Here is a 69,741-nt window from a genome sequence, read left to right on the forward strand (position 1 = left end):
CCAGGGGTCCACCTCTCTCCCTGGACTTGCAGAATAGGCCCCAGGGGGCAACCTGGCCCTCCACCTAGGGGCCACTGACCCCAGGAAGCTACCCAGGGGTCCACATCTCTCCCTGGACTTGCTGTAGAGGCCCCAGGGTGCCCCCTTGCCCTCCACCCAGGGGCCTCTGACCCCCGCTAGTTACCCAAGGGTCCACAACTCTCCCTGGACTTGCAGCAGAGGCCCCAGGATGCCCCTTGGCCCTTCACCTAGGCCACTCTCAGCCAAGCAAACTACCCAAGTGTCCACCTCTCTCCCTGGACTTGCAGGATAGGCCCCAGGGTGCCCCTTGGACCTCCACCTAGGGGCCTTTGACGCCAGCAAGCTACCCAGGGGTCAACCTCTCTCCCTGGACTGGTAATATAGGCCCCAGGGTGCCCCCTGGCTCTCAACCTTTGGGCCCCTGACCCCAGCAATCTACCAAGGGGTCCACAACTCTCCCTGAAATTGCAGTAGAGACCCTAGTGTAGCCCCTGGCCCTCCACCTAGGGGCTTTAGTCCCCAGCAAGCTACCCAGGGGTCCACCTCTCTCCCTGTACTTGCAGGATAGGTCAAAGGGTGCCCCCTGGCCCTCCAAATAGTTGCCTCTGACCCCAGCAAGCTACCCAGGGGTACAACTCTCTACCTGGACTTGCATTAGGGGCCCTAGGGTACCTCCTGGCTCTCCACCTAGGGGCCTCTGATCCCAGCAAGCTACCCAAGGGTCCACAACTCTCCCTGGACTTGCAGTAGAGACCCCAGGGTGCCCCTTGGCCCTCCACTTTGCCCACTCTCAGCCAAGCAAACTATCCAGGGGTCCACCTCTCTCCCTGGACTTTCAGGATAGGCCCCAGGGTGCCCTCTGGCCCTCCAAATAGTTGCCTCTGACCCCAGCAAGCTACCCAAGGGTACAACTCTCTACCTGGACTTGCATTAGGGGCCCTAGGGTACCTCCTGGCCCTCCACCTAGGGGCCTCTGATCCCAGCAAGCTACCCAAGGGTCCACCTCTCTCCCTGGACTTGCAGTAGAGGCCCCAGGGTGCCCCCTGGCCCTCCACCTAGAGGCCTCTTACTCCCGCAATCTACCCAGGGGTCCACCTCTCTCCCTGGATCTGCAGGATAGGCCCCAGGGTGCCCCGTGGCCCTCCACCTAGGGGCCTCTGACCCCAGCAAGCTACATAGGGGTCCACATCTCTCCTTGGACTTGCAATATTGGCGCGAGGGTTCCCCCTGGCCCTCCACCTGGGGGCTTTTGACCCCAGCAAGCTACCCAGGGGTCCACCTCTCTCTTTGGACTTGCAGTATAGGCCCCAGGGTTCCCCCTTACCCTCCACCTAGGGACCTCTTACCCCAGGAAGCTACCCAGGGGTCCACCTCTCACCCTGGACTTGCATGATAGGCTGCAGGGGGCAACCTGGCCCTCCACCTAGGGGCCACTGACCCCAGGAAGATACCCAGGGGTCCACCTCTCTCCCTGGACTTGCAGAATAGGCCCCAGGGTGCCCCCTAGCCCAGCATCTATGGGCTTCTGACCCCAGCAAGCTACCCAGGGGTCCACATCTCTCCCTGGACTTGCAGTAGAGGCCCCAGGGTGCCCCCTTGCCCTCCACCCAGGGGCCTCTGACCCCCGCTATTTACCCAAGGGTCCACAACTCTCCCTGGACTTGCAGTAGAGACCCCAGGGTGCCCCTTGGCCCTCCACTTTGCCCACTCTCAGCCAAGCAAACTATCCAGGGGTCCACCTCTCTCCCTGGACTTGCAGGATAGGCCCCAGGGTGCCCTCTGGCCCTCCAAATAGTTGCCTCTGACCCCAGCAAGCTACCCAAGGGTACAACTCTCTACCTGGACTTGCATTAGGGGCCCTAGGGTACCTCCTGGCCCTCCACCTAGGGGCCTCTGATCCCAGCAAGCTACCCAAGGGTCCACCTCTCTCCCTGGATCTGCAGGATAGGCCCCAGGGTGCCCCGTGGCCCTCCACCTAGGGGCCTCTGACCTCAGGAAGCTACCCAGGAGTCCACCTCTCTCCCTGGACTTGCAGTATTGGCCCCAGGGTGCCCCCTGGCCCTCCACCTTTTGGCCTCTGACCCCAGCAAGTTACCAATGGGTCCACAACTCTCCCTGGACTTGCAGTAGAGGCCCCAGGGTGCCTCCTGGCCCTCCACCTAGGGGCCTTTGACCCCAGCAAGCTACCTGGGGGTCCACCTCTCTCCCTGGACTTGCAGTAGAGGCCCCAAGAAGCCCCTTGGCCCTCCTTCTAGGGGCTTCTGACCCCAGCAAGCTACCCAGGAGTCCACCTCTCTTCCTGGACTTGTAGTAGAAGCCCCAGGGTGCCCCCTGGCCCTCCACCTAGCGGCCTAGGACCCCAGCAAGCTACCCAGGGGTCCACATCTCTCCCGGGACTAGCAGTATAGGCCCCAGCGTGCCCCCTTGCCCTCCACCCATGGGCCTCTGACCCCAGCAAGCTACACAGGGGTCCACCTCTCTACCTGGACTTGCAGTATAGGCCCCAAGTTGCCCCCTGGCCCACCCACTTATGGGCTTCTGACCCCAGCAAGCTACCCATGGGTCCACAACTCTCCCTGGACTTGCAATATAGGCCCCAGGGTGCCCCCTGGCCCTCCACCTAGGGGCCTCTGATTCCTGAAAGCTACCCAGGAGTCCACCTCTCTTCCTGGACTTGCAGTAGAGGCCCCAGGGTGCCCCCTGGCCCTCCACCTTTTGGCCTCTGACCCCAGCAAGCTACCAATGGGTCCACAACTCTCCCTGGAATTGCAGTAGAGGCCCCAGGGTGCCTCCTGGCCCTCCACCTAGGGGCCTTTGACCCCAGCAAGCTAACTGGGGGTCCACCTCTCTCCCTGGACTTGCAGTAGAGGCCCCAGGAAGCCCCTTTGCCCTCCTTCTAGGGGCCTCTAACCCCAGCAAGCTACCCAGGAGTCCACCTCTCTTCCTGGACTTGTAGTAGAGGCCCCAGGGTGCCCCCTGGCCCTCCACCTAGGGTTCTAGGACCCCAGCAAGCTACCCAGGGGTCCAAATCTCTCCAGGGACTTGCAGTATAGGCCCCAGCGTGCCCCCTTGCCCTCCACCCATGGGCCTCTGACCTCAGCAAGCTACCCAGGGGTCCACCTCTCTCCCTGGACTTGCGGTTCAGGCCCCAAGTTGCCCCCTGGCCCACCACCTATGGGCTTCTGACTCCAGCAAGCTACCCAAGGGTCCACAACTCTCCCTGGACTTGCAGTATAGGCTCCAGGTTGCCCCTTGGCCCTCCACCTAGGCCACTCTCAACCAAGCAAACTACCCAGGGGTCCACCTCTCTCCCTGGACTTGCAGGATAGGCCCAGGGTACCCTCTGGCCCTCCACCTAGTTGCTTCTGACCCCAGCAAGCTACCCAGGGGTTCAACTCTCTACCTGGACTTGCAGTAGGGGCCCTAGGGTACCTCCTGGCCCTCCACTTAGGGGCCTCTGATCCCAGCAAGCAGCCCAGGTTTCCACCTCTCTCCCTGGACATGCAGTAGAGGCCCCTGGTTCCCCTTTGGCCCTCCACCTAGGGGCCTCTGACCCCAGCAAGCTACCCAAGGGTCAACCTCTCTCCCTGGACTTGCAGTAGAGGCCCCAGGGTGCCCCCTGGCCCTCCACCTAGGGGCGGCTGACACAAGAAAGCTCCCCAGGGGTCCACCTCTCTCCCTGGACTTGCAGTATAGGCCCCAGGGTGCCCCCAGGCCCTCCCCCTAAGTGCCTAAGACCCCAGCAAGCTACCTAGGGGTCCACCTCTCTCCCTGGACTTGCAGTATAGGCCCCAGGGTGCCCCCTGGCCCTCCACCCAGGGGCTTCTGAACCCAGCAAGCTACCCAGGGGTCCACAACTCTCCCTGGACTTTCAGTAGAGGCCCCAGGGTGCCCCCTGGCCCTCCACATAAGGGCCTCTGACCCCAGAAAGCTAAAAAGTGGTCCACCTCTCTCCCTGGACTTGCGTTAGAGGCCCTAGGGTACCCCCTTGCCCTCCACCTATGGGCTTCAGACCTCATCAAGCTACGCAGGGATCAACCTCTCTCCCTAAACTTGCAGTAGAGACCCCAGGTTAACCCCTGGCTCTCCACCTAGGGGACTCTGACACCAGCAAGCTACCAAGGGATTAACCTCTCTCCCAAGACTTGCAGTAGAGGCCTCAGGGTGCCCCCTGGAACTCCTTCTAGGGGTGTCTGACCCCAGCAAGCTACCCAGGGGTCCACCTCTTTCCCTAGACTTGCAGTAGAGGCCCCAGAGTGCGCCCTGGCCCTCCACCTAGGGGCCTCTGACCCCAGCAAGCTACCAAGGGGTCCAGCTTTCTCCCTGGACTTGTATTAGAGGCCCCAGGGTACCGCCTGGCCCTCCACCTATGGGCTTCTGTCCCCAGCAAGCTACCAAGGGGTCCACCTCTCTCCCTGGACTTGCAATAGAGGCCCCAGGGTGCCCCCTGACCCTCCACCTAGTTGCCTCTGACCCTCCACCTAGTTGCCTCTGACCCCAGCAAGCTACCCAGGGGTCCAACTCTCTCCCTGGACTTGCAATAGGGGCCCTAGGGTACCTCCTAGCCCTCCACCTAGGGGCCTCTGACCCCAGCAAGCTACCCAGGGGTCCACCTCTCTCCGTGGACTTGCAGTATAGGCCCCAGGGTGCCCCTTGGACTTCCACCTAGGGGCCTAAGACCCCAGCAAGCTACCCAGGGGTCAACCTCTCTCCCTGGACTGGCAATAGAGGCCCCAGGGTGCCCCCTGGCCCTCCACCTTTGGGCCTCTGACCCAAGCAAGCTACCAAGGGGTCCACAACCCTCCCTGGTATTGCAGTCAAGGCCCCAAGGTGCCCCCTGGCCCTCCACCTAGGGGCCTCTGACACCAGCAAGCTACCCAGGGGTCCACCTCTCTCCCTGGACTTGCAGTAGAGGCCCTAGGGTATCCCCTGGCCCTCCACCTATGGGCTTCAGACCCCAGCAAACTACCCAGGGGTCCACTTCTCTCCCTGGACTTGCAGGATAGGCCCCAGGGTGCCCCCTGGCCCTCCACCTAGTTGCTTCTGACCCCAGCAAGCTACCCAGGGGTCCACCTCTCTCCCTGGACTTGCAATATAGGCCCCAAGGTGCCCCCTTACCCTCCACCTAGGGGCCTAGGACCCCAGCAAGCTACCCAGGGGTCCAGCTCTCTCCCTGGACTTGCAGTAGAGGCCCCAGGGTGCCCCCTGGCCCTACACCTAGGGGCCTAAGACCCCAGCAAGCTACCCAGGGGTCCACCTCTCTCCCTGGACTTGCAATAGAGGCCCCAGGGTGCCCCCTGACCTTCCACCTATGGGTTTCTGACCCCTACAAGCTACCCAGGGGTCCACCTCTCTCCCTGGACTTGCAATAGAGGCCCCAGGGTGCCCCCTGACCTTCCACCTATGGGTTTCTGACCTCTGCAAGCTACCCAGGGGTCCACCTCTCTCCCTGGACTTGCAGGATAGGCCCCAGGGTGCCCCCTGGCCCTCCACCTAGTTGCCTCTGACCCCAGCAAGCTACCCAGGGGTCCAAATCTCTCCCTGGATTTGCAGTAGAGGCCCTAGGGTACCTCCTGGCCCTCCACGTAAGGGCCTCTGACCCCAGCAAGCTACCCAGGGGTCCACCTCTCTCCCTCGGCTTGCAGGATAAGCCCCATGGTGCCCCCTGGCCCTCCACCTAGTTGCCTCTGACCCCAGCAAGCTACCCAGGGGTCCACCTCTCTCCCTGGACTTGAAGGATAGGCCCCATGGTGCCCCCTGGCCCTCCACCTAGTGGCTTCTGACCCCAGCAAGCTAATCAGGGGTCCACCTCTCTCTCTGGACTTGCAGTATAGGCCCAAGGGTGCTCCCTGGCTCACCACATATTGGCTTCTGACACCAGCAAGCTACCAAGGGGTCCACCACTCTCCCTGGATTTGCAGTAGAGGCCCCAGGGTGCCCCCTGGCCATCCACCTACTGGCCTTTGACCCTAGCAAGCTACCCAGGGTTCCACCTCTCTCCCTGGAATTGCAATATAGGCCCCAAGGTGCCCCCTTACCCTCCACCTAGGGGCCTAGGACCCCAGCAAGCTACCCAGGGGTCCACCTCTCTCCCTAGACTTGCAGTAGAGGCCCCAGGGTGCCCCCTGGCCCTACACCTAGGGACCTAAGACCCCAGCAAGCTCAGGGGTCCACCTCTCTCCCTGGACTTGCAATAGAGGCCCCAGGGTGCCCCCTGACCCTCCACCTAGGTTCTTCTTACCCCACCAAGCTACCCAGGGGTACACCTCTCTCCCTGAACTTGCAGTAGAGGCCCCAGGGTGCCCCCTTGCCCTCCACCTAGGCCACTCTCAGCCAAGCAAACTACCCAGGGGTCCACCTCTCTCCCTGCACTTGCAGTATAGGCCCCAGGGTGCCCCCTGGCACTCCACCTAGGGGCCTAAGACCCCATCAAGCTACCTAGGGGTCCACCTCTCTCCCTGGACTGGCAGTATAGGCCCCAGGGTTCCCCTTGACCCTCCACCTAGGTTCTTCTTACCCCAGCAAGCTACCCAGGGGTCCACCTCTCTCCCTGGACTTGCAGAAGAGGCCCCAGGGTGCCCGCTGGCCCTCCACTTAGGGACCTCTGACCCCAACAAGCTACTCAGGGGTCCACATCTCTCCCTAGACTTGCAGTAGAGGCCAAAGGGTGCCCCATGGCCCTCCACCTAGGGGCCTCTGGCCCAAGCAATCTACCAAGGGGTCCACAACTCTCCCTGGAATTGCAGTAGAGGCCCTAGGGTAGCCCCTGGCCCTCCACCTAGGGGCTTTAGTCCCCAGCAAGCTACCCAGGGGTCCACAACTCTCCCTGGACTTGCAGTAGAGTCCCCAGGGTGCCCCCTGGCCCTCCAGCTAGGGGCCTCTGACCCCAGCAAGCTTCCCAGGGGTCCACCTCTCTCCCTGGACTTGCAGTAGAGAACCCAGGAAGCCCCCTGGCACTCCACCAAGGAGCCTCTGACGCCAGCAAGCTTCCAAAGGGCCCATCTCTCTCAATGGACTTGCAGTTGAGGCCCAAGGTGCCCGCTGGCCCTCCACTTAGGGGCCTTTGACCCCAGCAATCTACCCAGGGGTAAACCTATCTCCCTGGACTTGAAGTAGAGGCCCCAGGGGGCCCCCTGGCCCTCCACCTAGGGGCCTCTGACCCCAGCAAGCTACCCAGGGGTCCACCTCTCTCCCTTGACTTGAAGTATAGGCCCCTGGGTGCACCCTGGCCCTCAACATAGGGGCCTAGGACCCCAGCAAGCTACCCAGGCGTCCACTTCTCTCCCTGGACTTGCAGTAGAGGCCCCAGGGTGCCCCCTGGCCCTCCAACTAGGGGCCTAGGACCCCAGCAAGCTACCCAGAGGTCAATCTCTCTCCCTGGAGTTGCAGTAGAGGCCCCAGGGTGCCCCCTAACCCTCCACCTAGAAGCCTCTGACCCCAGTTAGCTACCCAGGGGTCCACAACTTTCCCTGGACTTGAAGTCTAGGCCCCAGGGTAATCAATGGCCCTCCACCTAGGGGCCTAAGACCCCAGCAAGCTACCCAGGGGTCCACAACTCTCCCTGGACTTGCAGTAGAGGCCCCAGGGTGCCCCCTGGCCCTCCACCTAGGGGCCTCTGACCCCAGCAAGCTACCAAGGGGTCCACCTCTCTCAATGGACTTGCAGTAGAGGCCCCAGGAAGCCCCCTCACCCTCCACCTAGGGGCCTCTGACCCCAGCAAGCTACCCAGGGGCCAACCTCTCTCCCTGGACTTGCAGTAGAGGCCCCAGGGTGCCCCTTGGCCCTCCACCTAGGCCACTCTCAGCCAAGCAAACTACCCAGGGGTCCACCTCTCTCCCTGGACTTGCAGGATAGGCCCCAGGGTGCCCCCTGGCCCTCCACCTAGTTGCCTCTGACCCCAGCAAGCTACCCAAAGGTCCAACTCTCTACCTTGACTTGCAGTAGGGGCCCTAGGGTACCTCCTGGCCCTCCACTTAGTGGCCTCTGATCCCAGCAAGCTACCCAGGGTCCACCTTTCTCCCTGAACTTGCAGTTGAGGCCCCTGGTTGCCCTTTTGCCCTCCACCTAGGGGCCTCTGACCCCAGCAAGCTACCCAGAGGTCCACCTCTTTCCATGGACTTGCAGTAGAGGCCCCAGGGTGCCCCCTAACCCTCCACCTAGAAGCCTCTGACCCCAGCAAGCTACCCAGGGGTCCACGACTCTCCCTGGACTTGAAGTAGAGGCCCCAGGGGGCCCCCTTGCCCTCCACCTAGTGGCCTCTGACCCCAGAAAGCTACCCAGGGGTCCACCTTTCTCCCTGGACTTGAAGTAAAGGCCCCAGGGGGCCCCCTGGCCCTCCACCTAGGGTCCTCAGACCCTAGGAATCTACCAAGGGGTCCACAACTATCCCTTGACTTGCACTAGAGCCCCTAGGGTGCCCCCTGGCCCTCCACCTAGGGGCCTCTGACCCCAGCAAGCTACCCAGGGGTCCACCTCTCTCCCTTGACTTGAAGTATAGGCCCCTGGGTGCACCCTGGCCCTCAACATAGGGGCCTAGGACCCCAGCAAGCTACCCAGGCGTCCACTTCTCTCCCTGGACTTGCAGTAGAGGCCCCAGGGTGCCCCCTAACCATCCACCTAGAAGCCTCTGACCCCAGCAAGCTACCCAGGGGTCCACAACTCTCCCTGGACTTGCAGTAGAGGCCCCAGGGTGCCCTCTTGCCCTCCACCTAGGGGCCTCTGACCCCAGAAAGCTACCCAGGGGTCCACCTTTCTCCCTGGACTTGAAGTATAGGCCCCAGGGTGCCCACTGGCCCTCCACCTAGGGGCCTAAGACCCCAGCAAGCTACCCAGGGGTCCACAACTCTCCCTGGACTTGCAGTAGAGGCCCCAGGGTGCCCCCTGGCCCTCCACCTAGGGGCCTCTGACCCCAGCAAGCTACCAAGGGGTCCACCTCCCTCAATGGACTTGCAGTAGAGGCCCCAGGAAGCCCCCTCGCCCTCCACCTAGGGGCCTCTGACCCCAGCAAGCTACTCAGTGGCCCACCTCTCTCCCTGGACTTGCAGTAGAGGCCCCAGGGTGCCCGCTGGTCATCCACCAAGGGGCCTCTGACCCCAGCAAGCTACCCATGCGTCCACAACTCTCCCTGGACTTGCAGTAGAGGCCCCAGGGTGCCCCTTGTCCCTCCACCTAGGCCACTCTCAGCCAAGCAAACTACCCAGGGGTCCACCTCTCTCCCTGGACTTGCAGGATAGGCCCCAGGGTGCCCCCTGGCCCTCCACCTAGTTGCCTCTGACCCCAGCAAGCTACCCAGAGGTCCAACTCTCTACCTTGACTTGCAGTAGTGGCCCTAGGGTACCTCCTGGCCCTCCACTTAGGGGCCTCTGATCCCAGTAAGCTACCCAGGGTCCACCTTTCTCCCTGGACTTGCAGTAGAGGCCCCTGGTTGCCCTTTTGCCCTCCACCTAGGGGCCTCTGACCCCAGCAAGCTACCCAGAGGTCAACCTCTTTCCATGGACTTGCAGTAGAGGCCCCAGGGTGCCCCCTAACCCTCCACCTAGAAGCCTCTGACCCCAGCAAGCTACCCAGGGGTCCACAACTCTCCCTGGACTTGCAGTAAAGGCCCCAGGGTGCCCCCTCGCCCTCCACCTAGGGGCCACTGACCCCAGGAAGCTACCCAGGGGTCCACCTCTCTCCCTTTACTTGCAGATAAGGCCCCAAGTTGCCCCCTGGCCCACCACCTATGGGCTTCTGACCCCAGCAAGCGACCCAGGGGTCCACATCTCTCCCTGGACCTAAAGTAGAGGCCCCAGGGTGCCCCCTTGCCCTCCACCCAGGGGCCTCTGACCCCCGCAAGTTACCCATGGGTCCACAACTCTCCCTGGACTTGCAGTAGAGGCCCCAGGGTGCCCCCTGGCCCTCCACCTAGGGGCCTCTGACCCCAGCAAGCTACCAAGGGGTCCACCTCTCTCAATGGACTTGCAGTAGAGGCCCCAGGAAGCCCCCTCGCCCTCCACCTTGGGGCCTCTGACCCCAGCAAGCTACCCAGGGGCCCACCTTTTTCCCTGGACTTGCAGTAGAGGCCCCAGGGTGCCCGCTGGCCCTCCACCAAGGGGCCTCTGACCCCAGCAAGCTACCCATGGGTCCACAACTCTCCCTGGACTTGCAGTAGAGGCCCCAGGGTGCCCCTTGGCCCTCCACCTAGGCCACTCTCAGCCAAGCAAACTACCCAGCGGTCCACCTCTCTCCCTGGACTTGCAGGATAGGCCCCAGGGTGCCCCCTGGCCCTTCACCTAGTTGCCTCTGACCCCAGCAAACTACCCAGAGGTCCAACTCTCTACCTTGACTTGCAGTAGAGGCCCCAGGGTGCCCCCTAACCCTCCACCTAGAAGCCTCTGACCCCAACAAGCTACCCAGGGGTCCACAACTCTCCCTGGACTTGCAGTAAAGGCCCCAGGGTGCCCTCTTGCCCTCCACCTAGCGGCCTCTGACCCCAGAAAGCTACCCAGGGGTCCACCTTTCTCCCTGGACTTGAAGTAGAGGCCCCAGGGGGCCCCCTGGCCCTCCACCTAGGGTCCTCAGACCCTAGGAATCTACCAAGGGGTCCACCTCTCTCCCTGGAGTTGCAGTAGAGGCTCTAGGGTACCCCCTGGCCCTCCACCTAGGGACTTTATTCCCCAGCAAGCTACCCAGGGGTCCACCTCCCTCCCTGGACTTGCAGTATAGGCCCCAGCTTGCCGCCTTGCCCTCCACCCATGGACCTCTGACCCCAGCTAGCTACCCAGGGGTCCACCTCTCTCCCTGGAGTTGCAGTAGAGGCCCTAGGGTAACCCCTGGCCCTCCACCTAGGGGCTTTATTCCCCAGCAAGCTACCCAGGGGTCTACCTCTCCCTAGACTTGCATTATAGGCCCCAAGGTGCCCCCTTGCCCTCCACCTAGGGGCCTCTTACCCCAGGAAGCTACCCAGGGGTCCACCTCTCTCCCTGGAGTTGCAGTAGAGGCCCTAGGGTAACCCCTGGCCCTCCACCTAGGGGCTTTATTCCCCAGCAAGCTACCCAGGGGTCTACCTCTCTCCCTAGACTTGCATTATAGGCCCCAAGGTGCCCCCTTGCCCTCCACCTAGGGGCCTCTTACCCCAGGAAGCTACCCAGGGGTCCACCTCTCTCCCTTTACTTGCAGATAAGGCCCCAAGTTGCCCCCTGGCCCACCACCTATGGGCTTCTGACCCCAGCAAGCTACCCAGGGGTCCACATCTCTCCCTGGACCTGCAGTAGAGGCCCCAGGGTGCCCCTTGGCCCTCCACCTAGACCACTCTCTGCCAAGCAAACTACCCAGGGGTCCACCTCTCTCCCTGGACTTGCAGGATAGGCCCCAGGGTGCCCCCTGGCCCTCCACCTAGTTGCCTCTAACCCCAGCAAGCTACCCAGAGTTCCAACTCTCTACCTTGACTTGCAGTAGGGGCCCTAGGGTACCTCCTGGCCCTCCACTTAGAGGGCTCTGATAACAGCAAGCTACCCAGGGTCCACCTTTCTCCCTGGACTTGCAGTAGAGGCCCCTGGTTGCCCTTTTGCCCTCCACCTAGGGGCCTCTGACTTCAGCGAGCTACCCAGAGGTCCACCTCTCTCCATGGACTTGCAGTAGAGGCCCCAGGGTGCCCCCTAACCCTCCACCTAGAAGCCTCTGACCCCAGCAAGCTACCCAGGGGTCCACAACTCTCCCTGGACTTGCAGTAGAGGCCCCAGGGTGCCCTCTTGCCCTCCACCTAGGGGCCTCTTACCCCAGAAAGCTACCCAGGGGTCCACCTTTCTCCCTGGACTTGAAGTAAAGGCCCCAGGGTGCCCACTGGCCTTCACCTAGGGGCGTAAGACCCCAGCAAGCTACCCAGGGGTCCACCTCTCTCCCTGGACTTGCAGTAGAGGCCCCAGGGTGCCCCCTTGCCCTGCACCTAGGGGCCTCTGACCCCAGCAAGCTACCCAGGGGGTCCACCTCTCTCCCTGGACTGGCAGTAGAGGCCCCAGGGTGCCCCCAGGCCCTCCACCTAGGGGCGGCTGACACAAGAAAGCTCCCCAGGGGTCCACCTCTCTCCCTGGACTTGCAGTATAGGCCCCAGGGTGCCCCCTGGCCCTCCACCTAGGGGCCTAAGACCCCAGCAACCTACCCAGGGGGTCCACCTCTCTCCCTGGACTGGCAGTAGAGGCCCCAGGGTGCCCCCAGGCCCTCCACCTAGGGGCGGCTGACACAAGAAAGCTCCCCAGGGGTCCACCTCTCTCCCTGGACTTGCAGTATAGGCCCCAGGGTGCCCCCTGGCCCTCCCCCTAGGGGCCTCTGACCCCAGAAAGCTACCCAGGGGTCCACAACTCTCCCTGGACTTGCAGTAGAGGCCCCAGGGTGCCCCCTGGCCCTCCCCCTAGGGGCCTCGGACCCCAGCAAGCTACCAAGGGGTGCACTACTCTCCCCGGACTTGCAGTAGAGGCCCCAGGGTGCCCCCTTGCCCTCCACCCATGGGCCTCTAACCCCAGCAAGCTACCCAGGGGTCCACAACTTTCCCTGTACTTGCAGTAGAGGCCCCAGGGTGCCCCCTGGCCCTCCACCCAGGGGCCTCTGACCCCAGCAAGCTACATAGGGGTCCACATCTCTCCTTGGACTTGCAGTATAGGCCCCAGGATGCCCCCTGGCCCTCCACCTAGGGGCCTTAGACCCCAGAAACCTACCCAGGGGTCCACCTCTCTTCCTGAACTTGCAGTACAGGAACCAGGGTGCCCCCTTGCCCTCCACCTAGGGGCCTCTGACCCCAGCAAGCTACATAGGGGTCCACATCTCTCAATGGACTTGCAGTAGAGGCCCCAGGAAGCCCCTTGGCCCTCCTTCTATGGGCCTCTAACCCCAGCAAGCTACCCAGGAGTCCACCTCTCTTCCTGGACTTGTAGTAGAGGCCCCAGGGTGCCCCCTGGCCCTCCACCTAGGGGCCTCTGACCCCAGCAAGCTACCCAGGGGTCCACCTCTCTCCCTTGACTTGCAGTATAGGCCCCTGGGTGCACCCTGGCCCTCAACCTAGGGGCCTAGGACCCCAGCAAGCTACCCAGGGGTCCACTTCTCTCCCTGGACTTGCAGTAGAGGCCCCAGGGTGCCCCCTGGCCCTCCACCTAGGGGCCTAGGACCCCAGCAAGCTACCCAGAGGTCCATCTCTCTCCCTGGAGTTGCAGTAGAGGCCCCAGGGTGCCCCCTAACCCACCACCTAGAAGCCTCTGACCCCAGCAAGCTACCCAGGGGTCCACCTTTCTCCCTGGACTTGAAGTATAGGCCCCAGGGTGCCCACTGGCCCTCCACCTAGGGGCCTAAGACCCCAGCAAGCTACCCAGGTGTCCACAACTCTCCCTGGTCTTGCAGTAGAGGCCCCAGGGTGCCCCCTGGCCCTCCACCTAGGGGCCTCTGACCCCAGCAAGCTACCAAGGGGTCCACCTCTCTCAATGGACTTGCAGTAGAGGCCCCAGGAAGCCCCCTTGCCCTCCACCTAGGGGCCTCTGACCCCATCAAGCTACCCAGGGGCCCACCTCTCTCCCTGGACTTGCAGTAGAGGCCCCAGGGTGCCCGCTGGCCCTCCACCAAGGGGCCTCTGACCCCAGCAAGCTACCCATGGGTCCACAACTCTCCCTGGACTTGCAGTAGAGGCCCCAGGGTGCCCCTTGGCCCTCCACCTAGGCCACTCTCAGCCAAGCAAACTACCCAGGGGTCCACCTCTCTCCCTGGACTTGCAGGATAGGCCCCAGGGTGCCCCCAGGCCCTCCACCTAGTTGCCTCTGACCCCAGCAAGCTACCCAGAGGTCCAACTCTCTACCTTGACTTGCAGTAGGGGCCCTAGGGTACCTCCTGGCCCTCCACTTAGGGGCCTCTGACCCCAGCAAGCTACCCAGGGGTCCACCTCTCTCCCTTGACTTGAAGTATAGGCCCCTGGGTGCACCCTGGCCCTCAACATAGGGGCCTAGGACCCCAGCAAGCTATCCAGGCGTCCACTTCTCTCCCTGGACTTGCAGTAGAGGCCCCAGGGTGCCCCCTAGGCCTCCACCTAGGGGCCTAGGACCCCAGCAAGCTACCCAGAGGTCCATCTCTCTCCCTGGAGTTGCAGTAGAGGCCCCAGGGTGCCCCCTAACCCTCCACCTAGAAGCCTCTGACCCCAGCAAGCTACCCAGGGGTCCACAACTCTCCCTGGTCTTGCAGTAGAGGCCCCAGGGTGCCCCCTGGCCCTCCACCTAGGGGCCTCTGACCCCAGCAAGCTACCAAGGGGTCCACCTCTCTCAATGGACTTGCAGTAGAGGCCCCAGGGTGCCCGCTGGCCCTCCACCAAGGGGCCTCTGACCCCAGCAAGCTACCCATGGGTCCACAACTCTCCCTGGACTTGCAGTAGAGGCCCCAGGGTGCCCCTTGGCCCTCCACCTAGGCCACTCTCAGCCAAGCAAACTACCCAGGGGTCCACCTCTCTCCCTGGACTTGCAGGATAGGCCCCAGGGTGCCCCCTGGCCCTCCACCTAGTTGCCTCTGACCACAGCAAGCTACCCAGAGGTCCAACTCTCTACCTTGACTTGCAGTAGGGGCCCTAGGGTACCTCTTGGCCCTCCACTTAGGGGCCTCTGATCCCAGCAAGCTACCCAGGGTCCACCTTTCTCCCTGGACTTGCAGTAGAGGCCCCTGGTTGCCCTTTTGCCCTCCACCTAGGGGCCTCTGACCCCAGCAAGCTACCCAGAGGTCCACCTCTTTCCATGGACTTGCAGTAGAGGCCCCAGGGTGGCCCCTGGCCCTCCACCTAGGGGCGTCTGACCCCAGCAAGCTACGAAGGGGTCCACCTCTCTCAATGGACTTGCAGTAGAGGCCCCAGGAAGCCCCCTTGCCCTCCACCTAGGGGCGGCTGACACAAGAAAGCTCCCCAGGGGTCCACCTCTCTCCCTGGATTTGCAGTATAGGAACCAGGGTGCCCTCTTGCCCTCCACCCAGGGGCCTCTGACCCCAGCAAGCTACCCAGGGGTCCAAAACTCTCCCTGGACTTGCAGTAGAGGCCCCAGGGTGCCCCCAGGCCCTCCACCTAGGGGCGGCTGACACAAGAAAGCTCCCCAGGGGTCCACCTCTCTCCCTGGACTTGCAGTATAGGCCCCAGGGTGCCCCCTGGCCCTCCACCTAGGGGCCTAAGACCCCAGCAACCTACCCAGGGGGTCCACCTCTCTCCCTGGACTGGCAGTAGAGGCCCCAGGGTGCACCCAGGCCCTCCACCTAGGGGCGGCTGACACAAGAAAGCTCCCCAGGGGTCCACCTCTCTCCCTGGACTTGCAGTATAGGCCCCAGGGTGCCCCCTGGCCCTCCCCCTAGGGGCCTCTGACCCCAGCAAGCTACGAAGGGGTCCACAACTCTCCCTGGACTTGCAGTAAAGGCCCCAGGGTGCCCCCTGGCCCTCCCCCTAGGGGCCTCGGACCCCAGCAAGCTACCTAGGGGTCCACAACTCTCCCTGGACTTGCAGTAGAGGCCCCAGGGTGCCCCCTGGCATTCCACTTAGAGCCTACGACCCCAGCTAGCTACCCAGGGGTCCACCTCTCTCAATGGACTTGCAATAGAGGCCCCAGGAAGCCCCCTTGCCCTCCACCTGGGGGCCTCTGACCACAGCAAGCTACCCAGGGGCCCACTTCTCTCCCTGGACTTGCAGTAGAGGCCCCAGGGTGCCCGCTGCCCCTCCACCAAGGGGCCTCTGACCCTAGGAATCTACCAAGGGGTCCACAACTATCCCTGGACTTGCACTAGAGGCCCCAGGGTGCCCCCTGGCCCTCCACCTAAGGGCCTCTGACCACAGCAAGCTACTCAGGGGCCCACTTCTCTCCCTGGACTTGCAGTAGAGGCCCCAGGGTGCCCGCTGGCCCTCCACCAAGGGGCCTCTGAACCTAGGAATCTACCAAGGGGTCCACAACTCTCCCTGGACTTGCAGTAGAGGCCCCAGGGTGCCCCCTGGCCCTCCACCTAGGGGCGTCTGACCCCAGCAAGCTACGAAGGGGTCCACCTCTCTCAATGGACTTGCAGTAGAGGCCCCAGGAAGCCCCCTTGCCCTCCACCTAGGGGCGGCTGACACAAGAAAGCTCCCCAGGGGTCCACCTCTCTCCCTGGATTTGCAGTATAGGAACCAGGGTGCCCTCTTGCCCTCCACCCAGGGGCCTCTGACCCCAGCAAGCTACCCAGGGGTCCAAAACTCTCTCTGGACTTGCAGTAGAGGCCCCAGGGTGCCCCCTTGCCCTGCACCTAGGGGCCTCTGACCCCAGCAAGCTACCCAGGGGGTCCACCTCTCTCCCTGGACTGGCAGTAGAGGCCCCAGGGTGCCCCCAGGCCCTCCACCTAGGGACGGCTGACACAAGAAAGCTCCCCAGGGGTCCACCTCTCTCCCTGGACTTGCAGTATAGGCCCCAGGGTGCCCCCTGGCCCTCCACCTAGGGGCCTAAGACCCCAGCAACCTACCCAGGGGGTCCACCTCTCTCCCTGGACTGGCAGTAGAGGCCCCAGGGTGCACCCAGGCCCTCCACCTAGGGGCGGCTGACACAAGAAAGCTCCCCAGGGGTCCACCTCTCTCCCTGGACTTGCAGTATAGGCCCCAGGGTGCCCCCTGGCCCTCCCCCTAGGGGCCTCTGACCCCAGCAAGCTACGAAGGGGTCCACAACTCTCCCTGGACTTGCAGTAGAGGCCCCAGGGTGCCCCCTGGCCCTCCCCCTAGGGGCCTCGGACCCCAGCAAGCTACCTAGGGGTCCACAACTCTCCTTGGACTTGTAGTAGAGGCCCCAGGGTGCCCCCTGGCATTCCACTTAGGGGCCTACGACCCCAGCTAGCTACCCAGGGGTCCACCTCTCTCAATGGACTTGCAATAGAGGCCCCAAGAAGCCCCCTTGCCCTCCACCTAGGGGCCTCTGACCACAGCAAGCTACCCAGGGGCCCACTTCTCTCCCTGGACTTGCAGTAGAGGCCCCAGGGTACCCCTGGCGCTCTACCTAGGGGCTTTATTCCCCAGCAAGCTACCCAGGGGTGTACTTCTCTCCCTGGACTTGCAGTAGAGGCCCCAGGGTGCCCGCTGGCCCTCCACCAAGGGGCCTCTGACCCCAGCAAGCTACCCAGGAGTCCACAACTCTCCCTAGACTTGCAGTAGAGGCCCAAGGGTGCCACCTGGCCTTCCAACTAGGGTCCTCAGACCCTAGGAATCTACCAAGGGGTCCACAACTATCCCTGGACTTGCACTAGAGGCCCCAGGGTGCCCCCTGGCCCTCCACCTAAGGGCCTCTGACCCCAGCTAGCTACCCAGGGGTCCAACTCTCTCCCTGGACTTGCAGTAGAGGCCCCAGGGTACCCCTGGCCCTCTACCTAGGGGCTTTATTCCCCAGCAAGCTACCCAGGGGTCTACTTCTCTCCCTGGACTTGCAGTAGAGGCCCCAGCGTGCCCCCTTGCCCTCCACCCATAGGCCTCTAACCCCAGCAAGCTACCCAGGGGTCCACAACTTTCCCTGTACTTGCAGTAGAGGCCCCAGGGTGCCCCCTGGCCCTCCACCAAGGGGCCTCTGAACCCAGCAAGCTACATAGGGGTCCACATCTCTCCTTGGACTTGCAGTATAGGCCCCAGGATGCCCCCTGGCCCTCCACCTAGGGGCCTAAGACCCCAGAAAGCTACCCAGGGGTCCACCTCTCTTCCTGAACTTGCAGTACAGGAACCAGGGTGCCCCTTGCCCTCCACCTAGGGGCCTCTGACCCCAGCAAGCTACATAGGGGTCCACATCTCTCAATGGACTTGCAGTAGAGGCCCCAGGAAGCCCCTTGGCCCTCCTTCTATGGGCCTCTAACCCAAGCAAGCTACCCAGGAGTCCACCTCTCTTCCTGGACTTGTAGTAGAGGCCCCAGGGTGCCCCCTGGCCCTCCACCTAGGGGCCTCTGACCCCAGCAAGCTACCCAGGGGTCCATATCTCTCCCTTGACTTGAAGTATAGGCCTTTGGGTGCACCCTGGCCCTCAACCTAGGGGCCTAGGACACCAGCAAGCTACCCAGGGGTCCACTTCTCTCCCTGGACTTGCAGTAGAGGCCCCAGGGTTCCCCCTGGCCCTCCACCTAGGGGCCTAGGACCCCAGCAAGCTACCCAGAGGTCCATATCTCTCCCTGGAGTTGCAGTAGAGGCCCCAGGGTGCCCCCTAACCCTCCACCTAGAAGCCTCTGACCCCAGCAAGCTACCCAGGGGTCCACAACTCTCCCTGGACTTGCAGTAGAGGCCCCAGGGTGCCCTCTTTCCCTCCACCTAGGGGCCTCTGACCCCAGAAAGCTACCCAGGGGTCCACCTTTCTCCCTGGACTTGAAGTATAGGCCCCAGGGTGCCCACTGGCCCTCCACCTAGGGGCCTAAGACCCCAGCAAGCTACCCAGGGGTCCACAACTCTCCTTGGACTTGCAGTAGAGGCCCCAGGGTGCCCCCTGGCCCTCCACCTAGGGGCCTCTGACCCCAGCAAGCTACCAAGGGGTCCACCTCTCTCAATGGACTTGCAGTAGAGGCCCCAGGGTGCCCCCTGGCCCTCCACCTAGTTGCCTCTGACCCCAGCAAGCTACCCAGAGGTCCAACTCTCTACCTTGACTTGCAGTAGGGGCCCTAGGGTACCTCCTGGCCCTCCACTTAGGGGCCTCTGATCCCAGCAAGCTACCCAGGGTCCACCTTTCTCCCTGGACTTGCAGTAGAGGCCCCTGGTTGCCCTTTTGCCCTCCACCTAGGGGCCTCTGACCCCAGCAAGCTACCCAGTTGTCCACCTCTCTCCATGGACTTGCAGTAGAGGCCCCAGGGTGCCCCCTAACCCTCCACCTAGAAGCCTCTGACCCCAGCAAGCTACCCAGGGGTCCACAACTCTCCCTGGACTTGCAATAGAGGCCCCAGGGTGCCCTCTTGCCTTCCACCTAGGGGCCTCTGACCCCAGAAAGCTACCCAGGGGTCCACCTTTTTCCCTGGACTTGAAGTAGAGGCCCCAGGGTGCCCGCTGGCGCTCCACTTAGGGTCCTCAGACCCTAGGAATCTACCAAGGGGTTCACAACTATCCCTTGACTTGCACTAGAGCCCCCAGGGTGCTCCCTGGCCCTCCACCTAAGGGCCTCTGACCCCAGCTAGCTACCCAGGGGTCCACTTCTCTCCCTGGAGTTGCAGTAGAGGCTCTAGGGTAGCCCCTGGCCCTCCACCTAGGGGCTTTAGTGCCCAGCAAGCTACCCAGGGGTCCACCTCTCTCCCTGGACTTGCAGTAGAGTCCCCAGGAAGCACCATGGCCCACCGACTATCGGCTTCTGACCCCAGCAAGCTACCCAGGGGTCCACCTCTCTCCCTGGACTTGCAGTAGAGGCTCTAGGGTACCCCCTGGCCCTCCACCTAGGGACTTTATTCCCCAGCAAGCTACCCAGGGGTCCACCTCTCTCCCTGGACTTGCAGTATAGGCCCCAGCTTGCCGCCTTGCCCTCCACCCATGGACCTCTGACCCCAGCTAGCTACCCAGGGGTCCACCTCTCTCCCTGGAGTTGCAGTAGAGGCCCTAGGGTAACCCCTGGCCCTCCACCTAAGGGCTTTATTCCCCAGCAAGCTACCCAGGGGTCTACCTCTCTCCCTAGACTTGCATTATAGGCCCCAAGGTGCCCCCTTGCCCTCCACCTAGGGGCCTCTTACCCCAGGAAGTTACCCAGGGGTCCACCTCTCTCCCTGGAGTTGCAGTAGAGGCCCTAGGGTAACCCCTGGCCCTCCACCTAGGGGCTTTATTCCCCAGCAAGCTACCCAGGGGTCTACCTCTCTCCCTAGACTTGCATTATAGGCCCCAAGGTGCCCCCTTGCCCTCCACCTAGGGGCCTCTTACCCCAGGAAGCTACCCAGGGGTCCACCTCTCTCCCTTTACTTGCAGATAAGGCCCCAAGTTGCCCCCTGGCCCACCACCTATGGGCTTCTGACCCCAGCAAGCTACCCAGGGGTCCACATCTCTCCCTGGACCTGCAGTAGAGGCCCCAGGGTGCCCCTTGGCCCTCCACCTAGACCACTCTCTGCCAAGCAAACTACCCAGGGGTCCACCTCTCTCCCTGGACTTGCAGGATAGGCCCCAGGGTGCCCCCTGGCCCTCCACCTAGTTGCCTCTAACCCCAGCAAGCTACCCAGAGTTCCAACTCTCTACCTTGACTTGCAGTAGGGGCCCTAGGGTACCTCCTGGCCCTCCACTTAGAGGGCTCTGATAACAGCAAGCTACCCAGGGTCCACCTTTCTCCCTGGACTTGCAGTAGAGGCCCCTGGTTGCCCTTTTGCCCTCCACCTAGGGGCCTCTGACTTCAGCGAGCTACCCAGAGGTCCACCTCTCTCCATGGACTTGCAGTAGAGGGCCCAGGGTGGCCCCTGGCCCTCCACCTATTGGCCTCTGACCCCAGCAAGCTACATAGGGGTCCACATCTCTCCTTGGACTTGCAGTATAGGCCCGAGGGTGCCCCCTGGCCCTCCACCTAGGGGCCTCTGACCCCAGCAAGCTAGCCAGGGGTCCACCTCTCTCCCTGGACTTGCAGTATAGGCCCCAGGGTGCCCCCTTGCCCTCCACCCGGGGGGATCTGACTCCAGCAAGCTACCCAGGGGTCCACAACTCTCCCTGGACTTGCAGTATAGGCCCTAGGGTGCCCCCTGGCCCTCCACCTAGAAGCCTCTGACCCCAGCAAGCTACCCAGGGGTCCACAACTCTCCCTGGACTTGCAGTAGAGGCCCCAGGGTGCCCTCTTGCCCTCCACCAAGGGGCCTCTTACCCCAGAAAGCTACCCAGGGGTCCACCTTTCTCCCTGGACTTGAAGTAAAGGCCCCAGGGTGCCCACTGGCCTTCACCTAGGGGCGTAAGACCCCAGCAAGCTACCCAGGGGTCCACCTCTCTCCCTGGACTTGCAGTAGAGGCCCCAGGGTGCCCCCTTGCCCTGCACCTAGGGGCCTCTGACCCCAGCAAGCTACCCAGGGGGTCCACCTCTCTCCCTGGACTGGCAGTAGAGGCCCCAGGGTGCCCCCAGGCCCTCCACCTAGGGGCGGCTGACACAAGAAAGCTCCCCAGGGGTCCACCTCTCTCCCTGGACTTGCAGTATAGGCCCCAGGGTGCCCCCTGGCCCTCCACCTAGGGGCCTAAGACCCCAGCAACCTACCCAGGGGGTCCACCTCTCTCCCTGGACTGGCAGTAGAGGCCCCAGGGTGCCCCCAGGCCCTCCACCTAGGGGCGGCTGACACAAGAAAGCTCCCCAGGGGTCCACCTCTCTCCCTGGACTTGCAGTATAGGCCCCAGGGTGCCCCCTGGTCCTCCCCCTAGGGGCCTCTGACCCCAGAAAGCTACCCAGGGGTCCACAACTCTCCCTGGACTTGCAGTAGAGGCCCCAGGGTGCCCCCTGGCCCTCCCCCTAGGGGCCTCGGACCCCAGCAAGCTACCAAGGGGTGCACTACTCTCCCCGGACTTGCAGTAGAGGCCCCAGGGTGCCCCCTTGCCCTCCACCCATGGGCCTCTAACCCCAGCAAGCTACCCAGGGGTCCACAACTTTCCCTGTACTTGCAGTAGAGGCCCCAGGGTGCCCCCTGGCCCTCCACCCAGGGGCCTCTGACCCCAGCAAGCTACATAGGGGTCCACATCTCTCCTTGGACTTGCAGTATAGGCCCCAGGATGCCCCCTGGCCCTCCACCTAGGGGCCTAAGACCCCAGAAACCTACCCAGGGGTCCACCTCTCTTCCTGAACTTGCAGTACAGGAACCAGGGTGCCCCCTTGCCCTCCACCTAGGGGCCTCTGACCCCAGCAAGCTACATAGGGGTCCACATCTCTCAATGGACTTGCAGTAGAGGCCCCAGGAAGCCCCTTGGCCCTCCTTCTATGGGCCTCTAACCCCAGCAAGCTACCCAGGAGTCCACCTCTCTTCCTGGACTTGTAGTAGAGGCCCCAGGGTGCCCCCTGGCCCTCCACCTAGGGGCGGCTGACACAAGAAAGCTCCCCAGGGGTCCACCTCTCTCCCTGGACTTGCAGTATAGGCCCCAGGGTGCCCCCTGGCCCTCCACCTAGGGGCCTAAGACCCCAGCAACCTACCCAGGGGGTCCACCTCTCTCCCTGGACTGGCAGTAGAGGCCCCAGGGTGCCCCCAGGCCCTCCACCTAGGGGCGGCTGACACAAGAAAGCTCCCCAGGGGTCCACCTCTCTCCCTGGACTTGCAGTATAGGCCCCAGGGTGCCCCCTGGTCGTCCCCCTAGGGGCCTCTGACCCCAGAAAGCTACCCAGGGGTCCACAACTCTCCCTGGACTTGCAGTAGAGGCCCCAGGGTGCCCCCTGGCCCTCCCCCTAGGGGCCTCGGACCCCAGCAAGCTACCAAGGGGTGCACTACTCTCCCCGGACTTGCAGTAGAGGCCCCAGGGTGCCCCCTTGCCCTCCACCCATGGGCCTCTAACCCCAGCAAGCTACCCAGGGGTCCACAACTTTCCCTGTACTTGCAGTAGAGGCCCCAGGGTGCCCCCTGGCCCTCCACCCAGGGGCCTCTGACCCCAGCAAGCTACATAGGGGTCCACATCTCTCCTTGGACTTGCAGTATAGGCCCCAGGATGCCCCCTGGCCCTCCACCTAGGGGCCTAAGACCCCAGAAACCTACCCAGGGGTCCACCTCTCTTCCTGAACTTGCAGTACAGGAACCAGGGTGCCCCCTTGCCCTCCACCTAGGGGCCTCTGACCCCAGCAAGCTACATAGGGGTCCACATCTCTCAATGGACTTGCAGTAGAGGCCCCAGGAAGCCCCTTGGCCCTCCTTCTATGGGCCTCTAACCCCAGCAAGCTACCCAGGAGTCCACCTCTCTTCCTGGACTTGTAGTAGAGGCCCCAGGGTGCCCCCTGGCCCTCCACCTAGGGGCCTCTGACCCCAGCAAGCTACCCAGGGGTCCACCTCTCTCCCTTGACTTGCAGTATAGGCCCCTGGGTGCACCCTGGCCCTCAACCTAGGGGCCTAGGACCCCAGCAAGCTACCCAGGGGTCCACTTCTCTCCCTGGACTTGCAGTAGAGGCCCCAGGGTGCCCCCTGGCCCTCCACCTAGGGGCCTAGGACCCCAGCAAGCTACCCAGAGGTCCATCTCTCTCCCTGGAGTTGCAGTAGAGGCCCCAGGGTGCCCCCTAACCCTCCACCTAGAAGCCTCTGACCCCAGCAAGCTACCCAGGGGTCCACCTTTCTCCCTGGACTTGAAGTATAGGCCCCAGGGTGCCCACTGGCCCTCCACCTAGGGGCCTAAGACCCCAGCAAGCTACCCAGGTGTCCACAACTCTCCCTGGTCTTGCAGTAGAGGCCCCAGGGTGCCCCCTGGCCCTCCACCTAGGGGCCTCTGACCCCAGCAAGCTACCAAGGGGTCCACCTCTCTCAATGGACTTGCAGTAGAGGCCCCAGGAAGCCCCCTTGCCCTCCACCTAGGGGCCTCTGACCCCATCAAGCTACCCTGGGGCCCACCTCTCTCCCTGGACTTGCAGTAGAGGCCCCAGGGTGCCCGCTGGCCCTCCACCAAGGGGCCTCTGACCCCAGCAAGCTACCCATGGGTCCACAACTCTCCCTGGACTTGCAGTAGAGGCCCCAGGGTGCCCCTTGGCCCTCCACCTAGGCCACTCTCAGCCAAGCAAACTACCCAGGGGTCCACCTCTCTCCCTGGACTTGCAGGATAGGCCCCAGGGTGCCCCCAGGCCCTCCACCTAGTTGCCTCTGACCCCAGCAAGCTACCCAGAGGTCCAACTCTCTACCTTGACTTGCAGTAGGGGCCCTAGGGTACCTCCTGGCCCTCCACTTAGGGGCCTCTGACCCCAGCAAGCTACCCAGGGGTCCACCTCTCTCCCTTGACTTGAAGTATAGGCCCCTGGGTGCACCCTGGCCCTCAACATAGGGGCCTAGGACCCCAGCAAGCTATCCAGGCGTCCACTTCTCTCCCTGGACTTGCAGTAGAGGCCCCAGGGTGCCCCCTAGGCCTCCACCTAGGGGCCTAGGACCCCAGCGAGCTACCCAGAGGTCCATCTCTCTCCCTGGAGTTGCAGTAGAGGCCCCAGGGTGCCCCCTAACCCTCCACCTAGAAGCCTCTGACCCCAGCAAGCTACCCAGGGGTCCACAACTCTCCCTGGTCTTGCAGTAGAGGCCCCAGGGTGCCCCCTGGCCCTCCACCTAGGGGCCTCTGACCCCAGCAAGCTACCAAGGGGTCCACCTCTCTCAATGGACTTGCAGTAGAGGCCCCAGGGTGCCCGCTGGCCCTCCACCAAGGGGCCTCTGACCCCAGCAAGCTACCCATGGGTCCACAACTCTCCCTGGACTTGCAGTAGAGGCCCCAGGGTGCCCCTTGGCCCTCCACCTAGGCCACTCTCAGCCAAGCAAACTACCCAGGGGTCCACCTCTCTCCCTGGACTTGCAGGATAGGCCCCAGGGTGCCCCCTGGCCCTCCACCTAGTTGCCTCTGACCACAGCAAGCTACCCAGAGGTCCAACTCTCTACCTTGACTTGCAGTAGGGGCCCTAGGGTACCTCTTGGCCCTCCACCTAGGGGCCTCTGACCCCAGCAAGCTACCCAGAGGTCCACCTCTTTCCATGGACTTGCAGTAGAGGCCCCAGGGTGGCCCCTGGCCCTCCACCTAGGGGCGTCTGACCCCAGCAAGCTACGAAGGGGTCCACCTCTCTCAATGGACTTGCAGTAGAGGCCCCAGGAAGCCCCCTTGCCCTCCACCTAGGGGCGGCTGACACAAGAAAGCTCCCCAGGGGTCCACCTCTCTCCCTGGATTTGCAGTATAGGAACCAGGGTGCCCTCTTGCCCTCCACCCAGGGGCCTCTGACCCCAGCAAGCTACCCAGGGGTCCAAAACTCTCCCTGGACTTGCAGTAGAGGCCCCAGGGTGCCCCCTTGCCCTGCACCTAGGGGCCTAAGACCCCAGCAACCTACCCAGGGGGTCCACCTCTCTCCCTGGACTGGCAGTAGAGGCCCCAGGGTGCACCCAGGCCCTCCACCTAGGGGCGGCTGACACAAGAAAGCTCCCCAGGGGTCCACCTCTCTCCCTGGACTTGCAGTATAGGCCCCAGGGTGCCCCCTGGCCCTCCCCCTAGGGGCCTCTGACCCCAGCAAGCTACGAAGGGGTCCACAACTCTCCCTGGACTTGCAGTAAAGGCCCCAGGGTGCCCCCTGGCCCTCCCCCTAGGGGCCTCGGACCCCAGCAAGCTACCTAGGGGTCCACAACTCTCCCTGGACTTGCAGTAGAGGCCCCAGGGTGCCCCCTGGCATTCCACTTAGAGCCTACGACCCCAGCTAGCTACCCAGGGGTCCACCTCTCTCAATGGACTTGCAATAGAGGCCCCAGGAAGCCCCCTTGCCCTCCACCTGGGGGCCTCTGACCACAGCAAGCTACCCAGGGGCCCACTTCTCTCCCTGGACTTGCAGTAGAGGCCCCAGGGTGCCCGCTGCCCCTCCACCAAGGGGCCTCTGACCCTAGGAATCTACCAAGGGGTCCACAACTATCCCTGGACTTGCACTAGAGGCCCCAGGGTGCCCCCTGGCCCTCCACCTAAGGGCCTCTGACCACAGCAAGCTACTCAGGGGCCCACTTCTCTCCCTGGACTTGCAGTAGAGGCCCCAGGGTGCCCGCTGGCCCTCCACCAAGGGGCCTCTGACCCTAGGAATCTACCAAGGGGTCCACAACTCTCCCTGGACTTGCAGTAGAGGCCCCAGGGTGCACCCTGGCCCTCCACCTAGGGGCGTCTGACCCCAGCAAGCTACGAAGGGGTCCACCTCTCTCAATGGACTTGCAGTAGAGGCCCCAGGAAGCCCCCTTGCCCTCCACCTAGGGGCGGCTGACACAAGAAAGCTCCCCAGGGGTCCACCTCTCTCCCTGGATTTGCAGTATAGGAACCAGGGTGCCCTCTTGCCCTCCACCCAGGGGCCTCTGACCCCAGCAAGCTACCCAGGGGTCCAAAACTCTCTCTGGACTTGCAGTAGAGGCCCCAGGGTGCCCCCTTGCCCTGCACCTAGGGGCCTCTGACCCCAGCAAGCTACCCAGGGGGTCCACCTCTTTCCCTGGACTGGCAGTAGAGGCCCCAGGGTGCCCCCAGGCCCTCCACCTAGGGACGGCTGACACAAGAAAGCTCCCCAGGGGTCCACCTCTCTCACTGGACTTGCAGTATAGGCCCCAGGGTGCCCCCTGGCCCTCCACCTAGGGGCCTAAGACCCCAGCAACCTACCCAGGGGGTCCACCTCTCTCCCTGGACTGGCAGTAGAGGCCCCAGGGTGCACCCAGGCCCTCCACCTAGGGGCGGCTGACACAAGAAAGCTCCCCAGGGGTCCACCTCTCTCCCTGGACTTGCAGTATAGGCCCCAGGGTGCCCCCTGGCCCTCCCCCTAGGGGCCTCTGACCCCAGCAAGCTACGAAGGGGTCCACAACTCTCCCTGGACTTGCAGTAGAGGCCCCAGGGTGCCCCCTGGCCCTCCCCCTAGGGGCCTCGGACCCCAGCAAGCTACCTAGGGGTCCACAACTCTCCTTGGACTTGCAGTAGAGGCCCCAGGGTGCCCCCTGGCATTCCACTTAGGGGCCTACGACCCCAGCTAGCTACCCAGGGGTCCACCTCTCTCAATGGACTTGCAATAGAGGCCCCAAGAAGCCCCCTTGCCCTCCACCTAGGGGCCTCTGACCACAGCAAGCTACCCAGGGGCCCACTTCTCTCCCTGGACTTGCAGTAGAGGCCCCAGGGTACCCCTGGCGCTCTACCTAGGGGCTTTATTCCCCAGCAAGCTACCCAGGGGTGTACTTCTCTCCCTGGACTTGCAGTAGAGGCCCCAGGGTGCCCGCTGGCCCTCCACCAAGGGGCCTCTGACCCCAGCAAGCTACCCAGGAGTCCACAACTCTCCCTAGACTTGCAGTAGAGGCCCAAGGGTGCCACCTGGCCTTCCAACTAGGGTCCTCAGACCCTAGGAATCAACCAAGGGGTCCACAACTATCCCTGGACTTGCACTAGAGGCCCCAGGGTGCCCCCTGGCCCTCCACCTAAGGGCCTCTGACCCCAGCTAGCTACCCAGGGGTCCAACTCTCTCCCTGGACTTGCAGTAGAGGCCCCAGGGTACCCCTGGCCCTCTACCTAGGGGCTTTATTCCCCAGCAAGCTACCCAGGGGTCTACTTCTCTCCCTGGACTTGCAGTAGAGGCCCCAGCGTGCCCCCTTGCCCTCCACCCATAGGCCTCTAACCCCAGCTAGCTACCCAGGGGTCCACAACTTTCCCTGTACTTGCAGTAGAGGCCCCAGGGTGCCCCCTGGCCCTCCACCAAGGGGCCTCTGAACCCAGCAAGCTACATAGGGGTCCACATCTCTCCTTGGACTTGCAGTATAGGCCCCAAGATGCCCCCTGGCCCTCCACCTAGGGGCCTAAGACCCCAGAAAGCTACCCAGGGGTCCACCTCTCTTCCTGAACTTGCAGTACAGGAACCAGGGTGCCCCTTGCCCTCCACCTAGGGGCCTCTGACCCCAGCAAGCTACATAGGGGTCCACATCTCTCAATGGACTTGCAGTAGAGGCCCCAGGAAGCCCCTTGGCCCTCCTTCTATGGGCCTCTAACCCAAGCAAGCTACCCAGGAGTCCACCTCTCTTCCTGGACTTGTAGTAGAGGCCCCAGGGTGCCCCCTGGCCCTCCACCTAGGGGCCTCTGACCCCAGCAAGCTACCCAGGGGTCCACATCTCTCCCTTGACTTGAAGTATAGGCCTTTGGGTGCACCCTGGCCCTCAACCTAGGGGCCTAGGACACCAGCAAGCTACCCAGGGGTCCACTTCTCTCCCTGGACTTGCAGTAGAGGCCCCAGGGTTCCCCCTGGCCCTCCACCTAGGGGCCTAGGACCCCAGCAAGCTACCCAGAGGTCCATATCTCTCCCTGGAGTTGCAGTAGAGGCCCCAGGGTGCCCCCTAACCCTCCACCTAGAAGCCTCTGACCCCAGCAAGCTACCCAGGGGTCCACAACTCTCCCTGGACTTGCAGTAGAGGCCCCAGGGTGCCCTCTTTCCCTCCACCTAGGGGCCTCTGACCCCAGAAAGCTACCCAGGGGTCCACCTTTCTCCCTGGACTTGAAGTATAGGCCCCAGGGTGCCCACTGGCCCTCCACCTAGGGGCCTAAGACCCCAGCAAGCTACCCAGGGGTCCACAACTCTCCTTGGACTTGCAGTAGAGGCCCCAGGGTGCCCCCTGGCCCTCCACCTAGTTGCCTCTGACCCCAGCAAGCTACCCAGAGGTCCAACTCTCTACCTTGACTTGCAGTAGGGGCCCTAGGGTACCTCCTGGCCCTCCACTTAGGGGCCTCTGATCCCAGCAAGCTACCCAGGGTCCACCTTTCTCCCTGGACTTGCAGTAGAGGCCCCTGGTTGCCCTTTTGCCCTCCACCTAGGGGCCTCTGACCCCAGCAAGCTACCCAGTTGTCCACGTCTCTCCATGGACTTGCAGTAGAGGCCCCAGGGTGCCCCCTAACCCTCCACCTAGAAGCCTCTGACCCCAGCAAGCTACCCAGGGGTCCACAACTCTCCCTGGACTTGCAATAGAGGCCCCAGGGTGCCCTCTTGCCCTCCACCTAGGGGCCTCTGACCCCAGAAAGCTACCCAGGGGTCCACCTTTTTCCCTGGACTTGAAGTAGAGGCCCCAGGGTGCCCGCTGGCCCTCCACTTAGGGTCCTCAGACCCTAGGAATCTACCAAGGGGTTCACAACTATCCCTTGACTTGCACTAGAGCCCCCAGGGTGCCCCCTGGCCCTCCACCTAAGGGCCTCTGACCCCAGCTAGCTACCCAGGGGTCCACCTCTCTCCCTGGAGTTGCAGTAGAGGCTCTAGGGTAGCCCCTGGCCCTCCACCTAGGGGCTTTAGTGCCCAGCAAGCTACCCAGGGGTCCACCTCTCTCCCTAGACTTGCAGTAGAGTCCCCAGGAAGCACCATGGCCCACCGACTATCGGCTTCTGACCCCAGCAAGCTACCCAGGGGTCCACCTCTCTCCCTGGACTTGCAGTAGAGGCCCCAGGGTGCCCCCTGGCCCTCCCCCTAGGGGCCTCGGACCCCAGCAAGCTACCAAGGGGTGCACAACTCTCCCTGGACTTGCAGTAGAGGCCCCAGGGTGCCCCCTGGCTTTCCACCTAGGGGCCTACGACCCCAACTAGCTACCCAGGGGTCCAACTCTCTCCCTGGACTTGCAATAGAGGCCCCAGGGTACCCCTGGCCCTCTACCTAGGGGCTTTATTCCCCAGCAAGCTACCCAGGGGTGTACTTCTCTCCCTGGACTTGCAGTAGAGGCCCCAGCGTGCCCCCTTGCCCTCCACCCATGGGCCTCTAACCCCAGCAAGCTACCCAGGGGTCCACAACTTTCCCTGTACTTGCAGTAGAGGCCCCAGGGTGCCCCCTGGCCCTCCACCCAGGGGCCTCTGACCCCAGCAAGCTACATAGGGGTCCACATCTCTCCTTGGACTTGCAGTATAGGCCCCAGGATGCCCCCTGGCCCTCCACCTAGGGGCCTAAGACCCCAGAAACCTACCCAGGGGTCCACCTCTCTTCCTGAACTTGCAGTACAGGAACCAGGGTGCCCCTCGCCCTCCACCTAGGGGCCTCTGACCCCAGCAAGCTACATAGGGGTCCACATCTCTCAATGGACTTGCAGTAGAGGCCCCAGGAAGCCCCTTGGCCCTCCTTCTATGGGCCTCTAACCCCAGCAAGCTACCCAGGAGTCCACCTCTCTTCCTGGACTTGTAGTAGAGGCCCCAGGGTGCCCCCTGGCCCTCCACCTAGGGGCCTCTGACCCCAGCAAGCTACCCAGGGGTCCACCTCTCTCCCTTGACTTGCAGTATAGGCCCCTGGGTGCACCCTGGCCCTCAACCTAGGGGCCTAGGACACCAGCAAGCTACCCAGGGGTCCACCTTTCTCCCTGGACTTGAAGTATAGGCCCCAGGGTGCCCACTGGCCCTCCACCTAGGGGCCTAAGACCCCAGCAAGCTACCCAGGGGTCCACAACTCTCCCTGGTCTTGCAGTAGAGGCCCCAGGGTGCCCCCTGGCCCTCCACCTAGGGGCCTCTGACCCCAGCAAGCTACCAAGGGGTCCACCTCTCTCAATGGACTTGCAGTAGAGGCCCCAGGAAGCCCCCTTGCCCTCCACCTAGGGGCCTCTGACCCCATCAAGCTACCCAGGGGCCCACCTCTCTCCCTGGACTTGCAGTAGAGGCCCCAGGGTGCCCGCTGGCCCTCCACCAAGGGGCCTCTGACCCCAGCAAGCTACCCATGGGTCCACACCTCTCCCTGGACTTGCAGTAGAGGCCCCAGGGTGCCCCTTGGCCCTCCACCTAGGCCACTCTCAGCCAAGCAAACTACCCAGGGGTCCACCTCTCTCCCTGGACTTTCAGGATAGGCCCCAGGGTTCCCCCAGGCCCTCCACCTAGTTGCCTCTGACCCCAGCAAGCTACCCAGAGGTCCAACTCTCTACCTTGACTTGCAGTAGGGGCCCTAGGGTACCTCCTGGCCCTCCACTTAGGGGCCTCTGATCCCAGCAAGCTACCCAGGGTCCACCTTTCTCCCTGGACTTGCAGTAGAGGCCCCTGGTTGCCCTTTTGCCCTCCACCTAGGGGCCTCTGACCCCAGCAAGCTACCCAGAGGTCCACCTCTTTCCATGGACTTGCAGTAGAGGCCCCAGGGTGCCCACTAACCCTCCACCTAGAAGACTCTGACCCCAGCAAGCTACCCAGGGGTCCACGACTCTCCCTGGACTTGCAGTAAAGGCCCTAGGGTGCCCTCTTGCCCTCCACCTAGGGTCCTCAGACCCTAGGAATCTACCAAGGGGTCCACAACTATCCCTTGACTTGCACTAGAGCCCCCAGGGTGCCCCCTGGCCCTCCAGCTAGGGGCCTCTGACCCCAGCAAGCTACCCAGGGGTCCACCTCTCTCCCTTGACTTGAAGTATAGGCCCCTGGGTGCACCCTGGCCCTCAACATAGGGGCCTAGGACCCCAGCAAGCTATCCAGGCGTCCACTTCTCTCCCTGGACTTGCAGTAGAGGCCCCAGGGTGCCCCCTAACCCTCCACCTAGAAGCCTCTGACCCCAGCAAGCTACCCAGGGGTCCACAACTCTCCCTGGTCTTGCAGTAGAGGCCCCAGGGTGCCCCCTGGCCCTCCACCTAGGGGCCTCTGACCCCAGCAAGCTACCAAGGGGTCCACCTCTCTCAATGGACTTGCAGTAGAGGCCCCAGGGTGCCCGCTGGCCCTCCACCAAGGGGCCTCTGACCCCAGCAAGCTACCCATGGGTCCACAACTCTCCCTGGACTTGCAGTAGAGGCCCCAGGGTGCCCCTTGGCCCTCCACCTAGGCCACTCTCAGCCAAGCAAACTACCCAGGGGTCCACCTCTCTCCCTGGACTTGCAGGATAGGCCCCAGGGTGCCCCCTGGCCCTCCACCTAGTTGCCTCTGACCACAGCAAGCTACCCAGAGGTCCAACTCTCTACCTTGACTTGCAGTAGGGGCCCTAGGGTACCTCTTGGCCCTCCACTTAGGGGCCTCTGATCCCAGCAAGCTACCCAGGGTCCACCTTTCTCCCTTGACTTGCAGTAGAGGCCCCTGCCCTCCACCTAGGGGCCTCTGACCCCAGCAAGCTACCCAGAGGTCCACCTCTTTCCATGGACTTGCAGTAGAGGCCCCCGGGTGGCCCCTGGCCCTGCACCTAGGGGCGTCTGACCCCAGCAAGCTACGAAGGGGTCCACCTCTCTCAATGGACTTGCAGTAGAGGCCCCAGGAAGCCCCCTTGCCCTCCACCTAGGGGCGGCTGACACAAGAAAGCTCCCCAGGGGTCCACCTCTCTCCCTGGATTTGCAGTATAGGAACCAGGGTGCCCTCTTGCCCTCCACCCAGGGGCCTCTGACCCCAGCAAGCTACCCAGGGGTCCAAAACTCTCTCTGGACTTGCAGTAGAGGCCCCAGGGTGCCCCCTTGCCCTCCACCTAGGGGCCTAAGACCCCAGCAACCTACCCAGGGGGTCCACCTCTCTCCCTGGACTGGCAGTAGAGGCCCCAGGGTGCACCCAGGCCCTCCACCTAGGGGCGGCTGACACAAGAAAGCTCCCCAGGGGTCCACCTCTCTCCCTGGACTTGCAGTATAGGCCCCAGGGTGCCCCCTGGCCCTCTCCTCAGGGGCCTCTGACCCCAGCAAGCTACGAAGGGGTCCACAACTCTCCCTGGACTTGCAGTAGAGGCCCCAGGGTGCCCCCTGGCCCTCCCCCTAGGGGCCTCGGACCCCAGCAAACTACCTAGGGGTCCACAACTCTCCTTGGACTTGCAGTAGAGGCCCCAGGGTGCCCCCTGGCATTCCACTTAGGGGCCTACGACCCCAGCTAGCTACCCAGGGGTCCACCTCTCTCAATGGACTTGCAATAGAGTCCCCAAGAAGCCCCCTTGCCCTCCACCTAGGGGCCTCTGACCACAGCAAGCTACCCAGGGGCCCACTTCTCTCCCTGGACTTGCAGTAGAGGCCCCAGGGTACCCCTGGCCCTCTACCTAGGGGCTTTATTCCCCAGCAAGCTACCCAGGGGTGTACTTCTCTCCCTGGACTTGCAGTAGAGGCCCCAGGGTGCCCGCTGGCCCTCCACCAAGGGGCCTCTGACCCCAGCAAGCTACCCAGGAGTCCACAACTCTCCCTAGACTTGCAGTAGAGGCCCAAGGGTGCCACCTGGCCTTCCAACTAGGGTCCTCAGACCCTAGGAATCTACCAAGGGGTCCACAACTATCCCTGGACTTGCACTAGAGGCCCCAGGGTGCCCCCTGGCCCTCCACCTAAGGGCCTCTGATCCCAGCTAGCTACCCAGGGGTCCAACTCTCTCCCTGGACTTGCAGTAGAGGCCCCAGGGTACCCCTGGCCCTCTACCTAGGGGCTTTATTCCCCAGCAAGCTACCCAGGGGTCTACTTCTCTCCCTGGACTTGCAGTAGAGGCCCCAGCGTGCCCCCTTGCCCTCCACCCATGGGCCTCTAACCCCAGCAAGCTACCCAGGGGTCCACAACTTTCCCTGTACTTGCAGTAGAGGCCCCAGGGTGCCCCCTGGCCCTCCACCAAGGGGCCTCTGAACCCAGCAAGCTACATAGGGGTCCACATCTCTCCTTGGACTTGCAGTATAGGCCCCAGGATGCCCCCTGGCCCTCCACCTAGGGGCCTAAGACCCCAGAAAGCTACCCTGGGGTCCACCTCTCTTCCTGAACTTGCAGTTGTAGTGGCAATTTCCTTTAAGGAGGCGCTCTCGGTGGTCAAGAAACAAAGTCTTACCCGGGATGTCTTTTCAAAGCTTTTATTCTTTGCAAAGAAGGTCACAGTCATACAGCAACAACAGTTTCTGCAGAGTGAGACAATGAAGCAAAGTGTGCTCATCCTTTTATCTGGGTTGTGCTGCTTACGAGGTCAACTCCAGTTCAACCCAAACCACACATACCACGACAGGTGTGAAAACCATCCTGCTGCTTCCCTGTCATATATCACACAGCCCATGCCCCTTACCCCTAACAAATGTTCATCTTAAAGCTAATTGGAAAGATAAGGACCACGTGGTCACATACGGGAATGTAAGGCTGTATAAATAAAAGTACACTGTGAACACAAGTGACTTTTCACACATCTAAAGATGAGGAGTAAGCAAGTTTTCACTACACATGTTCATCTAAAAATGAATTTCCATTACAATTCCTCTCTTTTTATCATTCATTGATAACTCACTATTAAATTCATTTTTCAATTGAATACAAAATCACACTGATTACAAAAATCATTTAACAGGTTTCTGCACACATCAAATACACTAGAGATGTTTAAACACTCTTCTTAATAGTTTCCCCATTAAGATTTATCTTTCAAAACATCCCTCTTCCCTGGGAGCCGGGCTAAACGAATAATCACTGTTATTGCGCTCCCGATCGAAATCGGACCCTCAGTCACCCCTCAGAGGTTCAAATCCGAGAAATTGCCTGTTTTTTTTCACATTATTGATTTGTTTACACAACAAAATTCTAGAAACATTTCTTCAATTAGTTAAAAATTATTAACACTCTACAGCAATTCATCAATAACACTCATGAACATAGGAACACGTTGTTTCTGTACTCTTAAACATATATCACATTTACACCCTTCTCTCAATTTTCATGTAAATGATCACTCTTTTGAGATTTGTTACAGAACATATATAAGCAAGCAGATAGTTATCTTAAATTTCAAAAAATCTGGTTCGTTAATATTTTCCCAATTAAGTAACAGCCGTCACCTAAAATATTGTTCTCAGTTGTTTACAGTTTTTCCTTATCCATTTCTATGTAGCTGCTGCTATCATCAAAGTCATAATCAAAATCTTCACCCATGTCAATATTCATACCCTCTTCATTCACGGCCACTCTTATCATCTGATGGGATGTTGTAGGTGTAATCAGTCTGTCCACTGTCCATAATACAAATCTGAATATACATGGCAGACAACATAATATCACTACACCCATCCCCAATACAGGTAACACCACAGTAAAGGCCCAGTAGATCCAGTTTCCCCACTTAAATGACAGCCAATCTAGCTCTGGGTTGCTAACTTTCTTAGGTTCTTTTACGGTCATTCTCATGTGGGTCACAATGTCGGAAATGTTTTGCTGTAATCAGGTTAATTAAGGTGACACTAGCTGCAATGCCAGTGTTGTTCTCCTCAGACCACACATTCCTTGCACACGGAATGGATGCTAGCGAATCTTTTCATCCATCTTCAGATCCTTATGTGATGGTCAAGCACAGCTTATTCACCTCTCTTTTGGTCGTCTTCTCCTCCGTCTGATTGCTGCTTGGTGTTGTATTAAGAAGTTACTGTTTCACACACACCTCTTGAGTTGTTGTTGTTTCTCCCCAGCTGTGACCTTGCTTCCCTCAGATAACATCCTGCTGTTTTCCTTCAGATGGTTTCAGAGCCCCTCTTTCTCTCCTACTCCCTCGTGGAATCCTCCTCAGGAGATGGAATTTTCCTGCAGTGGCCATCATGCACCCACGTTGCGCGCTCTGCGACCTTCACCACCGTCTCAGTGATCAATAACACTTGAAATGGACCCAGCCAGCGCTTTGCTCTCCAGCTCTTTCTCCTCAGGTCCCTGATCACCACGAAATTGCCAGGCCTCAGACTGTGCAGTGGTCTCTCAGCAGCCTTCCCCTGTGCAGCCTTTACCTGCACACAAACATTGGACAACACATGAGACATATCTTACAGTAATTCAACATGTCATTCTCACACACATCTGTTGAGGGCAGCTGCTGTTTTCCCCCATTCACACCTACGCGCGGTGGTTTACCAAAGAGAATTTCAAACGGGCTCAAATTCATTTTTGATCTTTTTCTCATTCTCATGTACATCAGGACAATGGGTAGAGCTTGAACTCATGTAAGCCCTGTGTCTTCACAACATTTTGCCAATTTGTTCTTCAGTGTTACATTTTCTCTTTCAACAGCGCCTCCTGAAGCCGGATGGTAACTGCAATGTGTTCTCAAATCAATTTCCAAATATTGGCCCACTTGTTTGATTGCTTCATTAACAAAATGAGTACCATTATCTGAACTTATTTTTCGTGGTATTCCCCATCGCGGTACAATTTCAGTCAGTAACGCTTTTGCTACCGCAGCCGAATCTTGTTTTGAGGTTGGGAAAAACTTCAACCCATTTTGACCACATGTCAACCATCACCAAACAGTACCGTTTCCCATTACATGGGGACAATTCAATGAAATCCATCATCAAATATTCAAATGGCCTTGTTGGAGGTGGATGAGATGATTGTGGGACTTCTATCGCTCTGGCCACATTATGTGTGTTGCAAATTACACATCGTCTACAGAAATTGTCCGCAAATGTAGTGAACCCCTTTGTGAACCACAGTTCATTCATTTGCGCAACCATTGCTGTTTTTGACGCATGATCTTTACCGTGAAGTAATTTCGCATAATGTTGGAAAAATGTTTTGGTAAACACGCCTTGCCCTCAGCACACATCCACACATTATCTTTCATCACACAGCCAGACTGTCTCCACTTGTTTTTTTTTTTTTTCTCCAGCCCCGTCGCGAAGGTCTGCATGTCCTGCAAAGAAGAACACACGTCATTGTTATCATCAGCAGATAGCAAAGAACATTCGCAGTAATCCTTGTCTCGTGATGCCGCGACTTTTGCTGCTCTATCTGCTCTGGAGTTACCTGCAGAAACAGAATCTTTATTGTTAGTGTGCGCTGCGCATTTACAAATGGCCAGTTTGTCAGGTAGTAAAATCGCATCCAGCAGCGCTGCCACTAAAGGAGCATTGAGTATTGGTCGACCATCAGATTTTAGAAATTTTCTGTGTTTCCACAGAGCCCTAAAATCATGAGCTACCCCAAATGCACATCTTGAGTCAGTGTAAATTGTAGCCTCTTTTTTTTTGCCATTAATTTACATGCCTCTGTCAACGCCACGAGCTCTGCGGCCTGTGCAGAATAGTGCCCTGGCAATTTCCCAGAGGTCACCACATCAAATTCAGTTGTTACAGCGTAACCAACTTTATTCTGGCCTGTTTGTGGATCTTTAAACGCTGAACCATCCACAAAGAGGACATTGTTACAATTTTCAAGTGGTTCGTCAGAAAGGTCAGGTCCTGGTGTACACACCTGTTCAAGTGCTGTTAAACAACAATGATGCTCTTCCCCATCTTCCTCAGTAGGAAGAAGAGTAGCCGCATTCAAACCAGTACATCGTTTAACAGTCACATTTGGCATATCTAACAAGATAGTGTGATATCTCAGCCAGCGGGCTGTTGACAGATGCGATGTTTTTTGTTCTTGGAGAATCATGGACACAGAATGTGGCACCATCAGTATCAATTCAGAATACCCAACAAAATCTCTTGAAGCCATAACAGCTTTTTCTGCAGCCGCCACTGCTCTTAAGCAACGTGGCAGGCCTGCTGCTATGGGGTCAAGTTTGCTCGAAAAATAGGCCACAGGTCGCAATCTACCTCCATGATCCTGTAGGAGCAATGACGTCATGAACCCATTTCTCTCATCTACCATCTGAACAAATGGTTTTGTTGGTACAGGCAAACCCAATGCAGGGGCTTCAGCCATTTGTAATTTCATGTTTACAAATGCCTGCTCTGCCTCTGTCGTCCACCCTAGTTTGTCAGTGGATTTCATCCCCTTCCCTATTGTTAGGGCTCTCAGGGGTTGTTCCAAAATTGCATAATTTGGAATAAATGTGCGACAATATGAACACATACCCAAAAAAGACAACATTTGTTTTTTCGTTAGAGGTTTTGGTACATTTTTTATACCACTCACCCTTTTTTCAGACAGAGATTTGCTGTGTGGTGTAATGACGTGCCCCAAAAATGTTACCTTTTGTTTAACAAACTGCAATTTTGTCAAACTGACTTTGTGGCCCTCCTTAGCCAAATGCTAGGAGAGTCACAGTGTCTTTCACACACGTCTCTTCATTTTCAGCACATATCAACAGGTCATCAACATACTGTAACAAAGCAGTTCCAGCTGTCAGGGTCAAAGATTTCAAACTTCTTAACAACGCTTCATTCTATAAAGTTGGAGATGCTGTAAAACCCTGACACAGACGTGTAAAAGTGTAGCCTTTACCATTAAAATTGAATGCAAACCAAAACTGGCTGTCTTTGTCAACTGGCACACTGAAAAATGCATTTGCCAAATCAACCACTGAATAAAATTGTGATTTTTCAGGAATTTGTAACAAAATTGTGTACAGATTTGGAACTAATGGAGCCCTTTGTTTGACAGCTGCATTTACTGCTTGCAAATCTTGTACAAAACGCCATTCTGTAGGCATCCCATTATCCCTTATCTTTTTTACAGGAAAAATAGGGGTGCGAACCTCAGAATTGTTGCATGGTACAATAACACCCTGTTCCAGTAAAGCCTCAAATACTGGGGTAATGCTTTCAATGGCTTCCCTTTTCAAAGGATATTGTTGTTGGCAGGGTCTGTAATCAGATTTTGCAGTGATTGTAACTGGCTCACAACCTTTAATCAAACCAACATCATATTTGCTTTTAGTCCACAGTTTGCTTGGTATTTCTGCTAAAGCTGGGTGTATGTCTGCAGCATTAAAGTCAACCATGCAAGAATTCTTCACGCACACTTTGTCAATAGCAGTCACAGTTCTTGAAACAGCTGTTTCAGTTTCACTGTCCACCCGAAAAACTCTCGAGCTCTCGGTCCATTCTAACCCTTTCTCTCTACTCTCAGATAGGCCTAAATCAGCCCAAGACTGATGTTTACCCTTGCAAACCGACATGTGTGCTGACATGAGATAGAATGAAAGCTGCTTTTCTGACAGAGACACTGAAACTGCACACAGACTATCCTTTTAGTACATTTTCTCTAAAATCAACGTTTCATTCACATTTGTCTCAAACCAAGCTTTCTCAAATTCCTCATCTGTAAATTACGACATGTGACGTGCAATGCAGTTCACCAAGAGACATATCAATGTCAAAAGGTTTTACTCAATCTTTAGCCAATTTGCAGATTACATCAGCCCATTGATTGTTTTCAATGAGTCTGTGATTCAACCAGCAAACAACAAAATTCCTCCTTTTTTTTTTTTTTTTACTCTCACACCTGAGAAGTCTGCTGTTAGAACAAAGTTTAATTTACACAAAATATCCCCTCCAATGAGTGGTATCAGACATTTTGGCAAACAAACAAATGCGTGGTTGAAAATTTTACCCCCCTCTGTCTCACAGGTCAGCGGAGCTGTAAATCACTCGATCACTGTATGACCAGATGCAGACAGAGACTCGTGAAATTTGTTTTTCAAAGGTATTTCACACTGTAGGTCACATGGTCGTATGCAAGATCTGCTAGCTCCACTATCAGCTACAAACTCAACCAATGTATTCTTAATCAACATAGAATATTTTGGCATATTTAAAAAATGCTTCACTAAAAAAAAACAATGCCATTTCATCAGAAAAATTATCAACATTACTGTGATCAAAATTACAGTGGGAAATGCAAGCTTTTTCTTTTTTTCATTGCAGAGAGCCAAAAGTATGTCAGTGTATGTGAATATGTGTGTATCAAAATGTGTCTGCATTTAAACTTGTTAGTAAAAATATGTTCACTTTCCTTTACTGTAGCTGTTGGCTGCTTGCCCAGACCCTCTCCGTTCTGCTCTTCCCTCTCCGCACATCAGCTCCTTTGTTGGTTTGCACCTTTCGGGTCAATCCTTGACCAAAAGTCCATCTCTGTGGCAAGCGCAGACATTTGGTACAGTTTCTCGTCATGTACACCACAGGCTCTGCAGATTTAATCGCCATCCGTCACATTCCAGTTTCTCCATCTTCTGGTATCTTTCTCACCCTTGACACCTTTGTTGCCTTTGAATTTGCGATATCTTTGGTTGTCAGGTCTTGGTTGGATCTTTGGTTGGCCACTTGTATCAGAGCCATGCACAGCTCCCTTTCCGCTTTCTTCTAGTCTTGCTCTTGCTTCACTGTCAGCTTGTCTTCAGCATGTTGAGCACACAGCAGTATGTCCGTTAAATGTCCATTTCTCCAGTTCAAACAGATGTCCTCCACTTGCTTGAGGTGGGAATTTCGTTGGTGCGGTCGGAGGTCTTCTGGGATAGTAGCAGTTGAGGTCTGGGTCAGTTCTCAGGGCTCACAGCTCAGCCACGGGATAGTGATGGTACGGCGGTACATGTATGGAAACAAATGTATAGAAAAGATTAGTAATGCTAATTAATCTTTCATTAACACTTTCACATTTTTCACTTGCTTTTTCCTTCACTTTATCTCCTTCATTCTTTTCCCTACATGCCACTTCTTCATTCTCTTCCCTACATGCCAGCTGCCTCTGCAGCATTTTCCTCTTTGCCTCTTATCTGCCTTTTTGAGCCAACAATCAACAGTGTCTCCACACGACACACACACATGCCTTTCACAAAAACAACCTGCTTTTCCTTCTGCCTTCTCAATCAACTCTTTCATTTTGTTTAACCTAGTAACACTCAACATTCCCTTTCCCTCAGAAACTTGTGATACTTTATTAGTTTTCCTATATCTTGCATGCTTTTAAAAAAAAAAATTTCCATATAATTTTTTTTTCCATATTCCAAAACACCGGTTTATCATATTTTCTCACCTTGCTTTGGGACCTCCCCATGCTGGCAATGATCTCTCCCCTGGACTTTGTCGGTACCTATTAATCTGTCGGACGTCTCCAACAGATTTCGACTTTTCACCTAAAATCGAAAAGTTAAGCTATGCAGCTCTAATTTCGTGGCCCCCAATTTCAACCCCCTTTTAGAAGTAAATCGCTTGGCCCCTGATTTCAACCTCCTTCTGGAAGTAAATCGCACAGCCCGGATTTCAACCTCTTTTTTTGGAAGTAAATCGCACAGCCCCCTGATTTCAACCCCCTCCCGGGAGTAAATCGCAGTTAGCTAGCCAAACGTATTAAAAAGGTCTTGATCTTAGTCAGGCGCCAGATCTCACTTGTATAAGGTCTTGATCTCAGCTAAACGCCAGATCTCACTTGTAAAAAAGGTCTTGATCCCCGCCTGATGTCAGATCTCACTTGTATTAATCACGCCGCTATCCCACAGAGACAGACCCACCAGCATGGTGATGACCCAAATTGCAGTAAAAACCCTTTTAAATTGCCTAATCAAATGCCCAAAACTTGTTAAATTTCTTTTTTAACAATAAACAAAGAATTTGTTTCTTACCAGAGAGTTCAGATGCCACTGAGTTCTTTTTCCCAGATGTCAGTGGGGTTCTTCTCCGAGCCCGGCGGTCGGCCCCTCAACCCTCAACCAAGCGGGGCAGGGCTGTGACACAAAGTCCCAGGATGATCAGTCACCGTCCGCAGGGTCCGGAAAAGTCCCTCCAAGACATCCCACTTCTGACACCAAATTGTAGTGGCAATTTCCTTTAAGGAGGCGCTCTCGGTGGTCAAGAAACAAAGTCTTACCCGGGATGTCTTTTCAAAGCTTTTATTCTTTGCAAAGAAGGTCACAGTCATACAGCAACAACAGTTTCTGCAGAGTGAGACAATGAAGCAAAGTGTGCTCATCCTTTTATCTGGGTTGTGCTGCTTACGAGGTCAACTCCAGTTCAACCCAAACCACACATACCACGACAGGTGTGAAAACCATCCTGCTGCTTCCCTGTCATATATCACACAGCCCATGCCCCTTACCCCTAACAAATGTTCATCTTAAAGCTAATTGGAAAGATAAGGACCACGTGGTCACATACGGGAATGTAAGGCTGTATAAACAAAAGTACACTGTGAACACAAGTGACTTTTCACACATCTAAAGATGAGGAGTAAGCAAGTTTCACTACACATGTTCATCTAAAAATGAATTTCCATTACACAGTACAGGAACCAGGGTGCCCCTTGCCCTCCACCTAGGGGCCTCTGACCCCAGCAAGCTACATAGGGGTCCACATCTCTCAATGGACTTGCAGTAGAGGCCCCAGGAAGCCCCTTGGCCCTCCTTCTATGGGCCTCTAACCCAAGCAAGCTACCCAGGGGTCCACCTCTCTCCCTTGACTTGCAGTATAGGCCTCTGGGTGCACCCTGGCCCTCAACCTAGGGGCCTAGGACCCCAGCAAGCTACCCAGGGGTCCACTTCTCTCCCTGGACTTGCAGTAGAGGCCCCAGGGTTCCCCCTGGCCCTCCACCTAGGGGCCTAGGACCCCAGCAAGCTACCCAGAGGTCCATCTCTCTCCCTGGAGTTGCATTAGAGGCCCCAGGGTGCCCCCTAACCCTCCACCTAGAAGCCTCTGACCCCAGCAAGCTACCCAGGGGTCCACAACTCTCCCTGGACTTGCAGTAGAGGCCCCAGGGTGCCCTCTTGCCCTCCACCTAGGGGCCTCTGACCCCAGAAAGCTACCCAGGGGTCCACCTTTCTCCCTGGACTTGAAGTATAGGCCCCAGGGTGCCCACTGGCCCTCCACCTAGGGGCCTAAGACCCCAGCAAGCTACCCAGGGGTCCACAACTCTCCTTGGACTTGCAGTAGAGGCCCCAGGGTGCCCCCTGGCCCTCCACCTAGGGGCCTCTGACCCCAGCAAGCTACCAAGGGGTCCACCTCTCTCAATGGACTTGCAGTAGAGGCCCCAGGAAGCCCCCTTGCCCTCCACCTAGGGGCCTCTGACCCCAGCAAGCTACCCAGGGGCCCACCTCTCTCCCTGGACTTGCAGTAGAGGCCCCAGGGTGCCCTCCTGGCCCTCCACCTAGTTGCCTCTGACCCCAGCAAGCTACCCAGAGGTCCAACTCTCTACCTTGACTTGCAGTAGGGGCCCTAGGGTACCTCCTGGCCCTCCACTTAGGGGCCTCTGATCCCAGCAAGCTACCCAGGGTCCACCTTTCTCCCTGGACTTGCAGTAGAGGCCCCTGGTTGCCCTTTTGCCCTCCACCTAGGGGCCTCTGACCCCAGCAAGCTACCCAGAGGTCCACCTCTCTCCATGGACTTGCAGTAGAGGCCCCAGGGTGCCCCCTAACCCTCCACCTAGAAGCCTCTGACCCCAGCAAGCTACCCAGGGGTCCACAACTCTCCCTGGACTTGCAATAGAGGCCCCAGGGTGCCCTCTTGCCTTCCACCTAGGGGCCTCTGACCCCAGAAAGCTACCCAGGGGTCCACCTTTTTCCCTGGACTTGAAGTAGAGGCCCCAGGGTGCCCGCTGGCCCTCCACCTAGGGGCCTCTGACCCCAGCAAGCTACCCAGGGGTCCAAAACTCTCCCTGGACTTGCAGTAGAGGCCCCAGGGTCCCCCCTTGCCCTGCACCTAGGGGCCTCTGACCCCAGCAAGCTACCCAGGGGGTCCACCTCTCTCCCTGGACTGGCAGTAGAGGCCCCAGGGTGCCCCCAGGCCCTCCACCTAGGGCGGCTGACACAAGAAAGCTCCCCAGGGGTCCACCTCTCTCCCTGGACTTGCAGTATAGGCCCCAGGGTGCCCCCTGGCCCTCCCCCTAGGGGCCTCTGACCCCAGCATGCTACGAAGGGGTCCACAACTCTCCCTGGACTTGCAGTAGAGGCCCCAGGGTGCCCCCTGGCCCTCCCCCTAGGGGCCTCGGACCCCAGCAAGCTACCAAGGGGTCCACAACTCTCCCTGGACTTGCAGTAGAGGCCCCAGGGTGCCCCCTGGCATTCCACCTAGGGGCCTACGACCCCAGCTAGCTACCCAGGGGTCCACCTCTCTCAATGGACTTGCAATAGAGGCCCCAGGAAGCCCCTTTGCCCTCCACCTAGGGGCCTCTGACCACAGCAAGCTACCCAGGGGCCCACTTCTCTCCCTGGACTTGCAGTAGAGGCCCCAGGGTGCCCGCTGGCCCTCCACCAAGGGGCCTCTGACCCCAGCAAGCTGCCCAGTGGTCCACAACTCTCCCTAGACTTGCAGTAGAGGCCCCAGGGTGCCACCTGGCCCTCCAACTAGGGTCCTCAGACCCTAGGAATCTACCAAGGGGTCCACAACTATCCCTGGACTTGCACTAGAGGCCCCAGAGTGCCCCCTGGCCCTCCACCTAAGGGCCTTTGACCCCAGCAAGCTACCCAGGGGTCCAACTCTCTCCCTGGACCTGCAGTAGAGGCCCCAGGGTACCCCTGGCCCTCTACCTAGGGGCTTTATTCCCCAGCAAGCTACCCAGGGGTGTACTTCTCTCCCTGGACTTGCAGTAGAGGCCCCAGCGTGCCCCCTTGCCCTCCACCCATGGGCCTCTAACCCCAGCAAGCTACCCAGGGGTCCACAACTTTCCCTGTACTTGCAGTAGAGGCCCCAGGGTGCCCCCTGGCCCTCCACCTAGGGGCCTAAGACCCCAGAAAGCTACCCAGGGGTCCACCTCTCTTCTTGGACTTGCAGTACAGGAACCAGGGTGCCCCCTTGCCCTCCACCCAGGGGCCTCTGACCCCAGCACGCTACCCAGGGGTCCACATCTCTCCTTGGACTTGCAATATAGGCCCTAAGGTGCCCCCTGGCCCTCCACCTAAGGGCCTAAGACCCCAGCAAGCTACCCAGGGGGTCCACCTCTCTCCCTGGACTGGCAGTAGAGGCCACAGGGTGCCCCCAGGCCCTCCACCTAGGGGCTGCTGACACAAGAAAGCTCCCCAGGTGTCCACCTCTCTCCTTGGACTTGCAGTAGAGGCCCCAGGGTGCCCCCAGGCCCTCCACCTAAGTGCCTAAGACCCCAGCAAGCTACCCAGGGGTCCACCTCTCTCCTTGGACTTGAAGTATAGGACCCAGGGTGCCCCCTTGCCATCCACCCAGGGGCCTCTGACCCCCGCAAGTTACCCAAGGGTCCACAACTCTCCCTGGACTTGCAGTAGAGGCCCCTGGGTGCCCCTTGGCTCTCCACCTAGGCCACTCTCAGCCAAACAAACTACCCAGGGGTCCACCTCTCTCCCTGCACTTGCAGTATAGGCCATAGGGTTCACCCTGGCCCTCCACCTAGGGGCCTCTGACCCCAGCAAGCTACCCAGGGGCCCACTTCACTCCCTGGACTTGCAGTAGAGGCCCCAGGGTGCCCGCTGGCCCTCCACCAAGGGGCCTCTGACCCCAGCAAGCTACCCAGGGGTCCACAACTCTCCCTAGACTTGCAGTAGAGGCCCAAGGGTGCCACCTGGCCCTCCACCTAGGGTCCTCAGACCCTAGGAATCTACCAAGGGGTCCACAACTATCCATGGACTTGCACTAGAAGCCCCAGGGTGCCCCCTGGCCCTCCACCTAAGGGCCTCTGACCCCAGCGAGCTACCCAGGGGTCCACCTCTCTCTCTGGACTTGCAGTAGAGGCCCTAGGGTACCCCCTGGCCCTCCACCTAGGGGCTTTATTCCCCAGCAAGCTACCCAAGGGTCCACCTCTCTCCCTGGACTTGCAGTATAGGCCCCAGCGTGCCCCCTTGCCCTCCACCCATGGGCCTCTGACCCCAGCAAGCTACCCAGGGGTCCACAACTTTCCCTGGACTTGCATTAGAGGCCACAGGGTGCCCCCTCGCCCTCCACTAAGGGGCCTCTGACCCCGGCAAGCTACATAGGGGTCCACATCTCTCCTTGGACTTGCAGTTTAGGCCCCAGGGTGCCCCCTGGCCCTCCACCTAGGGGCCTAAGACCCCAGAAAGCCACCCAGGGGTCTACCTCTCTCCCTGGACTTGCAGTAGAGGCCCCAGGGTGCCCCCTTGCCCTGCACCTAGGGGCCTCTGACCCCAGCAAGCTCCCCAGGGGTCCACCTCTCTCCCTGGACTGGCAGTATAGGCCCCAGGGTGCCCCCTGGCCCTCCACCTAGGGGCCTAAGACCCCAGCAACCTACCCAGGGGGTCCACCTCTCTCCCTGGACTGGCAGTAGAGGCCCCAGGGAGCCCCCAGGCAATCCACCTAGGGGCGGCTGACACAAGAAAGCTCCCCAGGGTCCACCACTCTCCCTGGACTTGCAGTATAGGCCCCAGGGTGCCCCCTGGCCCTCCCCCTATGGGCCTTTGACCCCAGAAAGCTACCCAGGGGTCCACAACTCTCCCTGGACTTGCAGTAGAGGCCCCAGGGTGCCCCCTGGCCCTCCCCCTAGGGGCCCCGGACCCCAGCAAGCTACCAAGGGGTGCACAACTCTCCCTGGACTTGCAGTAGAGGCCCCAGGGTGCCCCCTGGCATTCCACCTAGGGGCCTACAACCCCAACTAGCTACCCAGGGGTCCACCTCTCTCAATGGACTTGCAATAGAGGCCCCAGGAAGCCCCCTTGCCCTCCACCTAGGGGCCTCTGACCACAGCAAGCTCCCCAGGGGCCCACAACTCTCCCTAGACTTGCAGTAGAGGCCCAAGGGTGCCACCTGGCCTTCCAACTAGGGTCCTCAGACCCTAGGAATCTACCAAGGGGTCCACAACTATCCCTGGACTTGCACTAGAGGCCCCAGGGTGCCCCCTGGCCCTCCACCTAAGGGCCTCTGACCCCAGCTAGCTACCCAGGGGTCCAACTCTCTCCCTGGACTTGCAGTAGAGGCCCCAGGGTACCCCTGGCCCTCTACCTAGGGGCTTTATTCCCCAGCAAGCTACCCAGGGGTCTACTTCTCTCCCTGGACTTGCAGTAGAGGCCCCAGCGTGCCCCCTTGTCCTCCACCCATGGGCCTCTAACCCCAGCAAGCTTCCCAGGGGTCCACATCTCTCCATGGACTTGCAGTATAGGCCCTAGGGTGCCCCCTGGCCCTCCACATAGGAGCCTAAGACCCCAGCAAGCCACCCAGGGGTCCACAACTCTTCCTGGACTTGCAGTAGAGGCCCCAGGGTGCCCCCTTGCCCTCAACCTAGGGGCCTCTGACCCCAGAAAGCAACCCAGGGGTCCACAACTTTCCCTGTACTTGCAGTAGAGGCCCCAGGGTGCCCCCTGGCCCTCCACCTAGTTGCCTCTGACCCCAGCAAGCTACATAGGGGTCCACATCTCTCCTTGGACTTGCAGTATAGGCCCCAGGATGCTCCCTGGCCCTCCACCTAGGGGCCTAAGACCCCAGAAAGCTACCCAGGGGTCCACCTCTCTTCCTGAACTTGCAGTACAGGAACCAGGGTGCCCCTTGCCCTCCACCCAGGGGCCTCTGACCCCAGCAAGCTACATAGGGGTCCACATCTCTCAATGGACTTGCAGTAGAGGCCCCAGGAAGCCCCTTGGCCCTCCTTCTATGGGCCTCTAACCCAAGCAAGCTACCCAGGAGTCCACCTCTCTTCCTGGACTTGTAGTAGAGGCCCCAGGGTGCCCCCTGGCCCTCCACCTAGGGGCCTCTGACCCCAGCAAGCTACCCAGGGGTCCACCTCTCTCCCTTGACTTGCAGTATAGGCCTCTGGGTGCACCCTGGCCCTCAACCTAGGGGCCTAGGACCCCAGCAAGCTACCCAGGGGTCCACTTCTCTAACTGGACTTGCAGTAGAGGCCCCAGGGTTCCCCCTGGCCCTCCACCTAGGGGCCTAGGACCCCAGCAAGCTACCCAGAGGTCCATCTCTCTCCCTGGAGTTGCATTAGAGACCCCAGGGTGCCCCCTAACCCTCCACCTAGAAGCCTCTGACCCCAGCAAGCTACCCAGGGGTCCATCTCTCTCCCTGGAGTTGCATTAGAGACCCCAGGGTGCCCCCTAACCCTCCACCTAGAAGCCTCTGACCCCAGCAAGCTACCCAGGGGTCCACAACTCTCCCTGGACTTGCAGTAGAGGCCCCAGGGTGCCCACTGGCCCTCCACCTAGGGGCCTAAGACCCCAGCAAGCTACCCAGGGGTCCACAACTCTCCTTGGTCTTGCAGTAGAGGCCCCAGGGTGCCTCCTGGCCCTCCACCTAGGGGCCTCTGACCCCAGCAAGCTACCAAGGGGTCCACCTCTCTCAGAGGACTTGCAGTAGAGGCCCCAGGAAGCCCCCTTGCCCTCCACCTAGGGGCCTCTGACCCCAGCAAGCTACCCAGGGGCCCACCTCTCTCCCTGGACTTGCAGTAGAGGCCCCAGGGTGCCCCCTGGCCCTCCACCTAGTTGCCTCTGACCCCAGCAAGCTACCCAGAGGTCCAACTCTCTACCTTGACTTGCAGTAGGGGCCCTAGGGTACCTCCTGGCCCTCCACTTAGGGGCCTCTGATCCCAGCAAGCTACCCAGGGTCCACCTTTCTCCCTGCACTTGCAGTAGAGGCCCCTGGTTGCCCTTTTGCCCTCCACCTAGGGGCCTCTGACCCCAGCAAGCTACCCAGAGGTCCACCTCTCTCCATGGACTTGCAGTAGAGGCCCCAGGGTGCCCCCTAACCCTCCACCTAGAAGCCTCTGACCCCAGCAAGCTACCCAGGGGTCCACAACTCTCCCTGGACTTGCAATAGAGGCCCCAGGGTGCCCTCTTGCCTTCCACCTAGGGGCCTCTGACCCCAGAAAGCTACCCAGGGGTCCACCTTTTTCCCTGGACTTGAAGTAGAGGCCCCAGGGTGCCCGCTGGCCCTCCACCTAGGGTCCTCAGACCCTAGGAATCTACCAAGGGGTTCACAACTATCCCTTGACTTGCACTAGAGCCCCCAGGGTGCCCCCTGGCCCTCCAATTAAGGGCCTCTGACCCCAGCTAGCTACCCAGGGGTCCACCTCTCTCCCTGGAGTTGCAGTAGAGGCTCTAGGGTAGCCCCTGGCCCTCCACCTAGGGGCTTTAGTGCCCAGCAAGCTACCCAGGGGTCCACCTCTCTCCCTGGACTTGCAGTAGAGTCCCCAGGAAGCACCATGGCCCACCGACTATCGGCTTCTGACCCCAGCAAGCTACCCAGGGGTCCACCTCTCTCCCTGGACTTCCAGTAGAGGCCCCAAGGTGCTCATTGGCCCTCCACCTAGGGGCCTCTGACCTCAGCAAGCTACCTGGGGGTCCACCTCTCTCCCTGGACTTGCAGTAGAGGCCCCAGGAAGCCCCTTGGCCCTCCTTCTATGGGCCTCTAACACCAGCAAGCTACCCAGGAGTCCACCTCTCTTCCTGGACTTGAAGTAGAGGCCCCAGGGTGCCCTCTTCCTAGGGGCCTCTGACCCCAGCAAGCTACCCAGGGGTCCACCTCTCTCCCTTGACTTGCAGTATAGGCCCCTGGGTGCACCCTGGCCCTCAACCTAGGGGCGGCTGACACAAGAAAGCTCCCCAGGGGTACACCTCTCTCCCTGGACTTGCAGTATAGTAACCAGGGTGCCCTCTTGCCCTCCACCCAGGGGCCTCTGACTCCAGCAAGCTACCCAGGGGTCCAAAACTCTCCCTGGACTTGCAGTAGAGGCCCCAGGGTGCCCCCTTGCCCTGCACCTAGGGGCCTCTGACCCCAGCAAGCTACCCAGGGGGTCCACCTCTCTCCCTGGACTGGCAGTAGAGGCCCCAGGGTGCCCCCAGGCCCTCCACTTAGGGGCGGCTGAAACAAGAAAGCTCCCCAGGGGTCCACCTCTCTCCCTGGACTTGCAGTATAGGCCCCAGGGTGCCCCCTGGCCCTCCCCCTAGGGGCCTCTGACCCCAGCATGCTACGAAGGGGTCCACAACTCTCCCTGGACTTGCAGTAGAGGCCCCAGGGTGCCCCCTGGCCCTCCCCCTAGGGGCCTCGGACCCCAGCAAGCTACCAAGGGGTCCACAACTCTCCCTGGACTTGCAGTAGAGGCCCCAGGGTGCCCCCTGGCATTCCACCTAGGGGCCTACGACCCCAGCTAGCTACCCAGGGGTCCACCTCTCTCAATGGACTTGCAATAGAGGCCCCAGGAAGCCCCTTTGCCCTCCACCTAGGGGCCTCTGACCACAGCAAGCTACCCAGGGGCCCACTTCTCTCCCTGGACTTGCAGTAGAGGCCCCAGGGTGCCCGCTGGCCCTCCACCAAGGGGCCTCTGACCCCAGCAAGCTACCCAGGGGTCCACAACTCTCCCTAGACTTGCAGTAGAGGCCCCAGGGTGCCACCTGGCCCTCCAACTAGGGTCCTCAGACCCTAGGAATCTACCAAGGGGTCCACAACTATCCCTGGACTTGCACTAGAGGCCCCAGAGTGCCCCCTGGCCCTCCACCTAAGGGCCTTTGACCCCAGCAAGCTACCCAGGGGTCCAACTCTCTCCCTGGACTTGCAGTAGAGGCCCCAGGGTACCCCTGGCCCTCTACCTAGGGGCTTTATTCCCCAGCAAGCTACCCAGGGGTGTACTTCTCTCCCTGGACTTGCAGTAGAGGCCCCAGCGTGCCCCCTTGCCCTCCACCCATGGGCCTCTAACCCCAGCAAGCTACCCAGGGGTCCACAACTTTCCCTGTACTTGCAGTAGAGGCCCCAGGGTGCCCCCTGGCCCTCCACCTAGGGGCCTAAGACCCCAGAAAGCTACCCAGGGGTCCACCTCTCTTCTTGGACTTGCAGTACAGGAACCAGGGTGCCCCCTTGCCCTCCACCCAGGGGCCTCTGACCCCAGCACGCTACCCAGGGGTCCACATCTCTCCTTGGACTTGCAGTATAGGCCCTAAGGTGCCCCCTGGCCCTCCACCTAAGGGCCTAAGATCCCAGCAAGCTACCCAGGGGGTCCACCTCTCTCCCTGGACTGGCAGTAGAGGCCCCAGGGTGCCCCCAGGCCCTCCACCTAGGGGCTGCTGACACAAGAAAGCTCCCCAGGTGTCCACCTCTCTCCTTGGACTTGCAGTAGAGGCCCCAGGGTGCCCCCTGGCCCTCCACCTAAGTGCCTAAGACCCCAGCAAGCTACCCAGGGGTCCACCTCTCTCCTTGGACTTGAAGTATAGGACCCAGGGTGCCCCCTTGCCATCCACCCAGGGGCCTCTGACCCCCGCAAGTTACCCAAGGGTCCACAACTCTCCCTGGACTTGCAGTAGAGGCCCCTGGGTGCCCCTTGGCCCTCCACCTAGGCCACTCTCAGCCAAACAAACTACCCAGGGGTCCACCTCTCTCCCTGCACTTGCAGTATAGGCCCCAGGGTTCACCCTGGCCCTCCACCTAGGGGCCTCTGACCCCAGCAAGCTACCCAGGGGCCCACTTCACTCCCTGGACTTGCAGTAGAGGCCCCAGGGTGCCCGCTGGCCCTCCACCAAGGGGCCTCTGACCCCAGCAAGCTACCCAGGGGTCCACAACTCTCCCTAGACTTGCAGTAGAGGCCCAAGGGTGCCACCTGGCCCTCCACCTAGGGTCCTCAGACCCTAGGAATCTACCAAGGGGTCCACAACTATCCATGGACTTGCACTAGAAGCCCCAGGGTGCCCCCTGGCCCTCCACCTAAGGGCCTCTGACCCCAGCGAGCTACCCAGGGGTCCACCTCTCTCCCTGGACTTGCAGTAGAGGCCCTAGGGTACCCCCTGGCCCTCCACCTAGGGGCTTTATTCCCCAGCAAGCTACCCAGGGGTCCACCTCTCTCCCTGGACTTGCAGTATAGGCCCCAGCGTGCCCCTTTGCCCTCCACCCATGGGCCTCTAACACCAGCAAGCTACCCAGGAGTCCACCTCTCTTCCTGGACTTGTAGTAGAGGCCCCAGGGTGCCCCCTGGCCCTCCACCTAGGGGCCTCTGACCCCAGCAAGCTACCCAGGGGTCCACCTCTCTCCCTTGACTTGCAGTATAGGCCCCTGGGTGCACCCTGGCCCTCAACCTAGGGGCGGCTGACACAAGAAAGCTCCCCAGGGGTACACCTCTCTCCCTGGACTTGCAGTATAGGAACCAGGGTGCCCTCTTGCCCTCCACCCAGGGGCCTCTGACTCCAGCAAGCTACCCAGGGGTCCAAAACTCTCCCTGGACTTGCAGTAGAGGCCCCAGGGTGCCCCCTTGCCCTGCACCTAGGGGCCTCTGACCCCAGCAAGCTACCCAGGGGGTCCACCTCTCTCCCTGGACTGGCAGTAGAGGCCCCAGGGTGCCCCCAGGCCCTCCACTTAGGGGCGGCTGAAACAAGAAAGCTCCCCAGGGGTCCACCTCTCTCCCTGGACTTGCAGTATAGGCCCCAGGGTGCCCCCTGGCCCTCCCCCTAGGGGCCTCGGACCCCAGCAAGCTACCAAGGGGTCCACAACTCTCCCTGGACTTGCAGTAGAGGCCCCAGGGTGCCCCCTGGCATTCCACCTAGGGGCCTACGACCCCAGCTAGCTACCCAGGGGTCCACCTCTCTCAATGGACTTGCAATAGAGGCCCCAGGAAGCCCCTTTGCCCTCCACCTAGGGGCCTCTGACCACAGCAAGCTACCCAGGGGCCCACTTCTCTCCCTGGACTTGCAGTAGAGGCCCCAGGGTGCCCGCTGGCCCTCCACCAAGGGGCCTCTGACCCCAGCAAGCTACCCAGGGGTCCACAACTCTCCCTAGACTTGCAGTAGAGGCCCCAGGGTGCCACCTGGCCCTCCAACTAGGGTCCTCAGACCCTAGGAATCTACCAAGGGGTCCACAACTATCCCTGGACTTGCACTAGAGGCCCCAGAGTGCCCCCTGGCCCTCCACCTAAGGGCCTTTGACCCCAGCAAGCTACCCAGGGGTCCAACTCTCTCCCTGGACTTGCAGTAGAGGCCCCAGGGTACCCCTGGCCCTCTACCTAGGGGCTTTATTCCCCAGCAAGCTACCCAGGGGTGTACTTCTCTCCCTGGACTTGCAGTAGAGGCCCCAGCGTGCCCCCTTGCCCTCCACCCATGGGCCTCTAACCCCAGCAAGCTACCCAGGGGTCCACAACTTTCCCTGTACTTGCAGTAGAGGCCCCAGGGTGCCCCCTGGCCCTCCACCTAGGGGCCTAAGACCCCAGAAAGCTACCCAGGGGTCCACCTCTCTTCTTGGACTTGCAGTACAGGAACCAGGGTGCCCCCTTGCCCTCCACCCAGGGGCCTCTGACCCCAGCACGCTACCCAGGGGTCCACATCTCTCCTTGGACTTGCAGTATAGGCCCTAAGGTGCCCCCTGGCCCTCCACCTAAGGGCCTAAGACCCCAGCAAGCTACCCAGGGGGTCCACCTCTCTCCCTGGACTGGCAGTAGAGGCCCCAGGGTGCCCCCAGGCCCTCCACCTAGGGGCTGCTGACACAAGAAAGCTCCCCAGGTGTCCACCTCTCTCCTTGGACTTGCAGTATAGGCCCCAGGGTGCCCCCAGGCCCTCCACCTAAGTGCCTAAGACCCCAGCAAGCTACCCAGGGGTCCACCTCTCTCCTTGGACTTGAAGTATAGGCCCCAGGGTGCCCCCTTGCCATCCACCCAGGGGCCTCTGACCCCCGCAAGTTACCCAAGGGTCCACAACTCTCCCTGGACTTGCAGTAGAGGCCCCTGGGTGCCCCTTGGCCCTCCACCTAGGCCACTCTCAGCCAAACAAACTACCCAGGGGTCCACCTCTCTCCCTGCACTTGCAGTATAGGCCCCAGGGTTCACCCTGGCCCTCCACCTAGGGTTCTCTGACCCCAGCAAGCTACCCAGGGGCCCACTTCACTCCCTGGACTTGCAGTAGAGGCCCCAGGGTGCCCGCTGGCCCTCCACCAAGGGGCCTCTGACCCCAGCAAGCTACCCAGGGGTCCACAACTCTCCCTAGACTTGCAGTAGAGGCCCAAGGGTGCCACCTGGCCCTCCTCCTAGGGTCCTCAGACCCTAGGAATCTACCAAGGGGTCCACAACTATCCATGGACTTGCATTAGAGGCCACAGGGTGCCCCCTCGCCCTCCACTAAGGGGCCTCTGACCCCAGCAAGCTACATAGGGGTCCACATCTCTCCTTGGACTTGCAGTATAGGCCCCAGGGTGCCCCCTGGCCCTCCACCTAGGGGCCTAAGACCCCAGAAAGCCACCCAGGGGTCTACCTCTCTCCCTGGACTTGCAGTAGAGGCCCCAGGGTGCCCCCAGGCCCTCCACCTAGGGGCGGCTGACACAAGAAGGCTCCCCAGGGGTCCACCTCTCTCCCTGGACTTGCAGTATAGGCCCCAGGGTGCCCCCTGGCCCTCCACCTAGGGGCCTAAGACCCCAACAACCTACCCAGGGGGTCCACCTCTCTCCCTGGACTGGCAGTAGAGGCCCCAGGGAGCCCCCAGGCCCTCCACCTAGGGGCGGCTGACACAAGAAAGCTCCCCAGGGGTCCACCTCTCTCCCTGGACTTGCAGTATAGGCCCCAGGGTGCCCCCTGGCCCTCCCCCTAGGGGCCTTTGACCCCAGAAAGCTACCCAGGGGTCCACAACTCTCCCTGGACCTCCCCCTAGGGGCCCCGGACCCCAGCAAGCTACCAAGGGGTGCACAACTCTCCCTGGACTTGCAGTAGAGGCCCCAGGGTGCCCCCTGGCATTCCACCTTGGGGCCTACAACCCCAACTAGCTACCCAGGGGTCCACCTCTCTCAATGGACTTGCAATAGAGGCCCCAGGAAGCCCCCTTGCCCTCCACCTAGGGGCCTCTGACCACAGCAAGCTCCCCAGGGGCCCACTTCTCTCCCTGGACTTGTAGTAGAGGCCCCAGGGTGCCCGCTGGCCCTCCACCAAGGAGCCTCTGACCCCAGCAAGCTACCCAGGGGTCCACAACTCTCCCTAGACTTGCAGTAGAGGCCCAAGGGTGCCACCTGGCCCTCCAACTAGGGTCCTCAGACCCTAGGAATCTACCAAGGGGTCCACAACTATCCCTGGACTTGCACTAGAGGCCCCAGGGTGCCCCCTGGCCCTCCACCTAAGGGCCTCTGATCCCAGCTAGCTACCCAGGGGTCCAACTCTCTCCCTGGACTTGCAGTAGAGGCCCCAGGGTACCCCTGGCCCTCTACCTAGGGGCTTTATTCCCCAGCAAGCTACCCAGGGGTGTACTTCTCTCCCTGGACTTGCAGTAGAGAACCCAGCGTGCCCCCTTGCCCTCCACCCATGGGCCTCTAACCGCAGCAAGCTACCCAGGGGTCCACAACTTTCCCTGTACTTGCAGTAGAGGCCGCAGGGTGCCCCCTGGCCCTCCACCTAGGGGCCTCTGACCCCAGCAAGCTACATAGGGGTCCGCATCTCTCCTTGGACTTGCAGTATAGGCCCCAGGATGCCCCCTGGCCCTCCACCTAGGGGCCTAAGAACCCAGAAAGCTACCCAGGGGTCCACCTCTCTTCCTGAACTTGCAGGACAGGAACCAGGGTGCCCTCTTGCCCTCCACCCAGGGGTCTCTGACCCCAGCAAGCTACCCAGGGGTCCACAACTCTCCCTGGACTTGCAGTAGATGCCCCAGGGTGCCCCCTTGCCCTGCACCTAGGGGCCTCTGACCCCAGCACGCTACCCAGGGGGTCCACCTCTCTCCCTGGACTGGCAGTATAGGCCCTAAGGTGCCCCCTGGCCCTCCACCTAAGGGCCTAAGACACCAGCAAAATACCCAGGGGGTCCACAACTTTCCCTGGACTTGCAGTTGGGGCCACAGGGTGCCCCTTCGCCCTCCACCTAGGGGCCTCTGACCCCAGCAAGCTACATAGGGGTCCACAACTCTCCTTGGACTTGCAGTATAGGCCCCAGGGTGCCCCCTGGCCCTCCACCTAGGGGCCTAAGACCCAAGAAAGCCACCCAGGGGTCCACCTCTCTCCCTGAACTTGCACTATAGGAACCAGGGTGCCCTCTTGCCCTCCACCCAGGGGCCTCTGACCCCAGCACGCTACACAGGGGTCCACCTCTCTCCTTGGACTTGCAGTATAGGCCCTAAGGTGCCCCTGGCCCTCCACCTAAGGGCCTAAGACCCCAGCAAGCTACCCAGGGGGTCCACCTCTCTCCCTGGACTGGCAGAAGAGGCCGCAGGGTGCCCCCAGGCCCTCCACCTAGGGGCTGCTGACACAAGAAAGCTCCCCAGGTGTCCACCTCTCTCCCTGGACTTGCAGTATAGGCCCCAGGGTGCCCCCAGGCCCTCCACCTAAGTGCCTAAGAGCCCAGCAAGCTACCCAGTAGTCCATCTCTCTCCCTGGACTTGAAGTAGAGGCCCCAGGGTGCCCCCTTGCCATCCACTCAGGGGCCTCTGACCCCCGCAAGTTACCCAACGGTCCACAACTCTCCCTGGACTTGCAGTAGAGGCCCCTGGGTGCCCCTTGGCCCTCCACCTAGGCCACTCTCAGCCAAACAAACTACCCAGGGGTCCATCTCTCTCCCTGCACTTGCAGTATAAGCCCCAGGGTTCCCCCTGGGCCTCCACCTAGGGGCCTCTGACCCCAGCAAGCTACCCAGGGGCCCACTTCTCTCCCTGGACTTGCAGTAGAGGCCTCAGGGTGCCCGCTGGCCCTCCACCAAGGGGCCTCTGACCCCAGCAAGCTACCCAGGGGTCCACAACTCTCCCTAGACTTGCAGTAGATGCCCAAGGGTGCCACCTGGCCCTCCACCTAGGGTCCTCAGACCCTAGGAATCTACCAAGGGGTCCACAACTATCCCTGGACTTGCACTAGAAGCCCCAGGGTGCCCCCTGGCCCTCCACCTAAGGGCCTCTGACCCCAGCTAGCTACCCAGGGGTCCACCTCTCTCCCTGGACTTGCAGTAGAGGCCCCTGGGTGCCCCTTGGCCCTCCACCTAGGCCACTCTCAGCCAAACAAACTACCCAGGGGTCCATCTCTCTCCCTGCACTTGCAGTATAAGCCCCAGGGTTCCCCCTGGGCCTCCACCTAGGGGCCTCTGACCCCAGCAAGCTACCCAGGGGTCCACAACTTTCCCTGGACTTGCATTAGAGGCCACAGGGTGCCCCCTCGCCCTCCACCTAGGGGCCTCTGACCCCAGCAAGCTACATAGGGGTCCACATCTTTCCTTGGACTTGCAGTATAGGCCCCAGGGTGCCCCCTGGCCCTCCACCTAGGGGCCTAAGACCCCAGAAAGCCACCCAGGGGTCCACCTCTCTCCCTGAACTTGCAGTAGAGGCCCCAGGGTGCCCCTGGCCCTCCACCTAGGGGCCTAAGACCCCAGAAAGCTACCCAGGGGTCCACCTCTCTTCTTGGACTTGCAGTACAGGAACCAGGGTGCCCCCTTGCCCTCCACCTAGGGGCCTCTGTCCCCAGCACGCTACCCAGGGGTCCACATCTCTCCTTGGACTTGCAGTATAGGCCCTAAGGTGCCCCCTGGCCCTCCACCTAAATGCCTAAGACCCCAGCAAGCTACCCAGGGGGTCCACCTCTCTCCCTGGACTGGCAGTAGAGGCCCCAGGGTGCCCCCAGGCCCTCCACCTAGGGGCTGCTGACACAAGAAAGCTCCCCAGGTGTCCACCTCTCTCCTTGGACTTGCAGTATAGGCCCCAGGGTGCCCCCAGGCCCTCCACCTAAGTGCCTAAGACACCAGCAAGCTACCCAGGGGTCCACCTCTCTCCTTGGACTTGAAGTATAGGCCCCAGGGTGCCCCCTTGCCATCCACCCAGGGGCCTCTGACCCCCGCAAGTTACCCAAGGGTCCACAACTCTCCCTGGACTTGCAGTAGAGGCCCCTGGGTGCCCCTTGGCCCTCCACCTAGGCCACTCTCAGCCAAACAAACTACCCAGGGGTCCACCTCTCTCCCTGCACTTGCAGTATAGGCCCCAGGGTTCACCCTGGCCCTCCACCTAGGGTTCTCTGACCCCAGCAAGCTACCCAGGGGCCCACTTCACTCCCTGGACTTGCAGTAGAGGCCCCAGGGTGCCCGCTGGCCCTCCACCAAGGGGCCTCTGACCCCAGCAAGCTACCCAGGGGTCCACAACTCTCCCTAGACTTGCAGTAGAGGCCCAAGGGTGCCACCTGGCCCTCCACCTAGGGTCCTCAGACCCTAGGAATCTACCAAGGGGTCCACAACTATCCATGGACTTGCATTAGAGGCCACAGGGTGCCCCCTCGCCCTCCACTAAGGGGCCTCTGACCCCAGCAAGCTACATAGGGGTCCACATCTCTCCTTGGACTTGCAGTATAGGCCCCAGGGTGCCCCCTGGCCCTCCACCTAGGGGCCTAAGACCCCAGAAAGCCACCCAGGGGTCTACCTCTCTCCCTGGACTTGCAGTAGAGGCCCCAGGGTGCCCCCTTGCCCTGCACCTAGGGGCCTCTGACCCCAGCAAGCTACCCAGGGGGTCCACCTCTCTCCCTGGACTTGCAGTAGAGGCCCCAGGGTGCCCCCAGGCCCTCCACCTAGGGGCGGCTGACACAAGAAGGCTCCCCAGGGGTCCACCTCTCTCCCTGGACTTGCAGTATAGGCCCCAGGGTGCCCCCTGGCCCTCCACCTAGGGGCCTAAGACCCCAACAACCTACCCAGGGGGTCCACCTCTCTCCCTGGACTGGCAGTAGAGGCCCCAGGGAGCCCCCAGGCCCTCCACCTAGGGGCGGCTGACACAAGAAAGCTCCCCAGGGGTCCACCTCTCTCCCTGGACTTGCAGTATAGGCCCCAGGGTGCCCCCTGGCCCTCCCCCTAGGGGCCTTTGACCCCAGAAAGCTACCCAGGGGTCCACAACTCTCCCTGGACCTCCCCCTAGGGGCCCCGGACCCCAGCAAGCTACCAAGGGGTGCACAACTCTCCCTGGACTTGCAGTAGAGGCCCCAGGGTGCCCCCTGGCATTCCACCTAGGGGCCTACAACCCCAACTAGCTACCCAGGGGTCCACCTCTCTCAATGGACTTGCAATAGAGGCCCCAGGAAGCCCCCTTGCCCTCCACCTAGGGGCCTCTGACCACAGCAAGCTCCCCAGGGGTCCACTTCTCTCCCTGGACTTGTAGTAGAGGCCCCAGGGTGCCACCTGGCCCTCCAACTAGGGTCCTCAGACCCTAGGAATCTACCAAGGGGTCCACAACTATCCCTGGACTTGCACTAGAGGCCCCAGGGTGCCCCCTGGCCCTCCACCTAAGGGCCTCTGATCCCAGCTAGCTACCCAGGGGTCCAACTCTCTCCCTGGACTTGCAGTAGAGGCCCCAGGGTACCCCTGGCCCTCTACCTAGGGGCTTTATTCCCCAGCAAGCTACCCAGGGGTGTACTTCTCTCCCTGGACTTGCAGTAAAGAACCCAGCGTGCCCCCTTGCCCTCCACCCATGGGCCTCTAACCGCAGCAAGCTACCCAGGGGTCCACAACTTTCCCTGTACTTGCAGTAGAGGCCGCAGGGTGCCCCCTGGCCCTCCACCTAGGGGCCTCTGACCCCAGCAAGCTACATAGGGGTCCGCATCTCTCCTTGGACTTGCAGTATAGGCCCCAGGATGCCCCCTGGCCCTCCACCTAGGGGCCTAAGAACCCAGAAAGCTACCCAGGGGTCCACCTCTCTTCCTGAACTTGCAGGACAGGAACCAGGGTGCCCTCTTGCCCTCCACCCAGGGGTCTCTGACCCCAGCAAGCTACCCAGGGGTCCACAACTCTCCCTGGACTTGCAGTAGATGCCCCAGGGTGCCCCCTTGCCCTGCACCTAGGGGCCTCTGACCCCAGCACGCTACCCAGGGGTCCACATCTCTCCTTGGACTTGCAGTATAGGCCCTAAGGTGCCCCCTGGCCCTCCACCTAAGGGCCTAAGACACCAGCAAAATACCCAGGGGGTCCACAACTTTCCCTGGACTTGCAGTTGGGGCCACAGGGTGCCCCTTCGCCCTCCACCTAGGGGCCTCTGACCCCAGCAAGCTACATAGGGGTCCACATCTCTCCTTGGACTTGCAGTATAGGCCCCAGGGTGCCCCCTGGCCCTCCACCTAGGGGCCTAAGACCCAAGAAAGCCACCCAGGGGTCCACCTCTCTCCCTGAACTTGCACTATAGGAACCAGGGTGCCCTCTTGCCCTCCACCCAGGGGCCTCTGACCCCAGCACGCTACACAGGGGTCCACCTCTCTCCTTGGACTTGCAGTATAGGCCCTAAGGTGCCCCTGGCCCTCCACCTAAGGGCCTAAGACCCCAGCAAGCTACCCAGGGGGTCCACCTCTCTCCCTGGACTGGCAGAAGAGGCCGCAGGGTGCCCCCAGGCCCTCCACCTAGGGGCTGCTGACACAAGAAAGCTCCCCAGGTGTCCACCTCTCTCCCTGGACTTGCAGTATAGGCCCCAGGGTGCCCCCAGGCCCTCCACCTAAGTGCCTAAGAGCCCAGCAAGCTACCCAGTAGTCCATCTCTCTCCCTGGACTTGAAGTAGAGGCCCCAGGGTGCCCCCTTGCCATCCACTCAGGGGCCTCTGACCCCCGCAAGTTACCCAACGGTCCACAACTCTCCCTGGACTTGCAGTAGAGGCCCCTGGGTGCCCCTTGGCCCTCCACCTAGGCCACTCTCAGCCAAACAAACTACCCAGGGGTCCACCTCTCTCCCTGCACTTGCAGTATAAGCCCCAGGGTTCCCCCTGGGCCTCCACCTAGGGGCCTCTGACCCCAGCAAGCTACCCAGGGGCCCACTTCTCTCCCTGGACTTGCAGTAGAGGCCTCAGGGTGCCCGCTGGCCCTCCACCAAGGGGCCTCTGACCCCAGCAAGCTACCCAGGGGTCCACAACTCTCCCTAGACTTGCAGTAGATGCCCAAGGGTGCCACCTGGCCCTCCACCTAGGGTCCTCAGACCCTAGGAATCTACCAAGGGGTCCACAACTATCCCTGGACTTGCACTAGAAGCCCCAGGGTGCCCCCTGGCCCTCCACCTAAGGGCCTCTGACCCCAGCTAGCTACCCAGGGGTCCACCTCTCTCCCTCGACTTGCAGTAGAGGCCCTAGGGTGCCCCCTGGCCCTCCACCTAGGGGCTTTATTCCCCAGCAAGCTACCCAGGGGTCCACAACTTTCCCTGGACTTGCATTAGAGGCCACAGGGTGCCCCCTCGCCCTCCACCTAGGGGCCTCTGACCCCAGCAAGCTACATAGGGGTCCACATCTTTCCTTGGACTTGCAGTATAGGCCCCAGGGTGCCCCCTGGCCCTCCACTTAGGGGCCTAAGACCCCAGAAAGCCACCCAGGGGTCCACCTCTCTCCCTGAACTTGCATTAGAGGCCACAGGGTGCCCCCTGGCCCTCCCCCTAGGGGCCTTTGACCCCAGAAAGCTACCCAGGGGTCCACAACTCTCCCTGGACTTGCAGTAGAGGCCCCAGGGTGCCCCCTGGCCCTCCCCCTAGGGGCCTCGGACCCCAGCAAGCTACCAAGGGGTGCACAACTCTCCCTGGACTTGCAGTAGAGGCCCCATTGTGCCCCCTGGCATTCCACCTAGGGGCATACAACCCCAACTAGCTACCCAGGGGTCCACCTCTCTCAATGGACTTGCAATAGAGGCCCCAGGAAGCCCCCTTGCCCTCTACCTAGGGGCCTCTGACCACAGCAAGCTCCCCAGGGGCCCACTTCTCTCCCTGGACTTGCAGTAGAGGCCCCAGGGTGCCAGCTGGCCCTCCACCAAGGGGCCTCTGACCCCAGCAAGCTACCCAGGGGTCCACAACTCTCCCTAGACTTGCAGTAGAGGCCCAAGGGTGCCACCTGGCCCTCCAACTAGGGTCCTCAGACCCTAGGAATCTACCAAGGGGTCCACAACTATCCCTGGACTTGCACTAGAGGCCCCAGGGTGCCCCCTGGCCCTCCACCTAGGGGCCTAAGACCCCAGAAAGCTACCCAGGGGTCCACCTCTCTTCCTGAACTTGCAGTAGAGGCCCCAGGGTACCCCTGGCCCTCTACCTAGGGGCTTTATTCCCCAGCAAGCTACCCAGGGGTGTACTTCTCTCCCTGGACTTGCAGTAGAGGCCCCAGCGTGCCCCCTTGCCCTCCACCCATGGGCCTCTAACCCCAGCAAGCTACCCAGGGGTCCACAACTTTCCCTGTACTTGCAGTAGAGGCCCCAGGGTGCCCCCTGGCCCTCCACCTAGGGGCCTAAGACCCCAGAAAGCTACCCAGGGGTCCACCTCTCTTCCTGAACTTGCAGTACAGGAACCAGGGTGCCCCCTTGCCCTCCACCCAGGGGCCTCTGACCCCAGCAAGCTACCCAGGGGTCCACATCTCTCCTTGGACTTGCAGTATAGGCCCTAAGGTGCCCCCTGGCCCTCCACCTAAGGGCCTAAGACCCCTGCAAGCTACCCAGGGGGTCCACAACTTTCCCTGGACTTGCAGTTGAGGCCACAGGGTGCCCCCTCGCCCTCCACCTAGGGGCCTCTGACCCAAGCAAGCTACATAAGGGTCCACATCTCTCCTTGGACTTGCAGTATAGGTCCCAGGGTGCCCCCTGGCCCTCCACCTAGGGGCCTAAGACCCCAGAAAGCCACCCAGGGGTCCACCTCTCTCCCTGAACTTGTACTATAGGAACCAGGGTGCCCTCTTGCCCTCCACCCAGGGGCCTCTGACCCCAGCACGCTACCCAGGGGTCCACATCTCTCCTTGGACTTGCAGTATAGGCCCTAAGGTGCCCCTGGCCCTCCACCTAAGGGCCTAAGAACCCAGCAAGCTACCCAGGGGGTCCATCTCTCTCCCTGGACTGGCAGTAGAGGCCGCAGGGTGCCCCCAGGCCCTCCACCTAGGGGCTGCTGACACAAGAAAGCTCCCCATGTGTCCACCTCTCTCCCTGGACTTGCAGTATAGGCCCCAGGGTGCCCCCAGGCCCTCCACCTAAGTGCCTAAGACCCCAGCAAGCTACCCAGGGGTCCACCTCTCTCCCTGGACTTGAAGTAGAGGCCCCAGGGTGCCCCCTTGCCATCCACTCTGGGGCCTCTGACCCCCGCAAGTTACCCAACAATACACAACTCTCCCTGGACTTGCAGTAGAGGCCCCTGGGTGCCCCTTGGCCCTCCACCTAGGCCACTCTCAGCCAAACAAACTACCCAGGGGTCCACCTCTCTCCCTGCACTTGCAGTATAGGCCCCAGGGTTCCCCCTGGCCCTCCACCTAGGGGCCTCTGACCCCAGCAAGCTACCCAGGGGCCCGCTTCTCTCCCTGGACTTGCAGTAGAGGCCCCAGGGTGCTCGCTGGCCCTCCACCAAGGGGCCTCTGACCCCAGCAAGCTACCCAGGGGTCCACAACTCTCCCTAGACTTGCAGTAGATGCCCAAGGGTGCCACCTGGCCCTCCACCTAGGGTCCTCAGGCCCTAGGAATCTACCAAGGGGTCCACAACTATCCCTGGACTTGCACTAGAAGCCCCAGGCTGCCCCCTGGCCCTCCACCTAAGGGCCTCTGACCCCAGCTAGCTACCCAGGGGTCCACCTCTCTCCCTGGACTTGCAGTAGAGGCCCTAGGGTACCCCCTGGCCCTCCACCTAGGGACTTTATTCCCCAGCAAGCTACCCAGGGGTCCACCTCTCTCCCTGGACTTGCAGTATAGGCCCCAGCGTGCCCCCTTGCCCTCCTCCCATGGGCCTCTGACCCTAGCAAGCTACCCAGGGGTCCACAACTTTCCCTGTACTTGCATTAGAGGCCACAGGGTGCCCCCTCGCCCTCCACCTAGGGGCCTCTGACTCCAGCAAGCTACATAGGGGTCCACATCTTTCCTTGGACTTGCAGTATAGGCCCCAGGGTGCCCCCTGGCCCTCCACCTAGGGGCCTAAGACCCCAGAAAGCCACCCAGGGGTCCACCTCTCTCCCTGAACTTGCAGTAGAGGCCCCAGGGTGCCCCCTTGCCCTGCACCTAGGGGCCTCTGACCCCAGCAAGCTACCCAGGGGTCCACCTCTCTCCCTGGACTGGCAGTAGAGGCCCCATGGTGCCCCCAGGCCCTCCACCTAGGGGTGGCTGACACAAGAAAGCTCCCCAGGGGTCCTCCTCTCTCCCTGGACTTGCAGTATAGGCCCCAGGGTGCCCCCTGGCCCTCCACCTAGGGGCCTAAGACCCCAGCAACCTACCCAGGGGGTCCACCTCTCTCCCTGGACTGGCAGTAGAGGCCCCATGGTGCCCCCAGGCCCTCCACCTAGGGGCGGCTGACACAAGAAAGCTCCCCAGGGGTCCACCTCTCTCCCTGGACTTGCAGTATAGGCCCCAGGGTGCCCCCTGGCCCTCCCCCTAGGGGCCTCTGACACCAGCAAGCTACGAAGGAGTCCACAACTCTCCCTGGACTTGCAGTATAGGCCCCAGGGTGCCCCCCGGCCCTCCCCCTAGGGGCCTCGGACCACAGCAAGCTACCAAGGGGTCCACAACTCTCCCTGGACTTGCAGTAGAGGCCCCAGGGTGCCCCCTGGCATTCCACCTAGGGGCCTACGACCCCAACTAGCTACCCAGGGGTCCACCTCTCTCAATGGACTTGCAATAGAAGCCCCAGGAAGCCCCTTTGCCCTCCACCTAGGGGCCTCTGACCACAGCAAGCTACCCAGGGGCCCACTTCTCTCCCTGGACTTGCAGTAGAGGCCCCAATGTGCCCGCTGGCCCTCCACCTAGGGGCCTCTGACCACAGCAAGCTACCCAGGGGCCCACTTCTCTCCCTGGACTTGCAGTAGAGGCCCCAATGTGCCCCCAGGCCCTCCACCTAGGGGCTGCTGACACAAGAAAGCTCCCCAGGAGTCCACCTCTCTCCCTGGACTTGCAATATAGGCCCCAGGGTGCCCCCAGGCCCTCCACCTAAGTGCCTAAGACCCCAGCAAGCTACCCAGGGGTCCACCTCTCTCCCTGGACTTGAAGTATAGGCCCCAGGGTGCCCCCTTGCCATCCACCCAGGGGCCTCTGACCCCCGCAAGTTACCCAAGGTTCCAAAACTCTCCCTGGACTTGCAGTAGAGGCCCCTGGGTGCCCCTTGGCCCTCCACCTAGGCCACTCTCAGCCAAACAAACTACCCTGGGGTCCACCTCTCTCCCTGCACTTGCAGTATAGGCCTCAGGGGTCCCCCTGGCCCTCCACCTAGGGGCCTCTGACCCCAGCAAGCTACCCAGGGGCCCACTTCTCTCCCTAGATTTGCAGTAGAGGCCCAAGGGTGCCACCTGGCCCTCCACCTAGGGTCCTCAGACCCTAGGAATCTACCAAGGGGTCCACAACTATCCCTGGACTTGCAATAGAAGCCCCAGGGTGCCCCCTGGCCCTCCACCTAAGGGCCTCTGACCCCAGCTAGCTACCCAGGGGTCCACCTCTCTTCCTGGACTTGCAGTAGAGGCCCTAGGGTACCCCTGGCCCTCTACCTAGGGGCTTTATTCCCAAGCAAGCTACCCAGGGGTGTACTTCTCTCCCTGGACTTGCAGTAGAGGCTCAGCGTGCCCCCTTGCCCTCCACCCATGGGCCTCTAACCCCAGCAAGCTACCCAGGAGTCCACAACTTTCCCTGGACTTGCATTAGAGGCCACAGGGTGCCCCCTCGCCCTCCACCTAGGGGCCTCTGACCCCTGCAAGCTACATAAGGGTCCACATCTCTCCTTGGACTTGCATAATAGGCCCCAGGGTGCCCCCTGGCCCTCCACCTAGGGGCCTAAGACCCCAGAAAGCTACCCAGGGGTCCACCTCTCTTCCTGAACTTGCAGTATAGGAACCAGGGTGCTCCCTTGCCCTCCACCCAGGGGCCTCTGACCGCAGCAAGCTACCCAGGGGTCCACAACTCTCCCTGGACTTGCAGTAGAGGCCCCAGGGTGCCCCCTTGCCCTGCACCTAGGGGCTTCTGACCCCAGCACGCTACCCAGGGGTCCACATCTCTCCTTGGACTTGCAGTATAGGCCCTAAGGTGCCCCCTGGCCCTCCACTTAAGGGCCTAAGACCACAGCAAGCTACCCAGGGGGTCCACCTCTCTCCCTGGACTGGCAGTAGAGGCCCCAGGGTGCCCCCAGTCCCTCCACCTAGGGTCCTCAGACACTAGGAATCTACCAAGGGGTTCACAACTATCCCTTGACTTGCACTAGAGCCCCCAGGGTGCCCCCTGGCCCTCCACCTAAGGGCCTCTGACCCCAGCTAGCTACCCAGGGGTCCACCTCTCTCCCAGGAGTTGCAGTAGAGGCTCTAGGGTAGCCCCTGGCCCTCCACCTAGGGGCTTTAGTGCCCAGCAAGCTACCCAGGGGTCCACCTCTCTCCCTAGACTTGCAGTAGAGTCCCCAGGAAGCCCCCTGGCCCACCGACTATGGGCTTCTGACCCCAGCAAGCTACTCAGGGGTCCACCTCTCTCCATGGACTTGCAGTAGAGGCCCCAGGAAGCCCCTTGGCCCTCCACCTAGGGGCCTCTGACCCCAGCAAGCTACCCAGGGGTCCACCTCTCTCCCTTGACTTGAAGTATAGGCCTCTGGGTGCACCCTGGCCCTCAACCTAGGGGCCTAGGACCCCAGCAAGCTACCCAGGAGTCCACCTCTCTTCCTGGACTTGCAGGATAGGCCCCAGGGTGCCCCCTGGCCCTCCACCTAGTTGCCTCTGACCCCAGCAAGCTACCCAGAGGTCCAACTCTCTACCTTGACTTGCAGTAGGGGCCCTAGGGTACCTCCTGGCTCTCCACTTAGGGGCCTCTGATCCCAGCAAGCTACCCAGGGTCCACCTTTCTCCCTGGACTTGCAGTAGAGGCCCCTGGTTGCCCTTTTGCCCTCCACCTAGGGGCCTCTGACCCCAGCAAGCTACCCAGAGGTCCACCTCTCTCCATGGACTTGCAGTAGAGGCCCCAGGGTGCCCCCTAACCCTCCACCTAGAAGCCTCTGACCCCAGCAAGCTACCCAGGGGTCCACAACTCTCCCTGGACTTGCAATAGAGGCCCCAGGGTGCCCTCTTGCCCTCCACCTAGGGGCCTCTGACCCCAGAAAGCTACCCAGGGGTCCACCTTTCTCCCTGGACTTGAAGTAGAGGCCCCAGGGTGCCCGCTGGCCCTCCACCTAGGGTCCTCAGACCCTAGGAATCTACCAAGGGGTCCACAACTATCCCTTGACTTGCACTAGAGCCCCCAGGGTGCCCCCTGGCCCTCCACCTAAGGGCCTCTGACCCCAGCTAGCTACCCAGGGGTCCACCTCTCTCCCTGGAGTTGCAGTAGAGGCTCTAGGGTAGCCCCTGGCCCTCCACCTAGGGGCTTTAGTCCCCAGCAAGCTAACCAGGGGTCCACCTCTCTCCCTGGACTTGCAGTAGAGTCCCCAGGAAGCACCATGGCCCACCGACTATGGGCTTCTGACCCCAGCAAGCTACCCAGGGGTCCACCTCTCTCCCTGGACTTCCAGTAGAGGCCCCAAGGTGCTCATTGGCCCTCCACCTAGGGGCCTCTGACCTCAGCAAGCTACCTGGGGGTCCACCTCTCTCCCTGGACTTGCAGTAGAGGCCCCAGGGTGCCCCCTGGCCCTCCACCTAGGGGCCTCTGACCCCAGCAAGCTACCCAGGGGTCCACCTCACTCCCTTGACTTGCAGTATAGGCCCCTGGGTGCACCCTGGCCCTCAACCTAGGGGCGGCTGACACAAGAAAGCTCCCCAGGGGTCCACCTCTCTCCCTGGACTTGCAGTATAGGAACCAGGGTGCCCTCTTGCCCTCCACCCAGGGGCCTCTGACCCCAGCAAGCTATCCAGGGGTCCAAAACTCTCCCTGGACTTGCAGTAGAGGCCCCAGGGTGCCCTCTTGCCCTGCACCTAGGGGCCTCTGACCTCAGCAAGCTACCCAGGGGGTCCACCTCTCTCCCTGGACTTGCAGTAGAGTCCCCAGGGTGCCCCCAGGCCCTCCACCTAGGGGCGGCTGACACAAGAAAGCTCCCCAGGGGTCCACCTCTCTCCCTGGACTTGCAGTATAGGCCCCAGGGTGCCCCCTGGCCCTCCACCTAGGGGCCTCTGACCCCAGCAAGCTACCCAGGGGGTCCACCTCTCTCCCTGGACTGGCAGTAGAGGCCCCAGGGTGCCCCCAGGCCCTCCACCTAGGGGCGGCTGACACAAGAAAGCTCCCCAGGGGTCCACCTCTCTCCCTGGACTTGCAGTATAGGCCCCAGGGTGCCCCCTGGCCCTCCCCCTAGGGGCCTCTGACCCCAGAAAGCTACCCAGGGGTCCACAACTCTCCCTGGACTTGCAGTAGAGGCCCCAGGGTGCCCCCTGGCCCTCCCCCTAGGGGCCTCGGACCCCAGCAAGCTACCAAGGAGTGCACAACTCTCCCTGGACTTGCAGTAGAGGCCCCAGGGTGCCCCCTGGCATTCCACCTAGGGGCCTACGACCCCAACTAGCTACCCAGGGGTCCAACTCTCTCCCTGGACTTGCAGTAGAGGCCCCAGGGTACCCCTGGCCCTCTACCTAGGGGCTTTATTCCCCAGCAAGCTACCCAGGGGTGTACTTCTCTCCCTGGACTTGCAGTAGAGGCCCCAGCGTGCCCCCTTGCCCTCCACCCATGGGCCTCTAACCCCAGCAAGCTACCCAGGGGTCCACAACTTTCCCTGTACTTGCAGTAGAGGCCCCAGGGTGCCCCCTGGCCCTCCACCCAGGGGCCTCTGACCCCAGCAAGCTACATAGGGGTCCACATCTCTCCTTGGACTTGCAGTATAGGCCCCAGGATGCCCCCTGGCCCTCCACCTAGGGGCCTAAGACCCCAGAAACCTACCCAGGGGTCCACCTCTCTTCCTGAACTTGCAGTACAGGAACCAGGGTGCCCCCTTGCCCTCCTCCTAGGGGCCTCTGACCCCAGCAAGCTACATAGGGGTCCACATCTCTCAATGGACTTGCAGTAGAGGCCCCAGGAAGCCCCTTGGCCCTCCTTCTATGGGCCTCTAACCCCAGCAAGCTACCCAGGAGTCCACCTCTCTTCCTGGACTTGTAGTAGAGGCCCCAGGTTGCCCCCTGGCCCTCCACCTAGGGGCCTCTGACCCCAGCAAGCTACCCAGGGGTCCACCTCTCTCCCTTGACTTGCAGTATAGGCCCCTGGGTGCACCCTGGCCCTCAACCTAGGGGCCTAGGACCCCAGCAAGCTACCCAGGGGTCCACTTCTCTCCCTGGACTTGCAGTAGAGGCCCCAGGGTGCCCCCTGGCCCTCCACCTAGGGGCCTAGGACCCCAGCAAGCTACCCAGAGGTCCATCTCTCTCCCTGGAGTTGCAGTAGAGGCCCCAGGGTGCCCCCTAACCCTCCACCTAGAAGCCTCTGACCCCAGCAAGCTACCCAGGGGTCCACCTTTCTCCCTGGACTTGAAGTATAGGCCCCAGGGTGCCCACTGGCCCTCCACCTAGGGGCCTAAGACCCCAGCAAGCTACCCAGGGGTCCACAACTCTCCCTAGTCTTGCAGTAGAGGCCCCAGGGTGCCCCCTGGCCCTCCACCTAGGGGCCTCTGACCCCAGCAAGCTACCCATGGGTCCACAACTCTCCCTGGACTTGCAGTAGAGGCCCCAGGGTGCCCCTTGGCCCTCCACCTAGGCCACTCTTAGCCAAGCAAACTACCCAGGGGTCCACCTCTCTCCCTGGACTTGAAGTATAGGCCCCAGGGTGCCCCCTAACCCTCCACCTAGAAGCCTCTGACCCCAGCAAGCTACCAAGGGGTCCACCTCTCTCAATGGACTTGCAGTAGAGGCCCCAGGAAGCCCCCTTGCCCTCCACCTAGGGGCCTCTGACCCCATCAAGCTACCCAGGGGCCCACCTCTCTCCTTGGACTTGCAGTAGAGGCCCCAGGGTGCCCGCTGGCCCTCCACCAAGGGGCCTCTGACCCCAGCAAGCTACCCATGGGTCCACAACTCTCCCTGGACTTGCAGTAGAGGCCAAAGGGTGCCCCTTGGCCCTCCACCTAGGCCACTCTCAGCCAAGCAAACTACCCAGGGGTCCACCTCTCTCCCTGGACTTGCAGGATAGGCCCCAGGGTGCCCCCAGGCCCTCCACCTAGTTGCCTCTGACCCCAGCAAGCTACCCAGAGGTCCAACTCTCTACCTTGACTTGCAGTAGGGGCCCTAGGGTACCTCCTGGCCCTCCACTTAGGGGCCTCTGATCCCAGTAAGCTACCCAGGGTCCACCTTTCTCCCTGGACTTGCAGTAGAGGCCCCTGGTTGCCCTTTTGCCCTCCACCTAGGGGCCTCTGACCCCAGCAAGCTACATAGGGGTCCACATCTCTCCTTGGACTTGCAGTATAGGCCCCAGGATGCCCCCTGGCCCTCCACCTAGGGGCCTAAGACCCCAGAAACCTACCCAGGGGTCCACCTCTCTTCCTGAACTTGCAGTACAGGAACCAGGGTGCCCCCTTGCCCTCCACCTAGGGGCCTCTGACCCCAGCAAGCTACATAGGGGTCCACATCTCTCAATGGACTTGCAGTAGAGGCCCCAGGAAGCCCCTTGGCCCTCCTTCTATGGGCCTCTAACCCCAGCAAGCTACCCAGGAGTCCACCTCTCTTCCTGGACTTGTAGTAGAGGCCCCAGGGTGCCCCCTGGCCCTCCACCTAGGGGCCCCTGACCCCAGCAAGCTACCCAGGGGTCCACCTCTCTCCCTTGACTTGCAGTATAGGCCCCTGGGTGCACCCTGGCCCTCAACCTAGGGGCCTAGGACCCCAGCAAGCTACCCAGGGGTCCACTTCTCTCCCTGGACATGCAGTAGAGGCCCCAGGGTGCCCCCTGGCCCTCCACCTAGGGGCCTAGG

General features: G+C 60.8%; 1 long non-coding RNA gene across 1 annotated transcript; it reads right to left on the reverse strand.

Annotated features, from left to right (window-relative positions):
* Window positions 1-33,301: 33,301 nt before the first annotated feature.
* Window positions 33,302-40,885, reverse strand: LOC141380686 (uncharacterized). Its single transcript, XR_012399340.1, has 2 exons — window positions 40,775-40,885; window positions 33,302-35,216 (listed from the first exon to the last, which is right to left on the reverse strand). It is a non-coding gene; the product is annotated as an uncharacterized lncRNA (long non-coding RNA).
* Window positions 40,886-69,741: the final 28,856 nt, after the last annotated feature.

This window comes from Danio rerio, chromosome 24, assembly GCF_049306965.1.
Source record: "Danio rerio strain Tuebingen ecotype United States chromosome 24, GRCz12tu, whole genome shotgun sequence".
Classification (NCBI taxonomy): domain Eukaryota; kingdom Metazoa; phylum Chordata; class Actinopteri; order Cypriniformes; family Danionidae; genus Danio; species Danio rerio.